General features: G+C 36.4%; 4 protein-coding genes across 4 annotated transcripts; 3 read left to right on the top strand and 1 right to left on the bottom strand.

Annotated features, from left to right (window-relative positions):
• Nucleotides 1-15,991: 15,991 nt before the first annotated feature.
• On the bottom strand, nt 15,992-16,552 carry LOC122597047 (secreted RxLR effector protein 161-like). The gene has a single exon (XM_043769683.1). It carries the CDS (start codon nt 16,550-16,552, stop codon nt 15,992-15,994), a length of 561 nt encoding a protein of 186 aa, XP_043625618.1.
• A 12,076-nt stretch (nt 16,553-28,628) lies between these two features.
• On the top strand, nt 28,629-35,994 carry LOC122595114 (DNA topoisomerase 1-like). Its single transcript, XM_043767426.1, has 17 exons — nt 28,629-28,740; nt 29,264-29,427; nt 29,779-31,072; nt 31,538-31,732; nt 32,151-32,231; nt 32,311-32,370; nt 32,471-32,565; nt 32,641-32,797; nt 32,895-33,020; nt 33,178-33,258; nt 33,766-33,856; nt 33,941-34,074; nt 34,238-34,306; nt 34,409-34,498; nt 34,983-35,086; nt 35,181-35,349; nt 35,693-35,994. Exons 3-17 carry the CDS (start codon nt 29,825-29,827, stop codon nt 35,759-35,761), a joined length of 2,769 nt encoding a protein of 922 aa, XP_043623361.1. The 5' UTR covers nt 28,629-28,740; nt 29,264-29,427; nt 29,779-29,824; the 3' UTR covers nt 35,762-35,994.
• Nucleotides 35,995-44,144: 8,150 nt separating this feature from the next.
• Nucleotides 44,145-45,632, top strand: LOC122597046. The gene is made up of 3 exons (XM_043769682.1): nt 44,145-44,371; nt 44,630-44,810; nt 45,213-45,632. The coding sequence occupies exons 1-3, from the start codon at nt 44,145-44,147 to the stop codon at nt 45,630-45,632; spliced, it is 828 nt and encodes a 275-aa protein (XP_043625617.1).
• Nucleotides 45,633-58,984: 13,352 nt separating this feature from the next.
• Nucleotides 58,985-60,564, top strand: LOC122597045. The gene is made up of 2 exons (XM_043769681.1): nt 58,985-58,991; nt 59,495-60,564. Exons 1-2 carry the CDS (start codon nt 58,985-58,987, stop codon nt 60,562-60,564), a joined length of 1,077 nt encoding a protein of 358 aa, XP_043625616.1.
• Nucleotides 60,565-72,089: the final 11,525 nt, after the last annotated feature.

The following is a 72,089-nucleotide window of genomic DNA, read 5'->3' as shown; positions in this document are numbered from 1 at the left end:
ACTTTGACCCAGCAAGACTTTTTGCTTGTTCCTAGGAACCCGCAAATAACACTTAAGATATGGTGAGTAAATGTCTTTACTGTTGTCAAGACGCAGAACCGACATTGTACTATGAGTTAATGTCTTTACTGCTGTCAAGACACAGAACCGACATTAACTCAACCAATGCTTTAACTACTGTAAAGATACGCAAAACTAGCATTAGCCTTTGACACATTTCAACTGTTGTGAATACGCAGAAACAGTGTCGTCAATATTACCTACTGGAAGTGTGTATATAAGATTAATGTTCAAACTGCTGTAAATATGCAGCAACACAAATATCTTAACTTTCCTCTGGAAGTACACTAAGTTAATATCTCAACTGCTGTTAATACGCGGAAACAATATTAACTTAATGACTCTCTATATGTTATGTCTAAAATCTGCAAAATACAAATAATAAACAAACATATAAACAAAAGTTGGATCCCAATTGGCTTACACAAATTATGCCAGGGTATTATTTAGACAAACGGTAATTATAAGATAATTACAAGACTTGAAATTATACACAAATATACAACACATATCTAGAATGCTCATGTCACCGAGAATCATGCACTAACAGTCTCCCCCTTGACATCATCATCTAGATATGGCCTTCAAGTCTTCGTTTGTCATCCTAAGTGTGGCCAAAAACTCTCTTCAGAAACTTCAGGTGTTACACTAGCTGGACTCCCGCTCATCCTTTCAATCAAATCACAAGTTCAAGACTCTTGTTTTGAGTCTAACCCTGATTGATTGTCTACCTCAACTCTGCCTTTTGCAATGGTTGTTTGTAGAGACAGTTTATCTGATCCCTTCTCCTTTGGATCAAGTAGGTCAAGTAATGCATTAACATAAGCACACTTGCCTTTAGCTGAAGGGTCTATCGGATCTTCAAACATGCTCCCGTACTCATCAAAGTTGAAGTATGCAGTAATGTCGTCCAGTAGTTCACTCCCAACTTCTTCCTCAGTAGTTGGTCTGACCTGAGTACCGACTCCTACTCCTCCAGTCGGTTGTTTTTGGAAACCAGAAACTTCTTCTTCTTCAGCTGGTTGATTAGATGAAGGAGCAACAGTCGATTGCCCCTGTTGACTTTGCTCCCCCTGAGCTGTATAAACATCATATGCCGGAAATCTCTGAATCTCCTCCTGGTGTCTGGAACTGCTTGGATCTTCATCCTCATCCTATCTTCGACGATGTTTGAGAGTATCATCCTTGCATCCAGACTTCTCCCCCTGAGATTCAAGATTTTTGATCTTGTTATGCAACTCAGCAGACCTCAGATGACAGTATCATATGAGATCAGCATCTCTTCTTGCATGATCATTGTCATAACATTATCACCACATGCAAGGACTGGAAAGTTTGATTAGGAAGTATCTAGGACATGAGAACACACAAAGTTCATCATGAACACGTACAACTAGAAACCTCAACCCCTAAAACTTAACCAGTGATTTACAGTCGAACTTTAAAGCTCTTAATCATTTCCTAAGCCCCTGAAACCTCTTTGTTTCATCGGCTCCAGAGATGTTATCAACTTTAACTATCGACCTATAATGTCAATCTTTAAGGTTCTTAAACATTTTCTAATCCCCTATAACTCTTAGTTCTATCGGCTCTGAGAATGTTATCCACCTTAACTATCAACCTATAATGTCAATCTTTAAGGTTCTTAAACATTTTCTAATCCCCTAGAACTCTTAGTTCTATCGGCTCTGAGAATGTTATCCACCTTAACTATCGACAATCAATGTCAAATTTAAAATTCTTAATTATTTTCTAAGCCCCTAAAACTATTTAGTTTCATCGGCTCTGAAAATATTATCCATTTTAATTATTGACGAGTAATATCAAAGTTTAAAGTCTTTATTCACTTTCTAAGCCCCTGCAACTCTTAGTTTCATCGGCTCTGAAAATGATTATACACTTTAAACAATGACAAATACGTTGAATAATAAAACTATTTTATTTCCCGTGAAATAGAAACCACTTGTTTACATATTTCGCTAAAATATTATATATTTTATCAAAACAACATATCGAAATTAAAACTTTTAATAGTTCTTCACAAGAAGTGAGATCACTTTTCTCAAAATCTTTTAAAAAACATAATTAAGTTTTAATAACCGACAACATAAGGCACATGTCCTTTCTAATTTGACTAACTAAAAATTTTCTCGATATGAAAATTTTGTAAGTCCACAATTTCCTAATACACACACATATGGTGACAATACACACATATGGTGTCAGGTTTGACTAGTCAATGCAAGTGATGTTTCATATTTTACTAAATAAAATTTTAATGTTAAAAATTTTGTTAAGTCATGAAACACGTATATTGCCCTAAAACACGCATATGGTGACAAACACGCAAGTGGGTGTTTTTGGCAACAAGAACTCGCAAAGGGTGATGACTGGTCAACATGCGTGTTTGACTTTGATGACGTCATCAAAAACACGCTAAACTGGATGATTTTTGATTTTGAAGATCTGGGTTCACAAGAATACGCAGATGAAGAACACGCATATGGCTGTTCATCTTCTCCAAAACTCAATCCAGTGATTTGAACATCAAAACTCATGAAAATGGCACCAAAAGTTTCCTATATGCCCGATTTACAAGTTTTAACATTCCATTTCTTTGTCCTTTTCGTAAATCTAGTCCTTTTTTAATGATTTTATGACAGAAAATAAAAACCCTAAGTCTTGACATTTGAACTCGAAATCTGGACTTAGAAATCTTGTTAATCATATACCTTTGTTCAAGAAGTGTTAATGAAGGTGTTTTGAAACACAAAAACATATAACAATCAAGTGTAGTAAATCGAAGAAGATGTAAAGAGTATTTGACAGGGAACGCGCAAAAGGAGTATGTGAAGGAACATGCAAATGTATTTTCGGATAAAATACAAAATGTGTGTTTATTTCCTTTTATATCCAAACAAACACGCAAACCCTAGTCCACTAAAACGCGTATATCCGACCCACTTGGCTAAACACGCATATCGGCCCACTTTGCCAAACACACATATCAGCCCACTTAGTCAAACACGCATATAGGTCCAACTAGATGAAATGCGCATATAGAATCCCACTTGACACAAACACGCAAATCAAACTAGTGTAAAATACACAAAGTTAATCCCACTTGACTACAATATGCATTATTAGCCTGTTTTGCTTAAAACATGCATATGAGTCAACTTGGTATGATCCCACTTGACTACAATATGTATTAATAACCCATTTTGCTAGAAACATACATATAAGTCCACTTGGTATGCTTTGCATATTAAACATGACCTATCTTTCTTCGATTCAAGGAACCTTGACTTACAAAAAGTCAACTTTCACAAACTTGATTAACACATTTAAAATTCACAAAGAATTTTATCGAACCCGATATGATTAACGAAAAGAATTATTTAGAGAACATGACGAAAGTAATATAAACCACTTTTTCATATTAACATTATCATATTTTTCTCAATAAAGAAATTCTTCAGAATTGTCGCTACTTAAACATCTTGCAAAGTAAAAACATTAAATTGTGACCCACTTTGTCAATAATTAATCAAATTTAATGCACCATCTTTAAGTGTTGACAATGACAGCCATTGGACACATACAACGCTGTAACATAAATTCAAATACAACAAAAACAAGTGATACAAAATTAATCACCCTCACATAATTTCTCCGTCATCATTTTTGTCTCTGTTTGAATTTAGCTGAGTTGTTGATGTGTAAGTATACTCTGCTTCCATTTTAAGCTTGAGGTTTCTCCATTCCGGACTGGATAGACTCAATTTTCATATACTTTGGAGATCTTTTATCCTGTCGGTTGACACACATCCGGATAAGATAAATAAAACTGCAACCACATTAGCGAACTCATGAGATCTATGCAACACATGCATTAGCCTAAATTCTGAAAACACTTAAAACAGATTAACTGATAATATACAATAGATTCTCACATTTAAGATTAGAATCTAAACAATTATCGAGTTATTTCATACAATAAGTATATTCAATTCAATTATTCTTAATAAATTGCAAATCAAATTATCTGTCAAATACATCAATTAAATGATTCTATTTGACCCATTTTGACTGAAACCTCTTGTATCCAAACTTAACTTTTCGTGCATTTCAAAACAAAAACTAATTTGAGGTGTACTAAACACACTCAAATTCATGCCTTTAACTTTACACTTCTTTCTTGTCACAATACACATTTTTACTTGTGTTCACCAAGAACACAATCAAGTCCCTCTGGAATCTGAAAAACTCTAATTATTGTCTCTCGTGCAATAAAACCCTTTTATTGAGCAAGAACATTACGGAGCATAAAGTTACAAAATCAATCACAGAGACTTTTGAATCAAAGTCACTCCAACCAATCTTGTAATAGTCATGCTTAATACTGTCCTTGCGATATGCCTTACGGAGCATAAGACTTAGAAAATCAATCACAGTAAATTTAGAATCAAAATTTCTCTAATCAATCTTAGAATAGTTATGCTTAGTCCGGCATATGCAATATACCCTACTGAGCATGATATTTAAAAGTCAATCAAAGTAGTCTTTAGGAGTAAAGGTACTCTGATCAACCTTAGAATAAACATGCTTAGTCAGATACATGCAATAGGTTCTAGAAAAAGCAATTACTATTGAATAGATCGGATATAGCAAATGAGTAAACTTAAATGTCATATTAAACTGTCATTTTTCTTGCAGTAACGACTTCCCCATTAAACCATTATTATATTTTTGTGATGCATTTTCTAATTTTCCATGTCGAGAAGGCTCTCGAAAGAACAATTACTACAGAAGAGATCGGATATAGCAAATGAGTAAACTTAAATGCCATATTGAATAGTCATTTCTCTTGTAGTAACGACTCCCCTTTAAACCATTATTCTATTTTTGTGTTGCATTTTCTGAATAAGCTGGTTCTTGAGAGATATGAACTAAGTGTTTCTCATTCCAGTTACCTGGACTAGAAACTCAAAACGTGATTGATCAAAGTCCTTAGTGTAAAAGTCGGCTAGATTGTCATCGGATAGCACTTTCTCAAGATGAATTAACTTCTTTTCAACACAATCACGAATAAAATGATATCTAATATCAATATGCTTCGTTTTACTGTACTTAACAGGATTATTGGTAATGAAAATAGCAGATTTATTATCAATTTTAATAGGAGTATTGGAGAAATTTATATGTCCCAACTCAAGAGATGGTACTAACTGAAGAAATCTCTATGTCAATGGTGAGAGTTCTTTGCAATATAAACACTGAACTGGAGACGACCGGTTACAGTGATTGTATACCAAGTCCTTGAATATATTACTTAGTAGGTGACAAAGAGAAAGACAATGCAATAAGTAAGTATACCAAAGTAAAATGGTGAGACCAAGTTGTAATTTTCAAATGTATTTTATTTATTGATACTAAATAAAATACAAGGTTGTTGCGGAACCAAGATAATACATAAATGTAAATATCCTAACAACCTATGAAATACAAATGATCTATACTAGGAAATTCTCTTTTAACAATCAAAACACTTAAAGTTGTGAAGTGTTCCCTTTTACGATTGAGAGAATATTGCACAAGTACACTAAGAATATTGCAAAAGTCTGAATATGCAAAGTTATATTCTTGTTGTGCAAAGACCTCTATTTATAGACAAAGTTGGCATTGGGAATCCAACTTTGTCGTATAAATATGGTTGACACCATTTAAGGTAACTAAGTGAGTTCCTTTGAAATGCTTGATAAGGTAAGTCAAGACATTACTTTATCTAACCTGCTTTATGCACTTTTGTACTTTAATCATAGACAAATGATATTGTCTGTATAAAGTTGCATAAAGCAAAAAGGCCTTCCTCGTAAACAGTGTAAAGCATTGTAAAGGCTTTAAACTGATATTCTCTAGTTTCGATCTGAGTAGAATGCCAAGTGGGCTTCGCTGCCATTGTCATTCTCTATCTTCCATTTGTTGTCTTTGACGTCAATTGGAATGTCTTCAGTTTTGATCAAATCTCAACTGGAGGAAGTCTTCAGTTGCATAAACTGTACGTTGCAACTGGACTTCAATATATTTCTGGACAAATCTTCTGGTCTCCAGATGCAGCTAGAGACTGGCCAGTTTGGACGAAACTGGTTCTAACAAATTCCCCCTATTTGTCCTGAAATATTGCCAAGTCTGTTCAAGTTATTGTAACTATACAAGTGTGAACTTGAAAGAATTGAATGACCAAATCTAATCTAAGTTTTCAAGGCATTTTTATAGATCATCAAATGCCTTGATTGTTTTTTTTTTGTTTGTTAGATTTAATCTGTTATCTATCTTGTGGTTACAATCTGGTAACTTGTATATACATGATAAAATTACAAAAGTTACAAGACAATAAGTAAAATTACAAAATAATTAACTGTAGAAGATCTCAAGCTGATGGCCCTTCACCAGTTCTTCTTCTCTTTGCAACTGAAGAGATGGGTTGTCTATCTTCAGTATCAAAGTTCAATCTTTTCTCAACATCTTCTTTGAACTTGATCAGACTTTGAAGTACATAAACCCATCCCTTCTCAGTCTTATTCTTGTGCTACCTTGCCTCCAGCAGATTTAACATTTCAACATGTTCAGAATGTCCATATTGATGAACATCTGGATTCTAAGTTGTGAGCTGTGGTCCCTTGAAGTATTGAATAGTTACCACAAATTGCCTTCCTCCAGGTTTGATTATAACTTTGATTTCATTGATTTTTCCTGGATGATATCTTCGCTGGAGAACTTCATTTAAGTATGCACGTGCGTCAGACTCATTGACCAGTTTGATCTGGGCAGTGCTCAGTTTTTGTACAGCAGCTCGAATATCTTCAGTGGATGGCTCATTGGGTTCCACCCAAGTTCTTAAATTTGCATCCCTTGACAAGGGTTTAGGCTTTGACTTGCTCTTATACTTGCGTGGGTTCATACTTGTTTGACCTTCTTCGATATTTGCTCATTTCGTTTGAGAATCCCTTCAGTTCTTGCTTCCTTTGCCTTCTCCACTGATATATTTAAATTTCTGGCATCATGCTCAGCTTCATCATCAGGATAGTCTTTGTCCAGATGGACTTCAATCATGTCATTCACAAGTCCCACTATCCTTGGGTCACTCTTGAACTTGTTGTATTGCTCCAGTGAGATGCCCAACAGATTAGCATCATTAACATCAACTATGTCTAATCCTTGCAGTTGAACCCTTGAGACAAGCAAGGTGGCCTTCTTGTTTCTTCCTTTGATTAATTGCATTTCCAATTCTGGCCAATCTCTTGCTGTCAGATTCAGTCACTGAAGGAAGCTGATCAGGATTTCCAGTTTCTAATAAGGGTATATCAGTGGCCGGCTGGGCAGATTCATCAGTTACAAGTGCCTTGCCCTTATCCTTCTTCCCCCTATCACCAACATCCTCAAATTCTTCAATAACTTGCATACCAACATCAGTACTGGCAGCGACAGCCAACTCTTTTCCAACACTAGAGCTTGGAGTTTCAATGTGAGTGCTGGGGATGTTTACAGTTCTTTCCCCCTTGGCAGCTTCTAGTCCTTTTCTAATTGCATCAAAATCTGAAAGACTGGAGGGTAAGCGATCTAGAGGCTGCTATGATCCCATGGCCTTGCACTCCTTGAAAACTCCACATATCATTCGAACTGTCCTCCAAAGATGATTGACTTCTTGTGACTGAACCAACACATTGCCATTTGTTTCAGTTTGGCCAGCCTGAATAGCTTTAAGTATAGTCAACTCATCTGGGGAGAGCCCAGTTGAACCAACATCCTTCACCACTTCCTCATTTTTTGTCTTGCCAACTTTAGTTGTCAGATTTTGTATTGCAGTGGAGTGTTCAGATACCTTGCTGGCCAGAGTATCTAGACTGTACCTCAACTGATTGATCTCAGATGTATGGGAGTGAGATCGACCTGGGCGCTGCAGTTTTGGTGATCTCAGATATCACCCTTTCCATAAATTGTTGTTCTCTAGCAGCCAAGGTGTCTTCTATCTTTTGACCAACTGAAGTGGCCAACTGGTTGCCAAGCTCAATCACATCTAGACTAGGTTTTTTAATAAGCACCTTAACTTATCTTTCAAGTTCTTGCAAATCAACCTCTGAAGATCTAACAGTTGTGTTCAGCAGGTTGGTGATGGATGATGTGACTCTAGATTGAGTAAGTGTAAAAGCCTCCCTTAAGGATGTTGCAAGTAGATTGGAGGAATTTACCGACTCATTGAGCTTGTTAAATACCAAGTCCTCATTAGCAGAGAACTTATTAATCCCCAGGTCAACCACTTTGACATTTATAATGTGTTCCTTCTGGTACCTGGAGAGGGACTTGGTATTTTTGTCAAGTACCTTTTGAATATCCTCAACCCTTGTAAGGAGGTTTTGGATATCAGATTGAAAAGAGACAAACTGGCTATCCAGTGACGGAAGGGAAGGTGTCACTGGACAAGTTCGAAAAGCTACAGGTACAACTGGATGTAACAAGTGTTAATCCTCCAGAAGTAGTAGCGCCAGGTGAAACAAGAGGAATTGTTGAAGAAAGAAGGGGAAGAGATTCAAGTTGACGTACAGGCTAAGAATGCTCAGGTATGTACGCCAGCAACGGTGGGGTTAGAATGTGGCTATTTCTAGGCACATTCATGGAAAAGAGGAGTTGTCTTGAGGCGAATTGAGGAATTTCTTGTAGTGAGGAGAAGTCAGAAGGTGAAACTGAAACTGGTAGATCTAGGGGTTGACCTGAAAAGGAAGGAAGTTGATCAAGTGCAGAAGCATCAGCCATTTCCTGGTCAGAATGTGTCTCATCCGAATCCTAGGACTCAAGCTGAAACTCACCCACACTCATGCCTAGATCCATGAATGATAGGGGTGGCTGAATAAGTTGTTCAGACTCCTGGTGACCAGTTCCAGTTACCTGGATGGTTTCACCAGTTTGGGGATCCATTGCCGAAGCATTTTCTCCTTGGAAAGAGGTCACTGGTGCCTCAACCACAACTGCTCGATCCTCAGCTGTAGTATCATGGGTCGAAGAGTCTGGAACCTCGATCTCTGGCTGTGACTGACCAGAAACTTCGTCAGTTCGTGCTTCAAGAGTGTCAGAAGTATGGCTCTGCAAGTTAAGTGTTGACACCGAATCTAAGTTGGGCTGGGCTGACACAATAACATCTTCACCACTTCCTCCTACAGCATGTGCAGAGCATCTCTCACAGTATCCGCTGTGATGGTACACGCAACTATTCCATCCTTGAGAGAAAAAGAAATGGATGAACAGTCATCAGCGAGTTGTGCAGTGTACCAGAATTCACACAAGTAGTCATGGTACAAATTGTGTGGATTGAGAGAAAAGGTCGCACCAATGAGAGAATCCAGAAGGAAATGTTGGATTCTTCCGATGAGAGAATTAGAGGTTTGAACCCCTTTCAAACTAGCCATGGGATTATTAGGGTTCAATTTTATCAATTTTGCCTCAGGGGCACCATGTGCACGATTTATTTGAAAAAATGGATTGTATGGAACATTGAGCAAATTAATGTCTCTGCTGCGAGAAGATTTGGGAGCCATTTGATTATAAATAAAGAAACGATTGAAATTTTGATGATTAGGGTTTTGATAATAAGCAGAGAGAAAGTAGTAATTGTTGATGATTGGAATTGAATGAAGGAATGTGAAACGAAAGTGAATAAGTGAAAGTAAATACAGGGTATTTATAAGCTGGATTCACAATCCCAAAGAATAAATAAGAATATTTTATTATCAAAAATCAAAACTTTTAGATATTTTGTTAAAAATAAGTTTGAATTTTGAGCCAAAACATTCAACTCCCAGTGTCAGCATTAAATGCTACGACGGCTTATATACCCACTCGCCCACTAACTTTTCACAATCCCAATAAAAGTACATCCTTTTACAACATGGTAATGACACGTCAAGTGATAGTTGTGAGTGGGTTAAAACACTCGAGTATTATCACGTGTCACACAACTGACCAAGTATTCTTACCGTTATGAAAATCTGGTTAACCTCCAGTTTTAAGACGAGACAAAACATTTACACTGGGGAAACAATCTAGTGCTAGTTTCAACTGGAGAACTCTCCAGTTGCAAAAGCAATTTTTTGTAAGAAAAATGTTTTGAGTCTTTTCCCCCTAAACATGAGATCCATTTGATCAAGGACCGGTTCTTGAGTACATCAAGGCGTTCAATCTCCAACCAATCAAGGATCACCTGAACCATCCTCAACTGGAGGGCCTTACCAGTTTAATGAGGATTTAAGATGCCCAGTTCGCTGATGAGATGTTTAAAGGTTTTCTCATCAAGAGGTTTTGTAAAAACATCAGCTAACTGTTTGTCAGTGGGAATGAAATGAATTTCAATATCTCCTTTCATAACATGGTCACGAATGAAATGATACCTGATGTCAATGTGTTTTGTTCTGGAGTGCATCACTGGGTTGTGAGATATCGCAATTGCACTGGTGTCGTCACAAAAAATTGGGGTTCTTGAGTACTTCATACCATAATCAAGTAACTGGTTTTTGATCCAAAGAATTTGGGCACAACAACTGGCCGCAAAAATGTACTCTACCTCAGCAGTTGACATTGAGACCGAAGTTTGCTTCTTACTGGTCCAACTCACCAGTTTTCCCCCTATGAAGTGACAACCTCCAGTTTTTGACTTTCTATCAATCTTACAACCTGCATGATCTGAATCTGAATAACCAATTAGATCTAACCCTGAGCCTTTGGGATACCAAAGACCAAGGCTAGGGCACCCTTTCAAGTACCTGAAAATGCGCTTAACAGCATGCATATGTGATTCTTTTGGGTTAGCCTGAAATCTGGCACATAAACATGTTGCAAACATTATATCTGGTCGACTTGCAGTTAAGTATATCAGTGAACCAACCATTCCTCGATATTCTTTTTGATCCACTGGTTTTCCATTTGGGTCAGAATCCAAATTTAAAGGAGCTACAATAGGTGTGGTTTTAGATGGGATTGAATCAAATTTGTATTTTCTTAACAAATCTCTGACGTATTTTTCTTGGTTGATAAAGATACCATCCAAGGTTTGTTTAATTTGTAGACTTAAGAAAAACGTTAATTCTCCCATTAAACTCATTTCATATTCAGTAGACATGATTTTTGAAAACTTTTCACACATTGCATCATCAGTTGACCCAAATATAATGTCATCAACATAAATTTGTACCAGTAAGATATTACCTTTTTCTTTCAAGATAAACAAGGTATTATCTATTGCACCTCTTAGAAAACCATGTTTAAGAAGATATTTGGTTAAAGTGTCATACCAGGCTATGGGGGCTTGTCTAAGACCGTACAATGCTTTGTTCAGTCTATATACCCAGTGAGGATGCTTCTCATCAATGAAGCCTGGAGTCTGTTTAACATACACTTCTTCTTCCAATGTTTCATTAAGGAATGCACTTTTGGCATCCATCTGGTAGACTTTGAATTGTAAATGGGCTGCATAAGCCAAGAAAATTCGTATGGCTTCAAGTCTAGCAACTGGAGCAAAAGTCTCATCAAAATCAACACCTTCTGCTTGACAGTAACCCTTGGCAACCAATCTGGCTTTGTTCTTTACAACATTGCCATCTTCATTCATCTTGTTTCTGTAAACCCATCTAGTTCCAATGGGTTCCTTCTTCAACCCTGGTGGACAAGGAACAAGTTCCTATACATTGTTCCTTTCAAACTGAATAAGCTCTTCTTGCATTGCTTCTACCCAACTTGGGTCTTCCAAAGCCTCATCAATCTTCTTTGGTTCAATTAGAGATAAGAAGGTGACGTTCAAGCATTGTTCACTTGTGGCTCTTCTAGTCTGAACCCCACTACTTGGATCTCCAATTATCTGCTCAATTGGATGAGCTTGTGTCCATTTAGTTTATTGACTAGGTTGGTGAACAACAATATTAGTGCAAGTAACCTGAGGACCCTCCACAGTTGTTGAAACTGGAGGAGGGTCAGTCCAGACTTCTTCAACATCATCATCAGAGTCAATGAGATCATGATTTGCATCGTGGAATTCTTTAGTTGAAGGCATATCAACTGGAGAACTTTGAGTCTGAACTGGTTCTGATATTGGAGTGGCACGAACATCAAATCCAATCACCAGTTTTTGTGGTAAATTAAAACTGATGGAGGGATAAAATGAAGTGTCCCTGGAGTTTCTCTTCTGTGCAACTGGTTCCAAGTCATGGTGACTGGAAACATCTTTTGGTGTAGAAAGTGACTGATGAACTTGATCAGGTACACCAAAATCAATTGGAACAACTGGAGATAAATCAAGGTTTGGTCGTTTATTGATTGCTTTATTTGATTCATCGAATGTGACATGAATTGTCTCATGAACCTTTTGGAGTCTATAATTATAAACTCTATAGGCCTTTCTGATATCTGAATAGCCCACAAAGACACCTTCGTTAGCCTTTGCATCAAACTTACCCAACTGACTGGAATCGTTAAGAATATAAACTGGACAACCAAATACATGGAAATAACCAATATTTGGTTTACAATTCCTTAGGACTTCATAGGCAGTCTTCCTATGTCTTTTGACATAAACTGACCAATTCTGGGTGTGACAAGCAGTTGCTACAGCTTCAGCCCAAAAACTGGTTGGAAGACCTGATTCAGATAACATACTTCTTCCAGCTTCAATCAACGTGCGATTCTTTCTTTCAACCACACCATTTTGCTCTGGAGAACGAGCTGAAGAGAAGTTTGAGAAATGCCAGTGTCATTGCAAAATGATTCCAATTCTTTATTTATAAATTTTGTACCATTATCACTTCGCAGCTGACACACTTTCTTGGTATACTTGAGCTCAATTCTTTTGATGAGAGAGATGATCTCACCAGGTGCATCACTTTTTGATCTGATGAACACCACCCAACAGTATCTGGTGTATTCATCAACCACAACTAAAGTGTATCTCTTACCAGCTTTAGTTTGAACATTCACTGGACCAAAGAGATCTATATGTAGCATGTGAAGAGGTTCAGTGATGCTAAAGTTTTGCCTGGTTTTGAAAATGGCTCTTTTTGGGCATCAATTTTTCTTGAAGATCTCCAGATTTGGCAGCTGCCATTTGAATATCTGGAGATCTGGTATGGCAGCTGCCATTTGAATATCTCCAGATTTCCATGCATTTTTTTGGGCATCAATTGTTCTTGAAAAAGCATCATAATTCTTCTCAGATGCATTAACCCAGGACTTGATAATCTTTTTTTCTTTCTCAAGATCAGATTTTAAACTTTGATTTTCAAGTTTTAATGCTTCAATTTTAAAAAATGATTCTTTTAAAGCCAACTGGACACTCTGCAAGTCATTCAACTAGGGTTTTACATTGTTTAATTCAGCTAAAATTGTTTCCAGATATCTTTCACAGTCAGTTCTTACAGTTTCAACAAACAATAAATCACCATTGAGTGATTCAGCAATGTCCAGTTTCAATTCAGAGTCATCCTGCTTATCATAATCACATACCTTTTTCAGAATGATGTCCACCCATCTTCCTGCAATGACATTATCTTTCACCAGATGTTGCTGTTGATCTTCAAGTGCCATAAAACACATATCCCTAATCTCTTCTTCATCATCAGATGAATCATCAGAGAGTTCCCACTTCCCTTTAGTGTTTGCCATCATGCATTTATTCTTTTCTTTTTCTTTTTCAAGGGACAAGAGGGCAATTTGTGCCTTAAGCTTCTTATATTTAGCTTTATATTTATCATCAGACACATTATGAGTTGGGATAAGGGGACCAGATTGATTGTTCATTTGACTAGACCTGCAATCCTTCATAAAATGACCTTTCTTACCACACTTATAGCAGGTAAGATTGGCCTTGTCCTGAGAGTTGGAGCTGGAAGCATTGTTGGAACCATTGAATCGATTAGATTTGTGCTTAAACCTATTAAAGGTTTTGGCAATCATGGCTACCAGGTCATCATCGTCAGTTTCATAACAACCAACATTGGTCTCAGTGGTTAACCCCGAGTTCAGTAAGTTGCTTAACATCTCCTTCATAGAATGTAACTGGACATTCTCAGAAGAAATTAAGGCAGCACAAGGTTGTCCAGTGAAACTGGTTCCCTTGGAATTTTGAGCATGGTTTATGGCATCCTATTTAGCCACAAGTCTTGCAGCATTATTATCCTCTGTAAATCTAAAGGCTCCATAGAGAGATGCAAGAGTGTGACTGTGCAGGGTTTTACCTTGGCTTAGGACAAAAATCATGTTTTCCCATTTGGATGGAAGAACATCACAGAATTTCTCAAGAAGAATGTCTTTGTCTTATTCAATACCCAACCCTCTTAACTGATTGATAGGACTAGTAAATATGGTGTAGGTACCAGTTAGACTTTCATTGGGTAAAGCAAAGAAGGATTCATACTTCTTATTCAGAGCAACCTTTCTAGTGACAAGGGTGTCCTCACCCCCTTCAAACTGAATGACTAATTCATCCCACATTGCCTTGGCACTGGGAAACAACACAAGTTTAGGAGTTTAGTCTTCAGGGACAGCAGCAAGAATCATGTTTAGTCTTTAGGAGTTTAGTCTTCTGCGATCCTCATCTGACCAGTGGTCTTCTGGTTTTTCTCTAGACCCTCTTCTTCCAGTTGGATCAAGAAGAGGACTTACCCCAAGAGACATGGGTATATAGGGTCCATCCTTAAGGATTTTTAACATATACCTTTCAATCCCACCAAAATGCAGCAGCATTCTGGCCTTCCATGTCCCAAATGTTTCACCATTTCCATCAAATTTGGGAATAGGAGTATTTGAGTAATGGACATGGACATGGTTTGGGGCATTGGAAGGAGGTGGAGGAGGGTTGTTATTAGCATTTTGATTAGGTATGGTATTGTTAACATAAGTGTTTTCATCATTACTAGAACCATTCTCACCTTCAGTAGTAGACATCTTAGCAGATCTAGGCAATTATGTTAGCCTTCTGCTCTGATACCACTTATAAGTCCCAACTCAAGAGATGGTACTAACTAAAGACACCTCTATGTCAATGGTGAGAGTTCTTTGCAATATAAACACTGAACTGGAGACGACCAGTTACAGTGATTGTATACCAAGTCCTTGAATATATTACTTAGTAGGTGACAAAGAGAAAGACAATGCAATAAGTAAGTATACCAAAGTAAAATGGTGAGACCAAGTTGTAATTTTCAAATGTATTTTATTTATTAATACTAAATAAAATACAAGGTTGTTGCGGAACCAAGATAATACATAAATGTAAATATCCTAACAACCTATGAAATACAAATGATCTATACTAGGAAATTCTCTTTTAACAATCGAAACACTTAAAGTTGTGAAGTGTGCCCTTTTATGATTGAGAGAATATTGCACAAGTACACCAAGAATATTGCAAAAGTCTGAATATGCAAAGTTATATTCTTGTTGTGCAAAGACCTCTATTTATAGACAAAGTTGGCATTGGGAATCCAACTTTGTCGTATAAATATGGTTGACACCGTTTAAGGAAACTAAGTGAGTTCCTTTGAAATGCTTGATAAGGTAAGTCAAGACATTACTTTATCTAACCTGCTTTATGCACTTTTGTACTTTAATCATAGACAAATGATATTGTCTGTATAAAGCTGTATAAAGCAAAAAGGTCTTCCTCGTAAACAGTGTAAAGCATTGTAAAGGCTTTAAACTGATATTCTCCAGTTTCGATCTGAGTAGAATGCCAACTGGGCTTCGCTGCCATTGTCATTCTCTATCTTCCATTTGTTGTCTCTGACGTCAATTGGAATGTCTTCAGTTCTGATCAAATCTCAAATGGAGGAAGTCTTCAGTTGCATAAACTGTACGTTGTAACTGGACTTCAATATATTTCTGGACAAATCTTCTAGTCTCCAGATGCATCTGGAGACTGGCCAGTTTGGACAAAACTAGTTCTAACAAAATTCAAACCATAGTCACGCAGTTGTTGTTGAATCCAAAGCACTTGTGAGCAGCAGCTTCCAGCAGCCATATATTCTGCTTCACAGGTTGAATTCGCAACGGATGTTTGCTTTTTGCACTGCCATGATACCAATCTATCTCCCAAAAACTGACATCCTCCCGAAGTAGATTTTCTATCGAATTTACAACCACCATAATCAGAGTCTGTATGTGCATACAAGTCGAACTCCCCTCCCCTGGGATACCATAAACCAAGTGATGGTTGTCCTTTAAGGTATCGAAGAATTCCTTTTCCTCCTTTCAAGTGTGACTCTTTCGGACAGGATTGAAATCGAGCACATAAGCAGACAGCAAACATGATATCAGGTCTTGATGATGTAAGATACATAAGTGATCCTATCATTGACCTATATAATGTAGGATCAACATCTTGATCCAAGCTGTTCGAAGCTCCCAACAAGTGATTAACTTGTATTGGAGTCCCTATAGGTGAAGAGTCATCCATACCAAATTTCTTAAGAATGTCATAGACATATTTGGTTTAATGAATAAAAATTCCTTCCTATTTCTGCTCAATTTGCAGTCCTAGAAAGAAATTCATTTCACCCATTGCACTCATTTCAAATTTGCTCTTCATGATTTCTTCAAACTCTTTGCACATGTTCTCGTCAGATGCACCAAAAATGACGTCATCTACGTAAACTTGTACCAGTAAGAAATCATCACCTTTCCATTTTGTAAACAATATGCTATCAATCTGACCTCTTACAAACCCATTTTCCACCAAATGTGTGGATAATGTATCGTACCAGGCCCTGGGTGCTTGATGAAGACCATATAAAGCTTTATCCAGTTTATAAGCTCTATCAGGATAGTCTGGATCAGTGAACCCAGGAGGTTCAGACACATACACCAAATCCTGCACTTTACCGTAGAGAAATGCACTCTTTACATCTAATTGGTATACTTTGAAACCCTTAAAAGATGCAAAAGCTAGAAAAAGCCTGATTGCCTCAATTCTAGCCACTGGTGCAAATACTTCGGTATAGTCTAATTCATCTTGTTGTGCAAAACCTTGAATAACCAGTTGAGTCTTGTTTCTAGTAACAATCCCTTTATTATCCCTTTTACATCTGAACACCCATCTTGTTCCAAAAGGGTTGATATCAGCAGGCACATTCACCAATTCCAGACTTTTAATTTTCTGAATTGGTCTAACTCTTCTTGCATAGCATTCACCCAAGATGGTTCTTTCAGTGCCATTTGCACATTCTTAGGTTCCACTTGAGAGATGAAGCAACTGTACTTACATGTTTCCAGTATGCCAGTATCTCTGATGCCAGCATAGAGCCTTGTGCTATCCTGAAGACTGCTCCTAGTTCTAACACTAACGTTAGGATCTCCCAAGATATTTTCTATAGGATAAGCCTTCATAATGTGTTTTTGTGTGACCCGATCAACATCAAGATTTCCACCCAAAGTAGTATAAATCTCTTCCTCAAACTGAACTGAGGGATGCTCCTCTGTCACAACATGTCTAAAAGTATTCTCAGTTGAAGAGTCTTGACCCATTGGTTCATCAGACCTTCTTGAGATAACTTCTTGTTCAGACTCCTGACGTCTTCTCCTATCTTCTGAAGCTGCATTGCATATTGGTCCTTCGTAAGATGGTGATGCAAAAACATCATCATCCCGAACCACCACTATATCATCTGAATAATGCAACTCCATAAAAGAGGGATTAAGAGTGCTAAAAATGTCTTCATAATTAAACATTTTCTCAGGACCTGAAAGAATACCAGGTGAGCTACTAGTAATCTCAACATTGTATGCAATATCAACCTTACCAGTAGTTTTGTTATAAACACGTCGATTTGGTGTTCCTGGAACATATCCAAGAAAGTAACCTTCATAAACCTTTTCATCAAACTTTGCTATGTTTGGTTTAACCTTTAAGAAGGTACATGGTACACCAAAATGGTTGCAAATGACTTAAGCTAGGTTTTCTATTATGGAGCAGCTCATAACATGTTTTGTTAAACCGCTTCACAGTCGAACTCTGTTAATTACATAGCAGGCAGTGTTTATAGCTTCACCCCAGAATATGGTTGGAAGTTTAGAGTCAGCCAACATTGTTCTTGCAGCTTCAATAAGTGTTCTATTCTTTCTCTCTGCAACTCTATTTTGCTGAGGTTGATACGGAGCACTAAATTGCTGATCAATGCCTTTGCTTAGACAATAAAACTCCATCAACCTGTTCTTGGATTCTGTTCCATTGTCGCTATGAATTTTCTTGATTCTTGAGTTATAGACATTTTCTACTTTGGCAAGGAAATGCACTAGTATTTGGTATGTCTCTTCTTTGCATGTAAGGAAAAACACCCAAGAGAATCTTGAAAAATTATCGGTGACAACCAGACAGTAATACATTCCTCCGATACTTCTCACATTTACTGGCCCAAATAGATCCATGTGAAGAAGTTCAAAAGGACTGGCCGTAGAATTTAGAGACTTGGACTTGTGATTAATCTTGTGTTGTTTGCCTTTTTTGCAAGGTACACACTTATCTTCACTACCATATCTCTTCAATGGAACACCTTCTACCAATCCATTTTTTGGTGATGTAATTCATTTTACAAAAATGAAGGTGATCCATTCTTCTATGCCAAAGTAAAAAGTCTGATTCTGAGGCTTGAGACAAAATACATGTAGTCTCAATCTCGGGATTAGAGATACCCAATGCCATGGCATATATATCTCTTTTCCTAGGAGCCCTCAACAGAATCCACTCTTCTGGAATCACATACCCAGGTTTTAGGATAAGTGCTTCCTCTTTGGTGAAATGAACAGGATTCCCTTTATCACAAATTTGAGACACACTTATTAAGTTGTGATTTAACTGTTCAACATAATTCACTTTCTCAAGCTTGATTTTCCCGTTAGTGACATCACCAACACCGGTAATTGAGCCACCTTTGGGACCAGCAAAGCTTACATATGCTCCCAGAATCTCAACAAAGTTTGACAATAATGATTTATCCCCTGTCATGTGTCTTGAACAACCACTATCGACATACCATATGCTTATGGCCTTTTTCAATAGGTCATGTTGTTCATCAGGAATATTCATTCTTGCCATGAAGTTAACCAGCTCATCTAAGTCCGTCCCTGTAGATACCTCAGATGTCTTGACTTCAACTTTATTAGAACACACTGCATCCTCACTATCACAACTATTAACAACAGACCCCACACAACTTGTTTCAGCTAAAAGAGCTTGATTAACATATGTTCGGCCATTGTTTTTCTCTTGATGACAACACATCACCCCCTTTGATTTTTGTCATTTTTAGTCTGATAGTTTCTTTGATGTCGTGAGTTGGAAGCAATCTGTGCTATTCCTCCATTTTCGAAACTTTGATAAGTTATATTATGCTTATCAACATCTCTAGATCTCTGGCATTCTCTAGCAAAGTGTCCAAATCCCCCACAATCAAAACACTTTACTTTTGACTTATCAAAGCCAAACTTTGAGCCCACGACCTTCCGCCCTGTCCTTGATAAGAACCGTTTAGCACGAAGAGTGAGCATAGCCATTTGCCATTGCAGATCCATATCTTCTAAGTCCAAAGGATCAATTTGTCCAAAGGATCAATTTGTTCGTAGTATTCATATGATGTCATGAATGACACAAGAACGGATAAGTGACTTTCCGCACTTTTGACACTTATAGGCATGGTGGAACTAGCACTGGAGGTAGGATATTCACGATTGCCTAAATTGTTGCTCTGACTCGAAACACGACATATGTTCCCCTCAGAGTCAACAGAGAACCTCTGTAAGTTGACATCTTCACTCATGAAAGCCTTAGTGCTTTCAGCAGGAGAACTGGTACTTACATTGATTGAAGGCCTACCGTAATAAAGCTCGGGAATCTGAGCATTATTATATCCTACTTCCCTCCTCTTTTGTTTCATTTCTTGTCCCCTAAACTTAGCAACTGTTTGAGTTAGAGACATGCCGTCGAAATCTGCTTTCTCTTGCAAAGTGGTAATATAGTGATTCCACTTTTCTGGCAAAGAGCTCAAAATTTTCTCGACCTTCTCTTCCTCAGAATACGTAACCTCAAATGCTTGCAACTCTGCCAGCCGATGATAATATCGTGTAATTAGTTGATCTAAGCTTTCACTTCTTAACCCAATAAATACATTATACTGATGCTTTAGAAGGTCTTTTCTATTCTTTTTAAGTGTTTCATCCCCTTTACAATGATTTTTTAGTGCTAACCAAAGTTCTTTAGAAGTATTAAATCCGTTAAACAAATGTAATATATCTTGTGGCAATGACATTTTTAAACATGAAAGTGCCTTTTTCTCTGCCTCATATAGTTTCTTATCGGATTCAGTCATATCTTGATAAGCATATACTTTGGTAACACCACTATCCTCATATGTCGGGGCTTTATATCCTTCAGTCATACAAGTCCACATTCTAATATCGGTGAATTGCATAAAGGATTCAAATCGACCATTCCAAGAAAAGTATTGGTCTATGATCATTAGCTTGGGTGGTGAATTACCCTTACCAGTCTCATGGTCCATTAGTATTAATTGATTAAGATAGTTTGCAGCCATTGTGTATGTGGTTCAACTTATAAACACACAAACTTGACAAGAACACGCAAACTGGGAACACGCAAATGAAACTCGCGAGAATGTAGAAACACGCAGACACCAGGAACACGCAAATGGTCCAGGAATGCGCAAAATACCCCTAAACCCTAAAAGAAGATATTTTGCTCTTAATTGACATATAGAGTTAATTGTTACATTAGATTTTTTGATTTTTTGTTTTCTTTTATCATTTTATCACGATATTTATTTTATTTTCATATCATGTGTATGGTAATATCATGCTCATTAGTCTAAGTCAAAAATTAATTAGTTGAAGATTTTGTCAATCAATATCGATATAAAATCTTAAAAAACTATTTCATATAAACTTATTTTCACGTTATTAAAAAAAATGTGATTTTTTTCACATCAATACATCGTCAACTAGTACAATTTCCAACAAATCACCAACACTTAACCAAGATTCTCAACTTCACGTGTACGCAAACTAGGAGAAACACGCACCGTTCAAGAAACACACAAAATTCAAGAAACACACAAAATCTCAAGAACTCTCAAAATTTCAAGAACAAGCAAAACACAAGAACACACAAAAGCCTTGGTAATATTGAAACGCGCACGAAAGGTACTAGTGTTCAAGAACACACAAAGTACACTTTTCAAGAACACACAAATACCACTTTCCCACAATTTCTTAGATCCCGAGCCCGATATTGCTCAAGGATACACGAGATTATGAGAAATTGTTACAAGGATATAGATTAATCAATATTTGGCAACAAGTTCGAATCTTTCTTTCAAAAACGTGCCCAAAGATTAAATTTCACCTAACTCACGTAAATAAAGGGATACCACAAAACCGTTGTCAATCTCTAACCAAGGTTATGAAAACCTGTGGCTCTGGATACCAGTTGTAGGTCCCTATGATCTTGTACTACTATCAAATCAGAGATCGACTTAAGGATATGTCGAGGTGCGGAAATTCCTCGAGATAACCCACGGTTTATATAATTACCTTTAGATGATATATATATCGCAATATATATATATATATATATATCTGTTACGTGATGATAAACACTCCGGGAACGGCTCTCCAGACGCACCTTACCAAACACGTGGTAACTTGCAATCTACGAGCCGTTTGGGGGGCCGGGTGTGTGTTTGCGGTTTATGCACGAGACGAGTATTACCCACAAGATCAACCGTGTGTGTTCTTGTTTTTCTCTCTCTGGGATTTGCTCATTTCTCTCTCTACACTCTTGTTCAAACACGCATGACACATACCCACTATATATAGGTAAGGGCTAGGAACACGCAAATGGCTATATGCGTGTTCTGAAACATGCAGACCCATGCGTGTTTCCAAGCCCAAGCTCATTAGGGTTTTGGCCAGTTTGCGTGTTTCTGTGGGCATAGCATACTTTTGTTTGTTTCCACAGAAACTCTCAAACCATTTGAGAGTTCTTGAGAACAAGCATACTTTTGCTTGTTTTATAGAAACTTTCAAATGAACATTTGAGTGTTCTTACTTTGACCAAGCAAGACTTTTTGCTTGTTCCTAAGAAACCCTCAAATAACACTTATGGTGAGTAAATGTTTTTACTGCTGTCAAGACGCAGAACCGACATTGTACTCTGAGTTAATGTCTTTACTGTTGTCAAGACGCATAACCGACATTAACTTAACTAATGCTTTAACTGTTGTAATAATACGCAGAACTAGCATTAGCCTTTGACACATTTCAACTGCTGTGAATACGCAGAAACAGTGTCATCAATATTACCTATTGGAAGTGTGTATATAAGATTAATGTTCAAACTGCTGTAAATACGCAGCAACACAATTATCTTAACTTCCCTCTAGAAGTACACTAAGTTAATATCTCAATTGCTGTTAATACGCAGAAACAATATTAACTTAATGACTCTTTACATGTTATGTCTAAAACCTGCAAAATACAAATAACAAACAAACATATAAACATAAGTTGGATCCCAATTGGCTTACACAAAATATGCCAGGTAATATTAAGACATACAGTAATTACAAGATAATTACAAGACTTGAAATTATACACAAATATACATCACATATCTAGAATGCTCATGTCACCGAGAATCATGCGCTAACAAGTACAATTTATACAACTTATATCCAATTCTAAGCCAAATTGATTTTGCAGTCCTAGTTCGTTAACTTTCAAATTAAAATAAACAAAGAAAAAAAATGATAGTTCATCTTACGTACCTGGGTTGTTGTGAAAAGAAAGCAAAAAAATAGTCTCGCGTCATTTTTAAGAAAAAGTCTCTTCAGTAATCAAGATTTAATGACATCTTTCTTGGGAGAGAAAATCAGTTGTTGACTAGCTCTTTGATTTCTTAACTGTTCGTTTCGTTTTAATTCTTGAGCGGTTATTGCTTTCATGTGTGAGGTGGCCTTTTTTTAAGATGGGGTATTTGCCTATTTGTTTTCTTGAGTCGGTCAATAATATCTAGCCCAAGTCTAAAGTCTAAAACACTAAACTCAAAATATAAAAACTAAAAACTTCGTATATTTGGGGACTTAGGCTTATGCCTAACATTCATAAACTCTATAGCCGGCAATGCACTTCACTATGATAATTTATCAAAATTAAGACAATTTGGGTGAATATCAAGAGCTTGGATTAATCGAGATTACTAACACCCAAATTTCATTACAACTACTATGACACTGCCTTCATCATATGTTCACTTCAACTCAATCTTAAAATTAAATCAAGTAACATTTAATGTTCTTTATTGCTTCCATTTGAACAATTTATAAAATGGTAACCAATTAAAAAGATTAGCTACATTCTATATTTCTATGTACACAACTATAGCATCAATCCTTGATTAACAAAAGCATTATGACCAAACCATCATAATACCTTGATAAATTTCAATTATATATATGTTTAATTTTGTTTGTTCATTCGATTCATTTGCATTTCTTCATCAACACAGATGACGAACATGAACAAGTCATGTCCAAACAAGCATGGACATTTTTTTTCATTTGTCGGTTTTATGAATTGTTTGTTAACGAACAAAGTGAACACAAAGCTCAATTCATATTTGTTTATTTCGTTTACATCTTTAAATACACACATTATAAATGTTGGCTTAAGTTTTTTAGTGGCCTTAAGTTTTTTAGTGGCCTTAAATACACACATCATATTTGGGGGCCTGATATATAACAAAGAAAGCCAAAAAGAAAAAAAGAAAGGAAAAAAAGAAGATATCTGCTAGTGTTCTACTATGAAGGACCACAAGGCTCTCACTTATGTGTTATAATGCTATTATAACTTGTGAATAATAAAAAAAAAAAAAACAGTACTAGATTATATGGTGTACCTGTACTAATACACTACTGGCTAGAATATATTATATTTTGCCTTCATATGTTAAGAAAGAATGGAAGGTTCGCTTTTCAATATGGTTTCTTTATGAGCTTATTCTTTTTCTTTTGAGTTTTGAGTAGGGGTGGACTTGGGTCGGTTTTGATCTAAAACCGAAAATCGAATCGAAGCTATCGGTTTTTCAAAACCAGAAACTGTTGGATTCGGTTTTGATTCGATTCGGTTTATCGGTTTCCCGGTTCGGTTTGGATCGGTTTTCGGTTTATTTTATTTTTTTTATAGAATCAATTTTGGTATTGTTAGACATGGAAAAGTTTGATGATCGTTTTCTTATAACTTGTATCTTATGATGATGTCGAATGTTTTTGGAAAAACGTAAAGAGGGTAGTTCGTATATTTGGAGTTGATATTGTAACTATGTTAATAATAATGTTTTGTTCAATATATTGATTTCTACACAAGGTAAAACCAATTGCAAGCTTAGTCGTTGTTTTAATTGTACTTCATATCAGTGAGGTTGCAACTGAACATAATGGTCATATAAGAAGTTTTTCATTCGATCAAGCTAGGGAATTAGTAGTTACTGTCCTCAACAAAGTCTTGTGCTATAAATATGAAAAATGAATCATTAAAATAAACTAGTGTGATTGATATATATAAATATAAAATAAATTAAAATATAAATGATTTTCGGTTCGGTTCGGTTTTGACGATCGGTTTTTGCATATAAAACCGAAATCCGAACCGATCCGTTCGGTTTTTAGAAAACCAAAACCAAACCAATCGGTTTGATTCGGTTTTCGGTTTTTTCGGTTCGGTTTTCTCGGTTTCTTTTTTGTTTTCGGTTTTTCGGTTCGGTTTTTCTTACCCCTAGTTTTGAGGCCCCTTGTTTTGTTTTTCTTTGTATGAATTAGACAATAGAATTAGCCCAAATTTCCAAACCTTAGGCCCATTTTACAAATATGGAAGCCTTATAACTTTGAGGGCCCAAAACGATAGCTTAATCCATTTATACTGTTGGGCCGACCTTGCACATTATGGATGCACTTTAAAGCATAAATTTACTACATATATCCCAATTTGTCTCGTTGTGAGCATTGTCACTATCACCACTTAACTAACATTCATCTTGAGTGTAGTCATAAAGAGTGTTTGTCAACCCGTCCCTCTTAATGAAACGACAAGTCGATCATATTAGAAAAAAGAAGTTGATATATAGCAACCAACGATATGTATAATAATAAGAGTAATTCATAAGCCCATTTGAGATACAAATCTCTACGTTATAAAAACTATGCTCCTAGCTCCACGTCAAATTAAAGAAAAGCATTTTTACAAGCATTCGGCAATGACAAAATCACAAAAACAAATGTACAACTGAAGAAGGGGAATCATAGTGCTCTTGTTGAAAAAATCATCAAGAGGGGTAATATGCATGCATTATTAAATTCTTACCGAAACTGATAATAATAAACACTAGCAGTAGCTTGCATAAATATTAAATATATTATAATATTAAAATCATCTATCTAGTCTTAAAAATGAGATCCAATTGGTTGAATGAAAATGAAACAGACATGGAGTTACCACTCAAATAAAAAAAGGAAAATTTAGATCCTTGATGTACTAATTTTGAAAAAACTTAGATTATTGTCCAGCGAATTCAGATAGGTGAGAAATTATATATAATTAACTAGTAAAGTAAAATGTTATTGCATCTATTCATAAATAGTGCGACTATCAGTTTTATATCCTTTTTATTGAGCGTTGGAGGCTTAAAACTCATCAGTAACAAATTAGCAGTATTGTTTTTAAATATCCTGTTGTACTAACGGTCTAACTAGGTAAAGTAAATTAAGCACCCATTGGTGTCTTCTACTAGTTTTGGGTATCAATATCTCGACGGTGTACAATTAAAGTTAAAATGTAGATAATCTTACCCCTACCATGACCGTGTAGAGAAATTGTTTCCAGTTTCTGTCAAAGATAAAAAAGTATCCTAACCTTACAAGACATGAGGATAAAACTCCTGATTTCGATCTTTAGACTAGGATATTAACCACATATTCAACCTTCCTGGTTGATTATATTAACTATGTAAAAGTAAACAAATATAACATGTATTTATTGCAAATTATGTGATGTTATAAAATCCAACAAATGAAGTCATAAATTCGATAAAATAATTAAATTATAATAGAAAGGTATCTGTGATGTGAGAAAAACGGTGAATGGCAGTGATGGTGGTAACTGGTGGTGGTGAAAGCAACAACAAATAATATAGATATTTGATGTATGTAAAAGTAATTATTGTTAAGAGTATAGTATAAGTAAAATATTACAAAACTTTTATTCATTTCTCTCTATATAACTAAGAGAGTGTAGTTTTTTCTTAAGTGACACTCTTCTTTTCGTGTCAACTAAGTTTTTTTTGCTTATGTGACATTTTCTGATAATTTTAATGTTTTTTTAATATATAATGACATTTAAATCTATCTATATTTTTAGTGCTTATGTGGCACTTTATTTGCCATGTCATGTCTACCTGGACAATTTTTTTTTTATGAATTATAAAATATTAATTAAAAAGCCAAATATAAGATTAAAACTCATAACCTCTAACTTTAAATATTATCTACATACCACTTGATCTAACTTAATATTTGTTTATATTTTACAACCTAAGATAGATATCTAATGAATATTAAAGTAATTAAAAGACATTTACTCTATTTTATATATGGTCCTTTCGGATTTTACATGCATAATAAAAGTATAATATTATTAAAAATTCTTTTAGTTATTATTATTATATAACATTTATTAATACTTTTAACGTATATATGTTAATCATTATTTTCAAATAATATTACTTAAACTCTTATATTTGTAATCAATTTAATGGATACATTACCATGCATCGCATCAAGATTAAGGATATAAAGATTATTAACCTAAATAAACTTATTTTTTTTGAAAGTTTAAATAAACTTATAGTATATATGTTAATCATTATTTTAAAGTAATATTACTTAAAATATTATAATTGTAATCAACTTAATATACAGGGAAAAGAAATTGTAGGTTTACAACGTGAGAAAATATGGGCCTATTGTTTTTTGTATGGGCCAGCCCTTTATCATTATTTTGTATATTCAATGCAATACAAAAACCAATAGAGTTGGGTCAAATGTGAAGACATGAAGTTTTTTAAGACTTGAAAGTCTTGAAACACAAAAGTCATCTTATCATTCGACGCAACCGAATAGGTCCATTTTTTTTAATGTATTTTATAAATGTTACAAAAAAGGTATATTACAAACAATCTAATTAAGAATTACTAACATGATACCCGCACAATGCTGCGGTGTTCGTGGCAGCAACAACGTGGTAGTGAGGGGCGACTGTTGGTGGTAAAGGCGATGTCGAGTAGTGTAGATAATTAATATAAAATTAACTGATATAAAGGATTAATGAAGATATTCTAAAAAATAAAGGACTAATAATGTAATAAATTAATAAGGTATTTTATACATTTTTCCTCATGTAACTTTCAACATGAACTATTATTTTTATACTATAGCATAGAGGTATAGATTAGAAATTATCCAATATGTTTTTAATAGTTGCCATAGACCTTTGAATTACTAACATACTCTTTAAACCTTTATCTTATAAAATATGAGCATAGTACTCGTGTAATGCGATGGCGATGACATTGACATTGATATGGTGGCATTGAATGATGGTGATAGCGGCGTCGACCATTGGTGGCGGCTACGTCAAGAGGTGTAGGTATTTGATATAGATATTTGATTTAAGGGGATGTCTAATATGCTGTTAACAGCAATTAGACAGCTGCTGTTGCCCTCACATTCACCGGGGGGGGGGGGGGGTTAATAATTTTTTAACATGTGACAAACAAGGAAGATGTTTGTGAGAAAAGAATTGATGCTATTAACAACATTTAATATTTCCCCTTGATTTAAAGGAATAATGGATATCTTTTAGATAATAATGAAATAATTGTGTAAATTAATTAATTAAAGATAAAATGGTAATTTCACATTTCCCAAAAATATTAACTTTTCAACATGGAGGTATAATCTTTATATGCTAGTATAGAAGTATATATATAAAAGTATATATTTCAGCCTCTGCCACTAAGTAACTGCTCAGTGCCGCCTTCCGCGGGTTTTGAGCTCCAATACCTCGACCTTACCTAAATAGTAGAAAAGACCCTCCAACCTTTGCATGGGATGGGGATCGAACCCATAACCTCTATCTCCAGAGGCAAGGATGTTTACCACTGATCCAACCATGCTGCTTATTTCAGCCTCTGCCACCACCAAAGTAACGTCATCACCACCGTAATGACATTGCGTGGATACCGAGCTAGTTATAGCTCCAAGACCAAATAAGAATGGAAAACTTTTCATTGTGTTTTTGTGTGGGACGATTTGATTAACTGGGTTAAACCCGAAACTGACAAACAAAATAAACAGACCCGAATTTGACGAACGTTTTCTTTTTTGGCTGCCTATCTAAATGAAACTTTAATTGTTTGTTAGTTTCATCGGAGCAAAATTAGAAAAGAAAACGGGATCTAATAATAATAAAAAATAATAATAAGGGTTTTTATCTTTCAGCACCCCCTCCCTTCACCTGCTGCTGGTACTCAATCCACACATCCTTCCCCCTTTTTTTTTTTCCTTATATATTATATTATATAATACAATAATTATTATAATAATAATTTACAAAACTTATTAGTTAATTGAAGTTTGTCCTTGGTATAAAAATAAAGAGAATAAAAAATGGCAATTTTTTTCAATCACTGATTGAATGTAACTGATTTATTCAGCTAGGGTTTTGTTCCTTGTAAGTATCTGAAACTTTCAAACCAGTCTAATTAATTAAATTGTTTTTTGATTTTTTTATAAAGAAAATAAAAAGATGGGATTTTTTGTTGTTAATTTGGGGGTTTCCATTTTTAGCAAGAAAGTTTGAACCTTTATAATAGGAAATAATGTTGTAATCCATTAAACTTATAACTATCAATCTTGTTGCCACTTTGTGAACATAATAAATAAATAAATAAAATATTATCCAATCTGATGTTACTATAGCATAGGTTTGGTCTGTTTTATTGAAAAAAAGTAGCATTATTGATTTTTGATTGTCCGTAAAATGGCAGGCCGAGAGTACCTCTGAGTGAGTTGCTTTCAGATTTTAGTGACTGCAGTGGAATTACTCTAAGGTTTTTGATGGTTTGCTGAAGGATCTTATTCGGCTCGATAATTACTGATTGAAGCTGCAAATTTCGATAAGATCTCCAGCTGAGCCACTGCCGCAGTTGAGGTACTTTCTCCCTATTGCTTTTCTGGTGTTGCCAGCATTTGTCGTTCTATAAATATGCTCGTTATCAATTGATGATAGCCGTGTAATGATATAGTGTATAGTTGAGGTACCCTTCTAATATCCTTAAATTTCTTAAGTGTTTTTAGATTAGAGTTTTCATTGTGTAAACATAGCCGTTATTAATGTGTAATACATGTGTTTAGATATAAGGTACAAACTTATCAACCACCTTCTAGATGGGCTTTAACCATGCGTTGGTACTCTGAACATTATTCTTAATACAAGCCCGCAACTAAACATTAGTCTATGATTGTACTAATTATAAGTTATTTCGTGTATTTTTAATGTTAGATTTCAGAGTTCTGTTGCTATATGACAACAAGCCCATAGAAACGAAATGGATTATTCATCTGATGACGAGCCCTTAGTTTTTAAAAGGAGTTCAAACTCTGATAAAGGAAAGCATTCTGGTCAACAAAAGGCTACTCCGGTGGTTAGGCAGGATAAACCTTCCTCCAAGCCTCCTACTCCTAAGCTAAAAGATGACTCTGAGGACTCTGAAGATGACAAACCGTTGAGTTCTAGAATTTCAAATGTGTCCAAGCCAAACTCCAACCATGTGAAAACTGGAACCAGCACAAGTACATGTCAACGTCCAAAACCACAAATAAAAAGTCAAGATGAGAAACCAGCGAGTTCTAGAATTTCAGGTGTACCTAAGGCAGACTCCAACAATGTGAAATCAGGAAGCAGCATGAGTGCATCTCAACGCCCTAAACCACAAATTAAAAACGAAGATGACAAACGATTGAGCTCTAAAGTTTTGGCTGCATCCAAAGCAAATTCTAATCATGTGAAATCAGGAACCAGCACAAGTGTGCGTCAACATCCAAAAGCCCAAGTAAAAAACGAAGATAGCAAATCAATGACTTCCAGAAATCCAAATGTACCCAAGTCAAATTCTAACCATGTGCAGCTAGGAACCAGCACGGCTGCAACTCAACGTCCTAAACAACAAGTGAAGAATGAAGATTCGGATGATGAAAAAACTTTATCTTCAAAATTCACATCCAAATCTTCATTGGAAGCATCTACTAACAATCATGATGATTCTGATGATGATGATAAACCATTATCAGCAAGAGTTAAGCAAAATGGTTCTGCATCGAAGGATAATAATCAAGTTAAAAAACCGAGTATTGGCTTGAATAAGAGACCTCCGAATGAGGAAAGATTACCTGGTCAGTCATCTGTTAAAAAGTCAAAGCCTTCAGATTCCTCCGCACCAGTCAACCGTAAGCCAGCTCCTGTCAAACCGGAAGCTGATTCAGATGATGAGAATGATCATGTTCCTATATCCCAGAGAATAAAGAGTCAAACCCCATCCAGTAGTAAATCATCATCTGTAAAACAAAAGGTTACGAAAGTTAGTTCTTCTTCAACGAAAACCTTTAAGAAGACAAAGAAGGTGGAGAAAAAGTCAAACTACTCTAAGTCGTCTAAGGTTCCTCCTGGATCCGGTGAAGGACAGAAGTGGTCAAGCTTGGTTCATAATGGTGTAATTTTTCCACCACCATACACGCCACATGGGGTTAAAATACTCTACAAGGGGAAGCCTGTTGAGTTAACTCCCGCACAGGAGGAGGTGAATATAATCCTATCCATTTTAGATTGGTTGCATTCTTTATCATGTCAATTTATGTGGCCAAATTAAACTAATTGGGACATACTAAAATGTGGCAAATATGATCTGTTTATGGATATATGAGTATGTTAAGGATATGCTTGTCTTCACATGTAAATTGCATAAAATGGAAACAGGTTGGAAGTCTCCATAAAATGCATAAAACCCCCCAAGTTGTTATGTTTCAAAAATAAATATAACTTCTATATCACATCAATCATAGTAAATATTTATACAGTAAAGTTTAAGAAACGTAAAACACAAAGTGTAGGCTAGTCAGACTGCCCTAACTCATCTCATTCTTTAGATGTACTGAAGATTACCTTTTTTGACCTTTTTCCAACGCGCATGAGCCACCCATTTTGCGACCCACAAACCTATTTCTGATCACAATTTCTTATTAAGCATGAGCGGTTGATATTGCAGGTTGCAACGATGTTTGCGGTGATGTTAGATACTGATTACATGACCAAACCGGTGTTCAAACAAAATTTCTGGAATGATTGGCGGAAGATACTAGGAAAAAACCACACGATCCAGAATTTAGATGACTGTGATTTCAAACCAATATATGAATGGCATCAGAAGGAAAAGGAAAAGAAGAAGCAAATGACTACAGAAGTAAGTTTCAGTTAACTAACCTTGCACACTCTAATCTTCAGTATCATGTGATGCTAATCACTGCGAGTTGAATGTGCCGGTGTTTTATTGAGTAATCGGACTGAGATAAAGAATATTAATATGTTGAGCATTTGACAAGTTCTGATTATTTAAGAACTCAATAAATAAATGACCAAAAATGACTTGTTTGGTGAGAAGTAGTGATACTATGGAAAAACTCTAAAGTTAGGTTCATGAAGGGGTAAATAAGCAATTTTGTTTTGGCCATAGATAATATGTTGTGTTTCATATACTGATTAGAGCAAATCTGTCTGAACATTAAAATCTGATTTTTGCTACTTCAAGTGGCAATAATCGGTATTGAACTCCAAAGATTGTAAGCTTTTCTGATGTAAGGGGTTTTATTAATTTTTCTTAGGAGAAGAAGGCCATAAAAGAAGAAAAGATGAAGCTTGAGGAGAAATATATGTGGGCAATGGTTGATGGCGTCAAAGAGAAGGTTATTTGTGTTTCGGTACTTAATTATAATGTTTTTCAAGTGTATTGGCTAACCAGAATATCACTAATCAATGGTGCAGGTTGGAAACTTTCGGGTAGAACCTCCTGGTTTGTTCCGAGGGCGCGGGGAGCATCCTAAGGTTTTAACGACAACTTTTCCTCTTATGAAAGATATAAGCTTAATGTACTAGGAACTTCATACGTAGTTAGCAAACCATAATTGATATGTTTGATTCCTAGATGGGAAAGCTGAAAAAACGTATCCGTCCAAGTGATATTACAATAAATATTGGGAAGGGTGTCCCAGTCCCCGAGTGTCCGATTCCTGGTGAAAGGTTAGTCATATTTTCTCAACTAATTTGTTTGGAACAGAACATTCTTTCTATTAGCTGAACTTTGATGCTTGGCAGCTGGAAAGAAGTTAGGCACGATAATACTGTGACTTGGTTAGCATATTGGTATGATCCAATAAATGGTAAAGACTTCAAGTATGTGTTCTTGGCCGCCAGCAGTGCCCTAAAGGGTCAAAGTGACAAGGAAAAATACGAGAAGGCAAGGTCGTTAAAGGTAAAGTCATGTGAATGTGAATTTATTATTATTGTCATTGTTAAACATGCTACAAAAGTTTTGTTTGTTCATTGCCGAGACCTCAATATGATTGTAGAAATACATAGAAGGCATCAGAAAAGCTTATACCAAAGATTTTGGAAGTAAGGATCTTACAAAGAGGCAAGTGGCAGTTGCAACATATCTAATTGATAAATTAGCTCTCAGGGCAGGAAATGAGAAGGTATATTTGTGGGCGTTCTTCCTCTCACCTCGATTCTTAATTTCTTATTACAAGTCCCATGTCACATCTTTTTATAAATGTGTTTGTAATAGTTATTCACTGTGTTTTGTGTTATGCAAACTTTCAAAAATTTGACATACTGTCTTATGGTTTGCAGGATGATGATGAAGCTGATACAGTTGGTTGCTGCACATTGAAAGTAGAAAATGTCGAGCCTGAGCCTCCAAATATTCTTAAGGTAGATTATTTATATGTTTCCCTCAGGGTTTTTGTCATTTGATGAGGGTCTATGAAGCCACTTATAAGTAAATTGTGGAAGTTAATGGTTTTGACTTTTAAGTAGGAATTGTAATTTCATACCCAGTTATGTCAAAATGGTTGATTTGGCTTGTTTACAGTGCAGAATGTTTTTATAACCTTCTTGATTATCTTTAAACGGGCAAAGTTGGATGGCGATTGTATTTTTTCTATCTTCTTTTATGATTACCTCTAGTTATTATTTATATATTTATAAAATAAAATGGAACAAAGTATCTTAGTGGGTCAACCTAACCAGAACAACAACAATGGGTCACAAAATGGCATGTTAAGATCCGTAGATAATCTGCTCGACCCAGACTCTGTTTTGGCACATATAGTTTTGTGTCAAACAATGACATCATACTTATTATTTGCTTTATGTGCAAAAGAATTACTTACCCTCACAATCATTTGAATGACATTATATATTTTAATAATTCTGCAGTTTGACTTTCTTGGTAAAGATTCCATAAGATACCAAAATGAGGTGGAAGTCGAGCTTCCAGTGTTCAAAGCAATTCAACAGTTCCGAACAGGTCAGCTGGTTTTTTATCAGATAATTCAAATTATAGCATTTCTTGAAATGTATTCAAAATACGTCCTTTATGTAAACAACTCAGGCAAGAAGGGTGCTGATGATCTTTTTGACAAGCTCGATACTAGTACATTGAATGCCCATCTAAAGGAACTCATGCCTGGTCTCACAGCTAAAGTATTTCGTACATACAATGCATCCATCACACTGGATGATATGGTAAGATAAGCAAACATGCTCCTGGTACGCTCTTATGCAGCTATGCTATTGTTGCTTATCTGTTATAAAATGTCTTTGAAAGTGGTATAAGTAAATCTATGTGTGTCTTTAAACTTGTACTTGAAACGGGTGGAAGAGTGTAATCTATTTTTGCCGGTTACAGTTAAATCAGGGCACGACGGGTGGAAATATTGCAGAAAATGTAGTTGTTTACAACCAAGCAAACAAACAGGTGAAAAGCATACACTTTCAGAAGTTTTTTATCCTTTGTATTTTTATGTAATGTTCTTTTCACATCATGCAGCGCCTTAAGTTACTGCATTACCTTTTGTAGGTTGCAATCATTTGTAATCATCAACGTAGTGTTTCAAAGTCTCATAGTGCACAAATGATGAAGTTAAATGAGAAAATAGAGGAACTAAAGGTAACACTTGTTATATCTGGGAAGTGAAAGTTGATATATAGTCGAGGTGGCAAATTTGACTCATTAATAGGGTGTAATTCAGATGGTGTTTATTAATAATGCCTACAATGAAAACCAGATAAATGGGTGGAAAGTTGTCCAGAGTGTGTTTTTAATAGTTAAACCTTCTAATCAATATTATTTTAAGAAGTTTATATTATTATTGAAGTAGTTCAGATTTTTGTAATGATATCGAGTTGCTACTTTTGTTTTTTTTTTTTGAAAAACAAACTATTTGGACAGAAACCATTTCAGACGGATCTGACCACCGGTTTCAACCTGCACAATAATTATTCGAGATCCAACATGCCGATTATGTTTTTTTTTAAAAGGAATTAATCCGTAATTGTAAGTTTATGTTGAATCATGGCGGGTGTACAAAATATTTATTGTGGGCCCCAATTATATAATCTGGTTATAACTTCAGATGGTGTTCTTTACATAGGGTGTTGTACAAGAACTGGAAATTGATATGTCTCGTGCAAAGAAAGGGAAGCCTCCATTGAAGGGTTCCGATGGGAAGCCAAAGAGAAATATGGCCCCTGAAGCGTAATGCCACTAATCTTCTTTTATATCGATACGTAATACTTGCAATATTGATGTTTATTAAATGTTGCATTGGGAATGTTAATCAAACATGCAGGATACAGAAGAAGATTGATCAAACTAAAGCAAAGATTGAGAAAATGGAACGGGACAAGGAAACTAAAGAAGATTTGAAGACAGTAGCATTGGGCACTTCAAAAATCAACTATCTTGATCCTAGAATAACAGTGGCATGGTGTAAGCGTTCTGAAGTTCCCATCGAAAAGGTATGAACACATCATGTTAGTAGAGGTGGATGTTAACTTTTTATATGAAAACATGGAGTATTATTTGGCGGTAACTGGTCTAGTTGGTAAAAAATAAAATATAGACGAAAGGTGACTCACATCCAGATTGTTAGATTTATAAGAATTTGTAGTTGATAAACTAATTGGTTACCCAGCAAAATATGACAAATAAATGTTAAGACCTGTTTTGACCCAAACCTATGAATCATAGCTTATCATCCCTGCCCTGGCCTGACCATTTTAGGAAATTTAGTTTTTAGTTATGTGACAATTTAGGGGGTGGGACTTTTTTTAAAACTTTAATCTTTTGATCCTAATGCAGATTTTTAACAAGTCTTTACTGGCAAAGTTTGCTTGGTCAATGGATGTGGATCCTAGCTTCCGGTTCTGATCTCTATCATAATTCTAGCAGAGGAACTCTACTAGCCGTAAAAAAAAATTTTAAAAATAAGAAGAAAAAAAAAAGAAAAAAGAAATGGATAGAAGGAAACAATGGTTTTTATTATTTTTGTAATTTCTCTTTTTGTTTTTTTTCTTATGTAGCAACTTTCGCGGAAAATTCATGTTGTACTAAGAACGCATGTTAAGACAAACTAATGATGAGTTACTTTAAGCTTGTGTTAACTTCTCAGGTTATGTAGTCTTTTTTGAAGTGTGATTATGTAAAAAATAATTTATTGATATAGCAGCTGTTGCTATCAAGGTTTTCTCTGTCAATGTTGCTCATAGAATGTTGATCCAAATTTGCTGTATCTTTACCAAATCTATATAGCACAAAATGGTTTTGTTGAATGTTAAGGTCTGAGAAAACCCTTCCCTTCAGGTTGGTATCATTTTTCACCAAAAGCAGATGTGAGTTAACAAATCTAGTGTTTTTTTTTTAAGAAATCCACTCAAGTTTGAATGCACCATAAATGGCCTGATGTTGAATAAGTTGAGAATGAACTTAAAGTTGTACCATAATGAGCCTGTTCTGACCCGCAACATGATATAACTTTGGTTGGTACAAACAAGTCTAACAAAACTATACGTAAAAAAAAAAAAAAAAAAAAAAAAAAGACCCCACCATACTCTAACTTCTTGCGAAACTAAACCATAAAGAAAACAAGAAGAATATAGTGAATTGTAAATTGTCTATCATTCATGACGTTAAGATGATATATATAGTCAATTAACTTCTAATGTTCGAATATACTCCAAGTAATTAGTAACAATATTGAATGAAACGACTTTAGTATGATTTCAAAGTCGCTTAAGAAAGGATCCACTATAATTAAACCTTTTTCATCTGTATTTGTATTTAAAAAAAAAAACTCAATTTACGCAGTTTTTCTTTGGCACCAAGAAGTATTAACACAATGTATGAGAAATGTGATATATAGCCAGAGTTATCTTTACTCAAAGGTAAAGAGTGTTTGAAACTCCGGCTATTTTGCAAGGAATGGGTCAAACCCTTAACCTTTCTTTCATAGGCAACCTATCTGTTATATGTGAACTTAATATATGTAACATTATACGAATTTAGTAGACCGTTTATAAATTCCAATCTATGTATGCACTCATTCGCCATAAGTACTAGTGTTATATATGGACAACATAGTGACCCCTATTTATCATAAATCTGACTCTAGACGAAATACTTTGTACCAATAAATTTGGGAAATTGGACACCAAGAATTCTTCTATTGTTGTCTCGTGGCCCTATCAACCATTCCCGACCCATCACATACAAACTTACAAAGGATACTGATACGTCGCACGATGTATCAATATATATATTGTACACAGAACAGTAGTAGAGAGTAGAAAATACAACTTTTCTTGAACTTTACAAACTTTTTAAATAAACGTTTTAAAAACTCTGACTTAATTATAAAGAAAGTAAAGAACATGAATTAATAAAACAATAAAATAGAAAATAAACATTCTTGAACACAGATTGTGGTTTTCAAATGTAATCATTTATTAAGAAATAATCTTTACAAAGAATTACAGGTTGTTGCGGAATAAAGATAGCCTACAGATATCTAAACAACACTATGAAATAACAAACAACAATCAATAAGTTCTAGCTCAAGAGACTCAGCCCAAGCTGGTCTCGTATAGACTAAGCTGTGTGTAAGAACAGAGAAACTTGTGTGAAGAATAATTCTCAGGACAATGCCACACATACGTGTTAAAATATGAGCACATAAACATATAACAATTCACGAGTACGCAAGGAAAAGAAACGTATATGTAATACTATTAATTAACAAAGAGATAATCGAAACGTGTATCTTTAAGCAAAGCTTCCAATAAACTTATTAATAAATAGATTATTATTATTGTAGGATTTAAAGTAAAACCCCTCTACGATTGCACACTAGACACCCCTATACCGTATGCTAATACCCAAATCACGAACTTCACAACCCCTTGTGTTACTCCCTTATTTCGAAACCCCATGGACCGAACTTAAACTTGTTGTTTGACTAATAAATTTGCATTACAATTAATATATATATATATATATTTGTTCGAATGGTATGAAGTCGAAAAACACGTAAAAACAAAACTCCTTTTGATTAATGAGAATTTGGCCGAAGCCAACAGAGAGAGGGGGGAGATATTACTTGTGTGAATGGAAAAAACAAAACCTTTAGAATTAGCCCTCTAAATATAAGCTTAATTATTAGAGATTTTAACTTGATGGACAAGTAATCTTCAAGACTTTCAAGCCTTGAAATTTTCGGCCCTATGGTAGAAATTAGGAAGTTTCCATAATTCCTAATTTTCACTTAAATCCTCCTCTTTTAATTAATTAAACATTATTAATCCCTTAATATAGTTTAATTATTTATTTCGTGATTACATTAATTAATATATTACTTTAATATACTAATTAATAATATAGAGTTACTGTGTCATTTCGTGTGACTCCGTAGGCTTAAATTATTTCCGGACATGCGTTTATTATTTAACATGATCACACTCCGACAACTCCCACTTGAGCATGTTATTTATAAAAGCAATAACATTGGTTAGCGTCTAGCAACAAGCCAATGCTCCCGGAAATATTTAAGAATAGTTTCTTAAATTGCCAATTTTAAATGATTTTGTTGATGCATGTTGATGTGACAACAGCAACTTAGATTTGATATGTCGTTTAGATTGAGACATTATGTTAATTTATGTCGTATCTATATATGTAATTGATAGATTATGGACTTTATGTTATGGTAATGATCGATTACATGTTTTGGTGTTATATATATGTGTGTTATGTATGATGTTTGTTGTGTAATATACAAGTACAAACATAATATGTGTTAGGATTCCTTAAGATGAAATACTTAGGAATATAACTAAGTCTTGTATCTAACGAAGATAAGGTATATCTTCGTTAGAGGCAAACGAAGATAAACTTCGTTTGGTACAAACGAAGTTTAACTTCGTTACATGGGCTGGGCAACTAAGTTCGTAAGAACAAAGCCCAGCAAGCCCAGTTCGACTCAAAACATATATATACGAATGAATACTCTAAAATAAGTATCACGTTCGACATACAAGTACACCAGACACCTAAGTTCGTTCTATATCTTATAGAAACGAAGATAGCATAATACGGCTGATTATTTACTTGATAATTAGCGATATACCAGTTTACTAATCAAACTAGTTATCTCGTGAGGATTCCGCACTCACGACATAATCATAGACGATCTCGAGAGCGATCTATAGCTATCGAGGGACTCACAGATTTAGTCTTTAATATCCCTTTGTTCAGATACCTTTGTTAATTATGAATATGGATCAATGTCATTTCATAACTTAACGATTATGTTTCTCATTTCTACAATTAATCAAGATTACCAAATTAGTCAAGATTTCCTCTTGAGTTCATCTGGGCATGGCCATACAAACATCTTAATTAATTAATGAGGGGCCCAAATGGTATCATACTTCGGTTGCAAATTGAAGGAACAAATCCTATATTGACTACAAATGTTTGCCCATGTCGTTGTTAACATTTCTGAAAATAGCTCTTTATTACTACCTTGTTCAGGACAGTTATGAACTGTATTACATAACTCACTTGTATCTCAAGTCAAAGGATAAATAAAGTAACCATTTCACAAATTTCATTTAATGACGCTGATCTATAAAATGATAATTCATTATGTGGGGTAAGTCCAATATTCCTTTCGAATATCATGTGAGTTTGGTACAATACCACCATCTTCAAAATATTCTCTTAAATATTTTCACCAATCTCTCACAATTGTCTTACTTTGATTATATTCCCATATAATTAATCGACAATAGACATTTAGAATATTTTAAATATTCATGGATCTAAACATGCAAATATAGGACACAATTATTATAAAATGAAATTACTTATACGGCGTATAAAAATTCATTTACAAAAATAATAATTGTTTAACATCCCATTATCCAAATACCAACAATAGATTTACATAATATAACTTAGTAATAACCTATGCCCTTGGCATACTTATTGACCTTTCTTTTTGACAATGCCTTTGTAAAAGGATCCGCTAAGTTATAATCTGTGTGAACTTTGAGTAATTTGATTTCACGCGATTCGTTTTGCTTACGAACGTAGTGATATCTTCTTAGGTAATGTCTGGCACCCTTTTGAACCCCAAGTTCATTGGCAACGATAATTGCTCCCGAATTATCACAGTACAGTTCCATAGGTGTGTTATTTGAGGATTATCATGTTAAAATCCAAAAATAAACTTTCTAATCCAGACAACCTTCACATTCTCTTCTCTGAGATGACAATATACTCAGACTCTGTCACATACATAGCAACTGGTGGTTTGCTTTTAGCTTAAAGCATTCCATCGTGTCTTCATTTAAAATGAAGACGTATCCCGACTGATATTCTTGAAACATCTTCATCAGTCATGAAATCCAACATCACAAATTCTATTACCATTTGAATTTTGATCGGGTTTTCAACCATACAACAAGAATAATTCTTTAGTAGCCCGTATGTACTTCAGAATATTCTTCACAGCAGTTCACTGATATTTGACTTGTAAATTGAACGTAAATGAAAATGCACTAGTTTGTTGGTTTAAATGGATTATCGAACGTTTTGTGGTGTATAAACGTAACGTTGAGTTTAATTGTGTTTACGGCCTCGTTCTAGCGTTTAAATGGGTAACGAATAGCTATTGGTCGAAGCTAGCGGAGCGGGAGCCACCTTTGGACCTCTATAGGCCGGCCCCCAACTCCCTTCCCCTTCCTTTCCCTTTTCATTTCTTTCTTTCTTTTTCTCTCCAAAGGAAAACACCAAAACACCTCCTTCTTCTCTCTAAATTCTTGGATTACCTATTGTTGTTTGGGTTATATTAGTGATAAATACTTCATCATCATCATCAACTAAACATCATATCAAAGGATCAAATCTCCAAGTGCAAAGAACCTCCATTTTTGGGTCAAATTCGGATTTAAGGGCTTTTGGAAGTTTTGGTAAATAAAAACTATCTCATAATAACCATTTTATGTTATTGAACATGTCTCTAGTCAAATCTAAACGTTCTTGGGTCTTGAATCGAGTCAAAACCGGATTTGAGTCGAATTAGGGTTTCATTTAAGGTTTTGAATGATTTTGAGATGAATTCGGAATTTGTGGGAAGTTATGGATGGATTTTTGTTATGGGTTATGTTTATATATGTTTAATATGCTTAAAAATGAGTATCTGCACTCTCAAAATCATTCATAGGTCGAAAATGGGGTTTTGGGTTGGTTTTGGATCGTGCTTAGCTTCAAGATCTTGTGCAGGAAGTTCTGGTGCAGAACTAGCGTAATTATGCCCTCAGGGCCGTAACTTACGCCCCCCTCCATCTTCCATTTTCATTTTGCCTTCTATTTACGCCCACCTTACGCCAGTCGAGACGCCAAAACATGAACTTCCAAGCCACCGTAACTTACGCCCCTAGGGCCGTAACTTACGCCCTTATAATTTTGAACCAGCGTAACTTACGCCCCTCAGGGCTGTAACTTCCACCCCCTCCCTTGAGTCACTTTTCAGATTTTCGGTTGTTTTGCGTATCAGTTTTCAAACGTCAATAACTTTTGAACCGTAACTCCGTTTTAGACGTATGACCTATCGTTGGAATCGTGAGAGAGCCTACTTTCTCATAGTATAACTCTTGTAGCTTGAATCCTCCACCATTTCCAGAAATGTCGTGTTAAAGTGTCCTTGTTTATATTCGGTTGAACCAATGAGACACTTTAGGATTGTAACGTAACCGAGTTGAGTCCCAATTGTCCTCTAAGGTTGATTTACTCTTCTAGAACCTGGATAGGGTTTGACACGTGATTTGTAATGTATATGTTAATAGGTGGTGAACACTAAGCGATTGTTGGACGTTTACAACTCGACTATAACTTTTACTTAGCTTGCATATCCAATCAAGGTGAGTTTCGTAAACCCTCCCTACTCAATTGATATTCGGTCTGAAAAGTGTACGTGCTTGTTTGTTTGTTGCTGAATCGATTTATTGATTGTTCAGTTGACACATTGACTTGTTGCTCGTTTAATTACACTTTCGCTTATGAATACACGTTGTGATTTGGTTAGTTGTACATACATATAAGACAATCTTACTTTCAATGAGTTGGAGATGTGGTGGGAAGGCTGCGGGTGATCCTATATTTAAGCATCAAAGGTTCCTTGAAAGTAAAATCGTATGAAGTGTATGTGCATTGTGTTGTTGGATGATGGAAAATGTTTTGATATGGAATGGGACATAGGACATTGCATGATAATATTTCCCCCTATAATGTATTATAGATTTGTGATTTGTGATAACGATTAAGTCCATCTTGATGGCATAACGATAAACCCACGATTTATGGTATAACGTTGTTGATAACGATATTGTTTAACGTGTATATTGTATATGAATGTTTAGTTGAAACGTAACGTGATATGACGCATTTGAAATATATGTAAGTCGTAACGTGATAGGACGCATTTGAAATATATGTAAGTCGTAACGTGATATGGCGCATTATTCATTATATAAGTCTCAACGTTATGGGTATCTTTATACTCACGTTGTGGATTGTTGAATCCACTTTATGGGTATCTTTATATCCACGTTATGGATTGTTGAATCCACGTTATGAATTGTTGAATCCACATTATGGGTATCTTTATATCCACGTTATGGATTGTTGAATCCACGTTATGGGTATCTCTATATCCACATTATGGGTATTTTTATATCCACGTATGGATATCTTTATATCCATGTTATGGGTTGTTGAGCACACGTTATTGAACATTGCTAATCATTATATGAATCGTTGTTGTTAAACGTTGATTGTATTGATATTGTGCTAACGTGAAACCTTTTAGGGTTTCCTTGGAACATGATTAGGTATTCTAATCCTCGTATATCGTTAACGGTTGTTATCCCGACACAGTTGTTTCCTATTACTTGCCCCTACGAACTCACCAACTTTATGTTGACGCGTGTTAGTACACTTTTCAGGTGAACAAGTTAGCTCAGAGACGTATTTGGGTGGTTGATTTGCTTGATCATGCTAGACTTGGACTTGGACTCCTTGGATCCGTGATTCATTTCCCGAATTAGGGGTTATGCTTATGTGTGATCCAGATACTTGCATTATTGAATGGTTCGTATGGATTACTTGATCCTTTTTATGCTTTTAGACTTACTCTACATAATTTTCATGTCGTGCTGTGCTTTTCTTGTGATACCCCATGATTCCGCCTTGTTGGGATGTTACAGAATGTTATCAGAGCCGTGGTTGTAGAGAGTTAGGTGGATTGACCTAGTCTATAGCCATTGCACCCTGATTTCATAATTAGCATGCATGATAGGAAATGTTGTGCAACGTGAATTGTATGACGCATAAAATTTGTTTAAAATGGAGTTCGTAGGTTTCTTGTGACTTGATGACTTGATTGTTATATGATGGCTTGATGGACGTATGTGTTAGTATCGGGATACACCGTGACTTGCCGAATGAACAATGACATATATTCTTATGATTTTTATTGTATAACCCTAGCAAAGTGAAATGAGGGTGTTAACGGAGTATGAGATTCGGTAACCCTAGAGGCGCCTGATCAACAAGTTTATGGTTATCCTATGTCATATAAAGTTAATGGTCTCGTGGATTGCGCATTGTGGATGAAGTATAGTAGGAAACCCGATATGCTTAATGAGTGTTGGTTAGGTGGAGGGTTAGCTGCTGGTATACCCTGTATACATACTTGACCAATACTTAGAGAGCATAACGGAACCGAATCCCGATGTCCATTCAATATATTAACGGTGTGGAGGGTTAGCCGCTGGTACACCCTGTATACATACACTTTTAATGTGTTGAATGTTGAGTTAAGATTCGGACTATGCTTTACCCGCCTTGTTAGTGACTTGACCCCTTATATATTTGTAGGCAATGGTTTGAAACCGTAGAATTTATTTAGAATCAAATGAAAATGATGATGCTTTGCCTCGTTATATTTGGACTTGAATGTTGATTTGGATAATTCGGTTGTGGTTGAATTGGAATTGTGCAATTAGTTAGAATCTAAATGAAATGTTGAAGACATAGTTATTGCCATGATAATATCCCCGTAGAGGTACATACTCTTGTAATAGCTTAGGATAGTTTAGTTGTGGATTGTTTGTTATGCGGTGGTTAATTGCGAATGTTCATGTGTGAATTGTGAGGATTAACTTGGGAATCCAACATGTGTGTTCGAGGAAAGATGGATAGACCATGGAGAGCTAACGTGAATTATAAGCGCCAAGATAAGGAAGAGAAACTGGTTGATCAAGGAAATCAAAGAAGTAGAGGTGGTCGTAGAGGTCGTGGTAATCGTGAAGGGCGTGAGATAATCGAGTGGGTTAAACATCAAAATGTGTACAATCAATCGTCGTGCCTTTCCTTGAATACCGTTCCGATCAATGCTCGAAAATCCCCCGATGACCTAAGGCACTTATTATGAGTGTGGTAGTCATGGGCACCACCGAAATAAGTGCTCCAACCTTATCGGTCAACGACAAGCTCAAGGAAAACTTACTTCCCATGGAAGAACTTTTACAGTGATTGCGATCGAGACTCGTGTTGATCCTAAACGTCGTTGCAATACCTTTCTTCCCAACGAACAATATACCACCATATTATTTGACTCCGGTTTCGATTTAGCCTTGTTTTCAATGATTTCATGCCTTTGATTGATACTAACCTTAGTCTGCTGTCGTATTACTTTGAACTTGAATTGGTAAATGGAGGGTTAACGAAAATTGACCAAGTTATCCGTGATTGTATGTTAGAATTGTGGAATCACCTGCCTCTCATAGACCTAGCTCTTTTTGATATCGGTAGTTTTGACGTGATTGTGAGGAGAGATTGGATGTTGGCAATGAATACGGTTATATATTGCGGTAGTAGGGTAGTGAGGATTTCCGTTAGAAAATGCTGAAGATTTAGTATTTCAAAGCGAGACGACCGAGCCATGGGATGAGAAAAATATATAATGTTAATGTCACGAAGTTGAATTGAAGATCGCGCCCGTGGTTAATGATCTTGCGGATGTATTCCCGGATGACCTAACAGGTTTGCCTCCATCTCGACAACGTTATCTCTGAATTGATCTTATTCCTAACATTTCTCCCGTGGTCAAAGCACCTTATCGCTTAGTCCTGACTGAAATGCAAGAGTTGGCTACCCAACTCAAAGAACGTTAAGAAAAAGGTTCTATATGCGCTAGTCGATCACCGTGGGGCGCAACGGTTTTATTTGCCAACATTGAAGAATCATTATTCCTTTCCAGGAATTTACGACTTATTTGATCAACTCCAAGGCGCTCTCTACTTTTCTGGGATTGATTTGTGGTAGGGTTACCACCAAATTGCGTATCCATGAAGATGATATTCTCAAGACGGCCACGGTTATGCCTTTTGGAATGAGCAATGCACCGGCGGTGATCATGGACTTGATGAACCGGGCATGTCGACCCTACTTGCATAGGTTTGCCATTCTCTTCATTTATGACATCCTTGTCTATCCCAAGACGAAAGAAGAACATTCGAAATGTTTGAAGGGAAGTTTTAGGGCTATTCCGGGAAGAGAAAATGGTATGCCAAGTTCTCCGTGTGAATTTTGGCTCGAAGAGATTCACTTTCTTGGTCCCGTGGTGAGCAAGGAAAGAATTCATGTGGATCCAAATATAATTGAAATGGTGGAAAAATAGAGACGACTCAGGACACCAATCGAGATCCATCAACCCCTTGGTTTGGCGGATTATTATAGATGTTTCATTAAGGGCATTGCAAAGATCGCCCAACCCTTGACGTTGTGGACTTAACAAGAAGAACGATCTTATTGGAGTAAGAAATGAGAACAAGCCTTCAAATTGTTGATATACAATTTGTGTGATTGCCGATGCATCTAGACAAATGAAGGTGCACGAGAAGAATTACCCGACTCGTGACTTGGAATTGAGAGCGGTCATGTTTATTTATGCGGCGCCAAGAGTGTGATCTATGCCGATCACGTAAGCCTTCTACACAGGTTGGACCGAAGTGGATTGAATATGATGCAACGGAGATGGCTAGAGATTTCTAGTGATTATGATTGCGTTATCCGGCCTCACCCGGGTAAAGAAAACGTTGTAGCTGATACCTTGAGCTCAAAGGAACGTATAAAACCAAGACGAATTAGGGTCGTGAGTCTTACCGTACATAGGAGTGCTCGCGACCCCATCATCGAAGTATTACACGACCTAGAAGAATGATTTGATAGAAAGGACGATGACGGATTATGCTTTGTTGAACCATTGTGGGTTTCCGTTTTTGGTAGGCTTTGGATGAAATTGATAAATGAAGCTCTCAAGTCGGCCTACTCGGTTCACCCGGGGCCCGATAAGATGTATTTTGACCTAAGAGACTTGTATTGGTGGCCAGTAATGAAGAAAGACATTGCGAGATACGTTAGTGAATGCATCATGTGTTACAATTAAAAGCCGACCACGAGAAACCCCCCTGTTTGCTAGTCCAACCGGTAACGTCGCGGCGGAAATGGGAACGAATTGATATGAACTTCATCACGAAGTTACCTAGATCGAGTTGTGGTCGGGACACCTTTTAGGTGATAATTGACCGGTTGACTAAGTCGGCTCGCTTCTTAGCCATCCGGTAAGAAGAAAAATTTGACACCATGGCACGTTGTATCTCATAGAAGTAGTATCCAGACTTGGAGTCCCGATTTCTGTTATAACCAATCCCTATACCCGAGTTCTTCAAAGTTTTGGAAGGCGTTTCAAAGAGCAATGGGTACTCAACTTGATGTGAGTACGGCGTTCCATCCGCAACCCAACGGTCAAAGAGAAAGAATGATTCAAACGTTTGATGTTATACTAGGAGTTTGTGCCATCTATGCTTGGTGACAAATGGGGACGTGCATTTACCGTTAGACGAATTCTCCTGCAATAATAGCCATCACGCTAGTATCCAATGGCTCCATTTAAAGAGTTGCATATGGGAGAAGATGTAGACCACCGTTAGCTTGGACGAAAGTTGCTGAACGCCAACTCATTGGACCCAAGAATTTGTTATTGAAACGACCAAGGTGATCTCACAAATCAAAGTTAAGTTGAGAGTAGCCTGAGAACGACAATTGAATTATGCTAACGTGAGACGAAGACCCTCGAATTTGAAGTGGGCGATTTTGTGATGTTGAAAGTGTCTTCGTGGAGAGGTGTGTCCGTTATGTGAAAAGTAGCACATGGGTCCAAGGTATATTGGACCATTCAACAATATTTAGGACGTTTTGGCCCGGTAGCGTAACATTTGGAGCCCCCCTCAATACTTGAGTGGAGTTCATAATATTATTCATATTTGTAATCTTTGGAATTGTTTGCCGAATCCAACACCTCGTGTGTCTCTTTGAGAAATCCGTGTTGATAAAATATTAAAGGTCGCAAGAGAGCCGATATGGAACCTAAATCTAGAAGCTAGAAAGCTATAGGATATTCGGTATACAAACGTTAAAACAAGATGTAGAGTTAGACGTGGACCCCGAATTACTTGGGAACGCGAGGCTTTTATGAAAGCTAAGTGCCCCTTCTTGGACGGGTCTAGTTAGAATTGAATTTCGGGACGAAATTCCGTTAACGGGGGAATGATGTAACATCCGTGATATTTGACTTAGTTGACTTGTAAATTGAACGTAAATGAAAATGCACTAGTTTGTTGGTTTAAATGGATTATCAAACGTTTTGTCGTGTATAAATGTAATGTTGAGTTTAATTGTGTTTACGGCCTCGTTCTAGCGTTTAAATGGGTAAATAATAGCTATTGGTCGAAGCTAGCGGAGCGGGAGCCACCTTTGGACCTCTATAGGCCGGCCCCCAACTCCCTCCCCCTTCCTTTCCCTTTTCATTTCTTTCTTTCTTTTTCTTTCCAAAGGAAAACACCAAAACACCTCCTTCTTCTCTCTAAGTTCTTGGATTACCTATTGTTGTTTGGGCTAGATTAGTGATAAATACTTCATCATCATCATCAACTAAACATCATATCAAAGGATCAAATCTCCAAGTGCAAAGAACCTCCATTTTTGGGTCAAATTCGGATTTAAGGGCTTTTGGAAGTTTTGGCAAGTAAAAACTATCTCATAATAACCATTTTATGTTATTGAACATGTCTCTAGTCAAATCTAAACGTTCTTGGGTCTTGAATCGAGTCAAAACCGGATTTGAGTCGAATTAGGGTTTCATTTAGGGTTTTGAATGATTTTGAGATGAATTCGGAATTTGTGGGAAGTTATGGATGAATTTTTGTTATGGGTTATGTTTATATATGTTTAATATGCTTAAAAATGAGTATCTGCACTCTCAAAATCGTTCATAGGTCGAAAATGGGGTTTTGGGTTGGTTTTGGATCGTGCTTAGCTTCAAGATCTTGTGCAGGAAGTTCTGGTGCAGAACTGGCGTAACTTACGCCCCCCAGGGCCGTAACTTACGCCCCCCTCCATCTTCCATTTTCATTTTGCCTTCTGTTTACGCCCACCTTACGCTAGTCAAGACGCCAAAACATGAATTTCCAAGCCACCGTAACTTTCGCCCCCCAGGGCCGTAACTTACGCCCTTACAATTTTGAACCAGCGTAACTTACGCCCCTCAGGGCCGTAACTTACGCCCCTCAGGGCCGTAACTTACACCCCCTCCCTTGAGTCACTTTTCAGATTTTCGGTTGTTTTGCGCATCAGTTTTCAAACGTCAATAACTTTTGAACCGTAACTCCGTTTTAGACGTATAAACTATTGTTGGAATCGTGAGAGAGTCTACTTTCTCATAGTATAACTCTTGTATCTTGAATCCTCCACCGTTTCCAGAAATGTCGTGTTAAATTTTCCTTGTTTATATTCGGTTGAACCAATAAGACACTTTAGGATTGTAACGTAACCGAGTTGAGTCCCAATTGTCCTCTAAGGTTGATTTACTCTTCTAGAACCTGGATAGGGTTTGGCACGTGATTTGTAATGTATATGTTAATAGGTGGTGAACGCTAAGCGATTGTTGGACGTTTACAACTCGACTATAACTTGTACTTAGCTTGCATATCCAATCAAGGTGAGTTTCGTAAACCCTCCCTACTCAATTGAGATTCGGGCTGAAAAGTGTACGTGCTTGTTTGTTTGTTGCTTAATCGATTGATTGATTGTTCAGTTGACACATTGACTTGTTGCTCGTTTAATTACGCTTTCGCTTATGAATACACGTTGTGATTTGGTTAGTTGTACATACATATAAGACAATCTTACTTTCAATGAGTTGGAGATGTGGTGGGAAGGCTGCGGGTGACCCTATATATAAGCATCAAAGGTTCCTTGAAAGTAAAATCGTATGAAGTGTATGTACATTGTGTTATTGGATGATGGAAAACGTTTTGATATGGAACGGGACATAGGACATTGCATGATAATATTTCCCCCTATAATGTATTATAGATTTGTGATTTGTGATAACGATTAAGTCCATCTTGATGGCATAACGATAAGCCCACGATTTGTGGTATAACGTTGTTGATAACGATATTGTTTAACGTGTATATTGTATATGAATGTTTAGTTGAAACGTAATGTGAGATGACGCATTTGAAATATATGTAAGTCGTAACGTGATATGACGCATTTGAAATATATGTAAGTCGTAACGTGATATGGCGCATTATTCATTATATAAGTCTCAACGTTATGGGTATCTTTATACTCACGTTATGGATTATTGAATCCACGTTATGGGTATCTTTATATCCACGTTATGGATTGTTGAATCCATGTTATGGGTATCTTTATATCCACGTTATGGATTGTTGAATCCACGTTATGGGTATCTTTATATCCACGTTATGGATTGTTGAATCCACGTTATGGGTATCTCTATATCCATATTATGGGTATTTTTATATCCACGTTATGGGTATCTTTATATCCACGTTATGGGTTGTTGAGCCCATGTTATTGAACGTTGCTAATCATTATATGAATCGTTGTTGTTAAACGTTGATTGTATTGATATTGTGCTAACGTGAAACCTTTTAGGGTTTCCTTGGAACGTGATTAGGTATTCTAATCCTCGTATATCGTTAACGGTTGTTATCCCGACACAGTTGTTTCCTATTACTTGCCCCTACGAACTCACCAACTTTATGTTGAGGCGTGTTAGTACACTTTTTAGGTGAACAGGTTAGCTCAGAGACGTATTTGGATGGTTGATTTGCTTGATCATGCTAGACTTGGACTTGGACTCCTTGGATCTGTGATTCATTTCCCGAATTAGAGGTTATGCTTATGTGTGATCCAGATACTTGCATTATTGAATGGTTCGTATGGATTACTTGATCCTTTTTATGCATTTAGACTTACTCTACATAATTTTCATGTTGTGCTGTGTTTTTCTTGTGATACCCCATGATTCCGCCTTGTTGGGGTGTTACAACTGATCCACTTCGGGATTTTGCTGATATCGGCTAACAAAATTTTGAGCGAACACAACTTCAGGTCTAGTGCATCTTACCGTATACATGATAGATCCCACCGCCGAAGCATAAGGAATTCTTTTCATGCGCTCCACCTCTTCAGGTGTAGAAGCACCGTTCTTGCTAGATAAATTAAGTCCTTCTTGCATAGGCAAATTCCCGCGCTTAGAATTTTCCATCTTGAATCTCCTCAAGATCTTATCTATATAAGCACTTTGACTTAATACAATCAACCATTTACTTATATCTCTATAGATCTTGATTCCAAGAATGAATGCTACTTTAACCTAAGTAACAATACTCCCACTAGCTTTGAGATATATACATGGCTCATAAGGATTTTGAGCAAAACCAAACTTCTTAAATGGCACTTCTTCCCGTCGCATCCGTCTTCGGCCAAATTTCAATTTGTGGAAAGCCTTTGATGGCTTCCTTATGAACACATCCATTTTTATTTGGGTAGATTTCCTCAACAAACCATTTATTCCAACTCCTTGATGCTTGCTTCAATCCATTAATGGACCTTTGAAGTTTGCATACTTTGTTGGGATGTTTTGGATCGACAAAACCTTCCGGTTGTACCATATAGACTTCCTCGCCTACAAAACCATTTAAGAAAGCGGTTTTGACATCCATTTGCCATATCTCATAGTCATAGACGCCGCTATGGCTAAGATGATCCTAATAGCTCTAATGTCCGCAACGGGAGAAAAGGTTTCCTCATAATCAACTCCATAAAGTTGAGTATAACCTTTCGCCACAAGACAAGCTTATAGGTGTGTACATTTCCATCCATGTCGGTCTTCTTCTTGAAGATCCATTTACACCCAACAGTTCTACCATTTGGTGGAAAATCAACCAAGCTCCAGACTTGATTATCTTTCATGGATCTCATTTCCATATTCGCAGCCTTAGGCCATTTGTCAAATTCCGGATCCGATAATGCAGCTTTGAAATTAGGAGATTTATTCAAATCTCCTATTACGTGTTCTTCATATTCAACCATAAGATTTAATCTTTCACGAGCACGTATTGTCCTTGAGGACCTACGAAGTGGAATCGCTTCATCTTCAACTTGATATTCATTTAGAGATTCGTCTCTTTGAACATCCCCCCCCCCAAGTTGAAGATTCCTAGTGCTTCCAGAAGGTGACACATCTTCTTGAGTTTCATCAAGTTCAACAATCCTCCCACTATCCTCTTGAGATATGAGTTTCCTTTCAAGGAAATCAGCAAATAAAAAAAAATAAAATAAATACTTTGACAGTGTTTCCGGTAGGAAAGTAGAAGTAGTAACCCATCGTTTCCTTTGGGTATCCTACAAAGATGCACTTAACACTACATTCATGCGGTGTCTTGTCAACCTTCTTGGTTGGAACCATATCGAGAATGCATGCAACAATCTCTAGAGCATAATCCCAAAATGAAATGGGAGAGTTTTAAGGTTCATCGTTTATCTCACCATGTTCAACAAGGTTCGATTTCTCCTTTCACATATACCCTTATATAGGAGTAAACTCTTGGATAAATCCACAAGCTTTTAGATGATCCTTAAAGTTTTGCTTAAGTATTTCCCATCTTAATCTGAACGAAGAATCTTGATGGTTTTACTAAGTTGGTTCTCTACTTCACTTTTAAATTCCCTGAATGTTTCGAAGACTTCATGTTTATGCTTAATCAAATAAACATAACCATAACGACTGAAATCATCTGTAAAAGTGACGAAGTAGCTAGCACCTCTCTTTGACACATGTTTAAATGGGCCACATACATCCGTATGTATTAGTCCAAGTAGTTCTTTAGCCCTCTCCAGTTTTATGCGGAAAAGGTATTCTTGTCATCTTGTCGAAAGCACAAGGCATGCATTTGTCAAATGATTCATCATTTGATTTAACGATCTCTTGTCAAATGATTCATCATTTGGTTTTAAGATCCCTTCAATTTGAAGTATGCATTTCTTGCTAATGACAACGCATTTTATAATGATTGTAAGATTTCTTCATACTGAAGATTTCCATTGCGTTTCTTGCTAAAGATAATGTCAAAAACATGCATTTATCAAATGATTCATCATTTGATTGTAAGATACCGTCCCTTTGAAGTCTTTAAATGCCATTCTTGACAAAATTAAACAAGATGATAATGTCAAAGATAGTTAGAGTCCAAGTTAAACTTGACTCTTTTACTATTGAATTATTATTTGTATAACAACATATATAATTCAATTTTGAAGATACCTGAAGCACTAGCTAAACCAACTTGCTTCTTCTTTGCATTCAACTCAGCTAGATACTTTACCCGTATGCTCTTTTTACCGAAAGGGTCTTTTAAGGTTTTTGAGACTAACACAACTTGTTTTCTCTTACCTAAGTTCTTGCCCTTGGCTTACGGTTGTTATGCTTTCTGAACCTACCCCCCCCCCCATGATCATGAGAACTTGGGGTGTAGCAGATTTCTTTTGGAAGCTCTTTCTCATACTCAATTAATATGACATGAAGTTTAGCTATGGTTTTACTCATGCTATGCATATTATAATTGCACATGAACTCCTAAAAAAAAAAAATTTTCCCTTTTTAGGTTCATGCCAATAGTAATAGGCAGATGATAAGCATAGTTCAACCTTTCCAATAGTTCATGAGTACCTCTTCAACTAGAGTACATGAGGACTAACCGATGTTTCATGCTCATTTTGCAAGTTATGAAGTTGATCAACTAGGTCAAACAACTCCACTCTGGCTTGATTATATACAAAGACTCGAGTTCGTTGAGCATATCACATGGAAATGAAAGCTCAAATTGCTTTTGAAGGTTAGCATTCATGCTTCCCAACATCAAACAAGCAACCTCATTGTGTCTTATCGTACCAAGCATTGTATGCACCCAACTCTTCAGTTGTAGCATTCGCTCCCAGAACAACGGTGTTTGCTCATCAATGACTTTAAACTAGTCATTGAAGTTTGGTTCCAGAAAGTGTTAGGACCAGTTTCGACTAAAACTGGTCAGTCTCCAGTTGCATCTGGAGACCAGAAGATTTGTCCAGAAATATATTGAAGTCTAGTTGTAACGTACAGTTAATGCAACTGAAGACTTCCTCCACTTGAGATCCGATTAGAACTAAAGACATTCCAATTGACGTCGAAGACAACAAATGGAAGATAGAGAATGACAATGGCAGCGAAGCCCAGTTGGCATTCTACACAGATTGAAACTGGAGAATATCAGTCTAAAGCCTTTACAATGCTTTACACTGTTTACAAGGAAGACCTTTTTGCTTTATGCAGCTTTATATAGACAATATTATTTGTCTATGATTAAAGTACAAAAGTGCATAAAGCAGGTTGGATAAAGTAATATCTTGACTTACCTTATCAAGCATTTCAAAGGAACTCACCTAGTTTCCTTAAATGCTGTCAACCATATCTATACGACAAAGTTGGAATCCCAATGCCAACTTTGTCTATAAATAGAGGTCTTTACACAACAAGAATATAACTTTGCATATTCAGACTTTTGCAATATTCTTGGTGTACTTGTGCAATATTCTCTCAATCGTAAAAGGGAACACTTCACAACTTTAAGTGTTTCGATTGTTAAAGAGAATTTCCAAGTATAAATCATTTGTATTTCATAGGTTGTTAGGATATTTACACTTATGTATTATCTTGGTTCCGCAACAACCTTGTATTTTATTTAGCATCAATAAATAAAATACATTTGAAAATTACAACTTGGTCTCACCATTTTTACTTTGTTGTATTTACTTATTGCATTGTCTTTTCCCTCTTGTCACCTGCTAAGTAATCTTACTAAGGACTTGGTATACATTCACTGTAACTGGTCGTCTCCAGTTCAGTGTTTATATTGCAAAGAAATCTCACCATTGACATAGAGGTGTCTTCAGTTAGTACCATCTTTTGAGTTGGGACTTACAGAAAGTCTTTCCCTTTCTAGCATCGACCTGAAAGCTGATTGGTGTATGTTTTGAGAAGGATTTATTGTTGCCATCTTTAAAACAAACAAAAGTTCAATTATCGGTATTTTTGATAATTAATCCTTAAGAAATGTAATTTACCCTTGTTAAATTCATCTAACAAATTACTTTCACTAAGGCTAGGATCCAACTTGACATACAATCATTTCATCAGTTGATCTGCTAGAAACGACGATATTCAAAAGGTAATCGAGAATCGATAATTGCATTCATGCAACTCCTAGAGTTATGGGACTTACAACAACACTATAAAGGGGTATTAAGTGTTTTATAAACATGTTTTGTCCCATCTTATGCCATGGGTCAAGGATCTCACCTCTTAACTCGTTTTAAGTCGCCCAATTAAGAACATGTAGATAGTCTATCGCTGGTCTCACAACGGAGTGGTAATCTACCTTGAAGAGATACAATTCGCCTACGGTCTCACGTAGGAGCAAAAAGCACTGGCAAGTGTTCTAATCAAAGTGGGTGGCAATGACTTAACTTTAAATGGGTAATGCATTTGATGTGAATCTAAAGTTTATATATGAAGACTCATGCATAATCTTCATAACATAGTATTTAATAAAATCATTTGTATAGTCTTAACAACACAAGAGAGCTCGGTAGCTCCATTTGAACGCACAAAGAAGCGCAAGGGCAAAGGTTTGCGATGAACGCAATTAAAAATCCGCCCTTTTAGAAGGCTAACGCACTCCGGCTTATACCTCTCTTAAAGTTTGTTCAAATGGGTGAGCCGGTGTATCTCAAGGTTATAAGACTCCAATTTTATTAATGAAATCTCTATTTTGATAGTTCTTAGTCAAGTTTATATTTTTCCAAGAAAACAATTTTTGCATCACATTTATATAACTTATAAACAATACAAAAAGTAATAAACTTACTAATTACCGAACTACTTTAATCAAGCAACAAGTTAAGGTAGGCCACCTAAACATGGTCTCTATGGTTCATGCATATGTTTAAATTCCAGATCCCCCTTCCGAAGAAAAGGACCACATACATCAAGTTACCTTGATTGCGTAAGCCTTTAAACAATTTAATTTACCAAGTAATATCACATAAACACATAAACTTGCTGACTGGAAATTTCCAGCAGCTTGACGACCAGTTTAAGCTTGTTTCTGGTCTGAATCAGCTTTCGACCAAAACTACAAAGTTGTAGCCCTATGAGTCGGCAATCTACATTCAGATAGTCACACAATTACCGATTAAAAGATATAAATTTTTAATCACACAAAAATCAGGAAAATCACACGAAAAATTCAGATAGTCACACAATTATCTAATAATAAACCCTAATTATTGGATCATCATTCTTGCAAAATATATCTCTATATATTCAGTAAAATCACAACTAATTTTGCATGAATTCCTTATGAATTTACTATTATTTAACAACTTTAAATAATTAAGAAACACGTAACATGCAATTTATAACACATAAATCATGTCAATTCACATAATTCAAAACTTGCTCAAGGGTTTCAATCCACCATTGAATTAGGTTAAAATAGTTAAACAAAACCCTAGATTTTTTTTAATTAAAATCGATTTAATTATATGAAAAAAAAACTCTTTTAATTATTTAACAATTAATTAAATATAAACCAACCCTTAACCCCCTTCAAGTTTTGATCTTTGTAACTAATAGATCACATATGTGGCTCTTATACCACTTTTAAAATATGAGCACATAAACATATAACAATTCACGAATACGCAACGGAAAGAAACGTATATGTAATACCATTAATTAACAAAGAGAGAATCGAAATGTGTACCTTTAAGCAAAGCTTCCAATAAACTTATTAATAAATAGATATTATTATTATTATAGGGTTTAAAGTAAAACCCCTCTATGATCGCACACTAGACACCCCTATATCGTATGCTAGTACCCGAATCACGAACTTCACAACCCCTTATGTTACTCCCTTATTTTGAAATCCCATGGACCAAACTTAAAATTGTTGTTGACTAACAAATTTTCATTACAATTAATGATAGACATTAATTGTACATATATATATTTGGTCGAATGGTATGAAGTCGAAAAATACGTAAAAACAAAACTCCTTTTGATTAGTGAGAATTTGGCCGAATCCAAGAGAGAGAGAGAGGGGGGGGGGGGGGGAGATATTACTTGTGTGAAGGAATGGGAAAAAACCCTTTAGAATTAGCCCTCTATATATAGGCTTAATTATTAGGGATTTCAACTTGATGGACAAGTAATCTTCAAGACTTTCAAGCCTTGAAATTTTCGGCCCTATGGTGGAAATTAGGAAGTTTCCATAATTCCTAATTTTTACTTAAATCCTCCTCTTTTAATTAATTAAACATTATTAACCCCTTAATATAGTTTAATTATTTATTTCGTGATTACATTAATTAATATATTACTTTAATATACTAATTAATAATATAGAGTTACTGTGTCATTTCGTGTGACCCCGTACACTTAAATTATTTCCGGACATGCGTTTATTATTTAACATGATCACACTCCAACAATATGCATACAAGGAGTGTAACTTTTATAGGTGAAAGCTCCTTCTTCTCTTGGTATCCAAATCAACCACATATTCTTCTTTTGTTGGACGATCAAGGAATAATCAATCGTGCCTTCACTGTACTTGTGGTCCCCCATGTACAACTGCACATTTTTCATCGTCCAATAAGAGTGTGAACACGCATATACATATCTAACAACCAACCTGGATCCTAGGATTCTTCTTGGTCACATCATTTGTTCTTATCTTCAATCCAGGTTGTTATCTTCACTTGATTGTGAGATACATATTAGACTGTTTGTCAAAGCACAATTCTGCCTAAGTGTTTCCAAGCTGGCTACTAGTCCCAAACTGCCTTCCACTACCAGTTTGGTCCTCTATCTTCAATCATCCTCTTTGACTTGGATTGAATGGAATGATCTTGTTGATGTAGATTGAATAACACTAACTTCCATAACATATTACAATACAAAGTATGAAGCATGATCTGGGTCAATTACAGATCGTAAGTTGTGTCGCTTAGTCTGACCCGGATCAGATTAAAAGACCCAATAGATTTCTAAGTGTTTATAGGTCAAATTTGTCATCATTAAATTTACAACTATCATTTAGACTCAACAGTACTATCATATCGTTATCACCTTCCTAGTTTCCTATCACTCCATCTTTTTTTTCTTTTCTTTTTTTCCCCCCTAATCCATCTCCTTCAATTGTTACCAAGTACCAACAAAATCATACTTCTGAGTATTTTTTGGTTTTAATTTTTGTCTTATAATTAAATTTATTTTATAGGGTTCATATTGAGTTTTATATATTTGTGTTCACTATTAAAGACCACATCTTATAAAGATTAGTATTAGACTAGGATATATTAATTGTAATAGATAAAGGTATTATTGTGTAAACTATACTCTTATATATGGTGATTAATGAGAAGGGGAAACAATAAGGAATTCTACCATCTTATATGGTATCACGAGTTTTCCCACAACCCTTAAAAAAAAAGAAAAAAAAGCAAACAACCATCCACTTTCTTCTTCCCTCCCGTTCTCTTCGTCGATCATTATGATGTCTGCCGAAAAAGACAAATCAGTCGTGACTCCCCTTCACCCCGCCACCACTGTTACTAATATACGTAACCATATACCGATTACCCTGATATGCCTCATTTTGTACTATTTACCCACGTCGTATTTGGTCATTTATAAGTGATTAAGAGTCGTTTTTATGTACATTGGGTGCGTTTATGGTATCTATTAGTGTTTTCAGGATATTAACAGGCATTATGACATATTACTGAAGAAAACGACATTTGGAGACCTAAAGTGTGCTTACGGATGAGCTCGTGGAAGATTTGAGGAAGAAACGAACTCATTCAAGTTTTGGCAGATGGTCATGGCATGACCACATATGGTCATGTCGCATTTGAACCTCAGAAGAGTCTAAAGGGTCAGGTCGACAGAAAAGTCATGGCATGACCACATATGGTCATGTCGCATCTGGAAGTCAGAAGCTACTCAAACTTTTGTATTCAGAGATGGTCATGGCATGATCATCTATGGTCATGTCGCATCAGGCTATGCGACCAGAAAAGGGATTTTCCACCAAGTATAAATACCCTAGAAAACACAACCCTAAGACCTCTCTCGACTTTATAGAGGTATTTAGGGATTTTGGAGGCCATTTTCACCAGGTCAAACACCTCTCAAGATCATAAAAACATCCAGATTTATTTCTTCAATTCTTGAACGATTCTAGCACTCTTTGGATTTATTTCTTCAATTGGTACATTATGTTTTCATTGTTTCTTGATTGTTTTAATTTATTCATCATGACTGGCTAATCACTTTACCATCCATCTTGATGGAGTGAGACAATATGTAAGGATTGCACAATTTTTATTAATTCAATGTTGTTTTAATTTAACGTTATATCGAGATCTTAGCGTATTTATTCCTTATCATTTATCTTGAATTGGTTGGTGATTTATATGTGTCTTTAATGGTAATTATTGTTCGCATATATTTTATTTGAATTGTTTGGATACAAACGTGTTGGATCTATGACGGGTACGGTAGATAACCATTCTACGATGATAGGTGTAAATGTGTTAACGATTGGGTACAATTGGTAGATGTAATTGTTATCTTAATAACCAAAACCATTGTTGAATTAGCAAAGTTATAAAAGGCGTCTCGGGGTACCGGTCTTAATAATGGAACTAGTTTAAACAAGAGAGTCAAATGAAGTTGTTAACTTGACGGGTACGGGGTTGGCGATCAATTTGAGTCTCGGTTATTTAATTAACTAAATTGGATTTGAACTTCATCAAATGTACAATCTTAACATGTTGTCGAGCGAAATCAAGATGGATGACCTTTAAATTATTGTTTGAATCAAACCCTCTCGCTTGCGATTGCAACGTGGCAATTCGGCCACAAAACCCCCTACTTCTTGAATCACTTTATTTAGACAATTGCTTACAAAAGTCCTTGTGAACGATCCCGGATTTACCCGTAAGTATGTTGTAGTCAGTTCCCAGTGAATCGTGTTTTATAAATTTTATAACTAGATTTCACACATCATACCCTCTCCACTAAGGACGACAATTACAACAATTGGGTAGCATTGTTTAAAGTTCAATGCATCTCTTGTAAAGTCTCTAATCATATCACACCACCCGCCACCACCGACTCCTCTTCTTTTTCCGCTCTCCCTACTGATCAGTGGCTTCATTTGGATGCCATCATACTGCAATGGATTTATAGTACGATATCCACGGATCTCTTGGCCACCATTCTGGATCCAGAAAATACTGCTGCAACGGCATGGAGTGCCTTGAAAAAACTGTTCGTTGACAATAAATCAACACGAGCAGTTAACTTGCAACAAGCAGAGACTCTTCCTACCTTCTCAAAAGCTAGGTCCAGTTTAGTGTTAGAGGAGGGTCACAAAGCTCGTCAAGAGACCGAAGCTGGTGCGGCTCTTACAACCGCTGCTGATCCAATTCCAGCTCCTGCTCCGGCTCCTGTTGCTGCTACTGTTGCTGACCAGGATGCTACTCGTGCCTCCGGTCATGGCCAGGACTTCCCACGTCGTGGTCACGGTGGTCGGGGCCGTGGACGTGGAGGTCGCAGACGTGGTGCATTTGACCCTCCAATGCAATGGATACATCCCTACCAGTGGTCCTTTGATTTCCCGGTCCCAATGTGTTTTACATCTCCAGCGCTGTCATGTCCCTATCCGAGTTCTCTAGTGCCTCATCCTATGCCTGGTTCTGCCGGTTTACTTGGACCTGAACCTTCGGCTTCTTATACCTCATCTGCTTATGGATATACTACAACACAGATTGATCAAGCTTTTAATGCCATGACTCTTCATCCGGATCAGCAGTGTTACATGGACACTGGAGCCACTCATCACATGGTAAATTCCTCAGGTAACCTGTCTTCCCCTCCTACTGCTTTCAAATGTATAATTGTTGGTAATAGTGCTTCTATGCCGACTACTGGTATTGGCCAATCCACCCTTCCCCCACCTTTCCCTTTATTAAAACTTCCCTCCATTTTAGTTTCTCTTTCTTTGATTAAAAACCTACTTTCAGTTTGTCGCCTTACAACTGATAACAATATTTCCATTTAATTCGACCCTTTTGGTTTTCTTATGAAGGATTTCAAGACCAAGCATCCTATTTTTAGGAGCAATAGTACCGGGGACCTCTATCCGCTCACTTTTCCTACTTCCAGTCATTCTCCTTCCAGCTTTGCTGCTATTTCTCAAGAACTTGGCATCACCGTTTGGGTCATCCTGACTCAACACTTTTACGTTATTCAAATAATAGTTGTTCCATTTCTGTTTCTAGTTTTCGTAATAAAGGATTATGTCAATCCAATATCTTTGGAAAGCAAATAAAATTCCCGTTTGTTGATTCTATTAATGTTACTTATTAGTCATTTGACATTGTGCATAGTGATGTATGGACATCGCCTATTATTTGTTATTTCTTGATGATTATTCCAACTTCTTGTGGAAATTTCCACTTAAACATAAATCACAAGTGTATCCAATTTTTCTTCAGTTACATACATATATTAAAACTCTGTTTTCTAAACCTATCAAATCTTTTCAATGTGACAATATGACAGAATACAATAACCACCACTTTCATTCTTTTTGCAAACAACACGGGATGCAATTTCGTTTCTCTTGTCCTTACACCTCTTCCCAAAATAGTAAAGCGGAATGAAAAATCCGCTCTATCAACAAGATCGTTCGCACTCTTCGTACTCATGCCTCTTTACCACCTTCTTTTGGCACCATACTTTAGAAATGGCCACATATCTAATTAACATTTTACCATCTAAAACCAAATCATCCTCCACCTCATATTTCTTCTTTACAACAAACACCCCACTTATTCTCACTTATGGACTTTTGGGTGTCTCTATTATCCTTTATTTCCGTCTCCCACTATTCACAAACTACAAAACCGTTACACCCCGTGTATATTTCTTGGGTACCCCTCTCGTCATCGGGGGTATAAATGCTATGACTTGGCTACCAAGAAAATCATTATTTCTCGTCATGTTTTGTTTGATGAGTCTACCTTTCCTTATCATCAACCTCTCTCCCCGTCAACTTATGATTTCCTTTAAAAGTCTACCGAGGCGGTTCCCCACCCTACCATATTACACCACCCAATTCAAGCCATCCTACCCCTTGGAGCGCTACAAAGCTCGGTTATAAGCAGAAGATAAACTCAGATGGTACCTTGGAGTGCTACAAAGCTCGGTTAGTTGGGGATGGCCGATCTCAACAGGTTGGGGTTGATTGTACTGAAACTTTCAGTCCAGTTGTAAAACCGGAGACTATACGGACAGTTCTTTCTTTAGCCTTATCTAATGATTGGGATATTAATCAGCTGGATGTTAAAAATGTGTTTTTGAACAGCTATTTGTCTGAAACTGTATTTATGCATCAACATCCTAGGTTTCGTGATTCACGGTTTCCAGATCATGTTTGTCATTTGAAGAAATCCTTATACGGGCTCAAACAGGCACCCAAGGGATGGTACCAACGATTAACAAATTAGGTTACTTCTTTGGGTTTCAAGCTCAATTCCGGTGATACTTCCTTGTTTGTGTATCGTCATGGTCGGGATACGGTCTATATCTGTCACACCCCGACTAAGGCGGAAAACTCGGGATGCGACGCATAGCACACGCGTCATGGATATTACGTAGAGTAGCTACATGAATACTTAAATAACACACATTTTATAGAATTTAAACATAAATATCCAACATAGAGTCAAGATTCAAATAAAACATAGATAAACTCCCATGCAGGGGATTAACACTTAGGCATAATGCCATAGTCTAAAAATATAGCAAACATAACAAAACATAAGATATGCAGCTCCAAAACCCTAGTCTGGTCTGCTACAGGTCACCATGTTATGCCCCTTAGCCACCTCTAATGCGGTTCACATGTTCACCTGAAAGGATACTCAAAAGCGTCAACAAAATGGTTGGTGAGTTCGTAGGTTTTGTAAACAAGTATCAAGTATGGTGCCTGTGAATCCCTCGATAGCTATAGATCGCTCTCGAGATCGTCTATGATTATGTCGTGAGTGCGGAATCCTCACGAGATAACTAGTTTGATTAGTAAACTGGTATATCGCTAATTATCAAGTAAATAATCAGCCGTATTATGCTATCTTCGTTTCTATAAGATATAGAACAAACTTAGGTGTCTGGTGTACTTGTATGTCGAACGTAATAGTTATTTTAGAGTATTCATTCGTATATATATGTTTTGAGTCGAACTGGGCTTGCTGGGCTTTGTTCTTACGAACTTAGTTGCCCAGCCCATGTAACGAAGTTAATCTTCGTTTGTACCAAACGAAGTTTATCTTCGTTTGCCTCTAACGAAGATATACCTTATCTTCGTTAGATACAAGACTTAGTTATATTCCTAAGTATTTCATCTTAAGGAATCCTAACACATATTATGTTTGTACTTGTATATTACACAACAAACATCATACATAACACACATATATATAACACCAAAACATGTAATCGATCATTACCATAACATAAAGTCCATAATCTATCAATTACATATATAGATACGACATAAATTAACATAATGTCTCAATCTAAACGACATATCAAATCTAAGTTGCTGTTGTCACATCAACATGCATCAACAAACTCCCCTTGACAGCAGCACCTTCGATTTCTTAGTCTTCAAAATCTGATCATTCATCAAACAACAATCTTTTGCTATTTGCATGAATATCTTCATGTAAGCAGAGCTGAAGTATCTTACGATATCTACTTTCTTCATGCTTCCAAAATGGCAAAAACGAACACTCTGTATCGTACAGCTTTCTCAGATCATTTCTCGAGAAGTTCACAAGCTGCATCGGATCATAAACTCTTCTCAACAAAATCTGCTTCTTTGAATCTGCATACATCTTGGCTTCACCAGAATTTCGATCAATTTCCCAATTATCCATCTTGTCCAAGACATCTTGTGCCCATTTCTTGGCAGGGACCTTGATCATGCATTTAATATCATGTTGAACAAACTCAACTGTTTTATCTGGTTTGACCACTCTTTTCTTCGATCTTGGCTCGATCTTAAACTGTGGTTTATCAGAATCTTTCATATTCTTCCTTAACCAGAAATCTTTTCTGAGATTCTTACCAACCACATCAGCTAAGCCATCATCGCTTGGATTGATAATCCAGTTATTTCCAAGCTCATGTAAATCTTCTTCACACAAACTTCTGAAATGTCTCTCACACCATGCTAAGTACTGACAACCCTCTGGTCTTTTAAGCACAAACAACTTCAATTCATCATCATAAAACCAACTCCAGATGATTGTCTTGTACTTTGCAGCATCTTTATCTGAGATATGAGTCCAATACAAATTTGGTTTCCACGTTTCCCTATGTACTATCCAATCATTTACTCTTTTCTCGGGAACACGTCGATCAACAATATGTAATGAATCATCATCTCTGAGAGAAACTGGAAAATCATTTGAATTGAATGGTCTTGTCACATTAATCTCATATTCAGATGGAATCGACACATCACCATTCTTAGCATACACAACAAAATGTAGAACTGGAGTTAGGCTGCTGAATGGACTTGAAGCATTCTTTCTCTAACATTGATCTCTGTGATCCAGCACTCTATTCTCATCAATCAACGAATCTTCAGGAATTGAGTCCCATACTTCGTCAAACCCATAAGGCTTCTTGAATATATCTAGATTTGGTTCAGGGACAAATTCGCCTTCCTCGAGCTCATCACCATCAAAGAATAAATCTGTATAATCTGGATCATCTATTTAAATTTACACAAAATGAACACCAGAATAAAAGAATAATCATGATAATTATAATAAAGATGAAATGTACTTGTATTAAAATAAGATAAATTACATTTTCATTACATAAAATGTCATAACTTATTACACACAATCAATTATACATTATATCTAACAATCTTTATCATAGACAAAATTAGAAACCTGAATCACGAGGAGCACCAGAAGGACCAGCACCAGAACCAGAAGCACCTTGCTGAGAAGTATCACCTCCTGTCTCCCCCTCGATCGCTGCACCCTTTCCTCTATCTTCAACTGGGCGAGAAACATTCCTTTCAGCAGCATTATCAGCATCATCATCGTCATTCTGACGTCGTGGTTGAACCGCTGACAATCTGCAAACTTCTTCAGGAACTTCTCCCCCTTGATTCTTGACCCAGTTGATCAAAAATGTTAAGGCAGCGCGAGTCTCAATGAGTTCAGACTCCAAAGTGCGAACCCTGGTCTCCAACAGATCAACACGACGACCAAGAACAGGAGCAACAGCAGCAGTCGGTCTTGGAGGATCAGGCATGGCTACAGAAGAAGCTTCAACAACACGTCGACGCTTAATTCTGGTATATTGAAGATCAATACTCCCTTGCCTCTTCACTGGAGTAACCGAACTTGCGCTGTTCACAGGGTCTTCCATATCTTCAAAGATTTCTCTCAATTCAGAATCATGTTGAGCTGCAACATCAGGATCAATCTCAGCAGCAGGAACTGAGTTAGCGGAATCTGAAATTGCTGGAACAGCGTGACAAGCTTTGCTTCTGCGTTCTCTATGAAACAAAACACCCGCTTGATCAAACGACTGATGCGAATGATCGCTTTCAGAAGCAGCCGCAATATCATGAATCATCTTAGTTCGACGTTCAGCAGCAGCAGAATCATCTGTGTCTGTCGCAGTTGTAGCAGCAGAACCGTCGGAACTAGCAACATCATCATCATCATTTCCAACATCCGAACCAGTAGACTCATTCCCAGAACTCTCAACACCATCAACAGAACTCGCTGAAGAACCAGAATCAGAATCGTCATCAGCAGCATCCACAAACATATCATTCTCAAGACGAGATTGATAGTTTGGATTAATCAGGTGACCAAAAAGTGGTGGATCATGGAGACCAGCCACATTACTCGTATTTGCCTCTAGATCAGCAAAAAGACGCGAAGGCCAAGCATGAAGAACGTAGCGAGGACCTTGGTCATATTCTAAGTCTGGACAAAAATGTCTAACTATAGCCATCACAAATCGAGGATACAGAAGAAATCGCTTTCTCCCCCTAGCATTAATCTGATCAACAAACTCTTGATAAAAATATCGGGAGAAAGGATAAGGACGATTATATACCAAAGCAACCATCTGCGACGCAATCTGTGCAGATAGTTGATCAAAGCCAGCCTTGCGATTGCTCAAACAGACGAGCAATGCATACGCCAGATACCTCCATCTTCCCTGAAAACCACTCTTGTCAAAAGGAAGTTTGACCTGGCCAACAAATCCCATTCTCTGAAAGCAGCGAAGAAGGAGATCGAACTCGTAAGTCATTTCAACATCTTCCTCTTCTTCTACGTCTGGTTCTACTCCTAGATGCAAAATAGTGCGGAGCGACTCAGCATTGAAATCAAATGTTGTGCCTTCAACAGTTGCTCGTACAAAACCTTGGCCATCAACCATAACTTCATGAGCAGTAGACCAGAAGGAATAATATACAGCTGAATCAGTCTCGGCGAATCACAAAAAGCAAAAAATAATCGCGAGCGAGCAATGTAGTTGAACATTTCATGAAAATGTTCGCAATTATGTTGATCTGGATCTAGGTTCAGTGCAAGATTGTGCTTTTTCACAAATTGACGAGGAGCGAGAGCCATTTCTGCAAAACCAATCACAATATCGAAACAAATATAAATAATCATGATAAATGGATTGCAGAATTGAAAAACTCTAATTTAAAAAAAACCTAATGTGAAAAACCCTAATCTGAAAAACCCTAATCCTATATTTCGCAAAACAAGTCTGAACGAAGATAACCAATAAATTCGTTAAGTAGTCAGAACGAAGATAGAAGCTAAATTCGTAAGTAATAACTAAACGAAAATAGGTCTTAAGTTCGTAAGAATTAAACCTAAATTAACACCTAACGAAGTTTAAGTTCGTTAAGGCTAAACTGTACATGTAAGTTCGTAAGTTATAAAACTTATCTTCTAAGTTCGTAACCTATAAACGAAGTCTAAGTTCGTTTGAATAAACCTAAGGGTGTTAAGCTAAATTCGTTCCTCATCAACCTAGGTCTAAGTTCGTAAGGCATAAAAGTAACTTCGTTTCTACCCAAGTTAAATTCGTTCAATTCAAAATCTAAGTCCATGTGCACACATCTAAATTCGTTTTGAACTAAAGTCTAAATTCGTTCACACAAGTCTAAATTCGTTTGATCAAACCAGGTGAGTGATTACAAGAATTTTATAAACATAATCAACACAAATCAAATCGAAGATACATGGAACCTGAATCATATTCGTGAATGAAAAGAACATTAAAAACTTACTTAGATCTCAGTTTGGACAATGAATCAAGAAAACGAATTAAAGTGAGAGAAAAGAAAAAAGTTTGTGTTTTTTAGGGTTTTGCTCGAAAATGAGAGTATTTTCGTTTGATAAAGAAATAACGAAGAAAAAACCCTTTATATATGGAACTAACAATGGGCCAACTATGGGTCGGGCATAACTTCACAAACGAAGTTAGCCAAACGAAGATAAACTTCGTTTGAACAAAAGTGTGTCGAACGAAGATAGCAGTTATCTTCGTAAGAACAAATCTAAAGTATTCCGTAGTTCAGCAAAAATTTCAGAGTTTCATCCAAGCAATCTTCCAAAACACAACCCTTTATCACAATCTGTACATAGCAAAAACTCGTTAGATAGCAACCTGTTCATGCCTTGTACTAAAAACTGGCTTAGCACCCAAATTCATAATCATAATATAAGTAGATAACCGAACATTATAATCTTGAATGAAAACCTATGGTTTAAACGCTATCCTGAAAATAATCAATTTAAATATGAACCTCATTACCAATATGATTATGACACCGAGAACTTCCTTGGATCATAGATATGCATGACAGCAAACCATCTTGAAACACTTAAGTCCCATACTAAATGCCGTCTACAAAACTTAACAAACAATGAACTATCCAACAAAAATTCACTGAAGAACTTAGTAAAGTTTCCAAAAGTATGTCATAAATCACAGCATGAAATTCAAAGGAAACTAATATCAAATTTGATTATTTTCATTAAATACATGAATCATAAATAAATAACCATTCCAAAAACCAGTTCATGTATTCATCCTTCACATGCTCTAATCTGCATCACAAATATTATCACTACACACCAAGGATCTTATCGTAATGATATCATCCATGTAAATAACAATGCAATAACAGAAGTCAGCATTCCAACGTTATCTTCTTAACCTGAACACTGCACACTTACCACAGAACTCATCAACGCATTGAGAACAAAACAGTATAATGCAGAAAATTCAAGTTACAATCATACTCAATCAGGGTTAACAAATATGAAATAACTAAAAATCTAACAAAAGATCAAGGGAGGTCATTTCTTGTCAAACCCTAAAATGTCACCACACAAATTTAAACAAACCGATTAATAATTTGGTGACAAGTGAAAATCATGAGATTTCAAATGACTTTGACATTTCACATTACACTTGAAAAGATCTTTTTCTAAACTTTAAACAAATTAATGTCCATATTAGAAAATCTTCTTTGTGAACAGTCTACACAACCTCATTAAAAATTCACATGAAGGAATTCAGCAAAAATATACTCAGAATTTGAATAGGATCTCTCGTGCAATAAGAACTTATAAAAATACTATTTTGACTCAATTAAAAAGAAAAATAACACAGAATAAAAATTGCAGAATAATAAACTAATCTAAATTCTAATTAACTAGACTTTATACATTATTCACATTAAGCATGATTACTGCTGATTAGATCAGTATAGCATGTTACATAAGCCTGCGAGTGAGAAATAATTCTCTTATTATAAGTTCTGAACCGTGACCCAACAGCGATTACCGGTATGTTTGTCCTCTTAAACACTCGGTACATCCAGTTTCCATTGAGTTATGACACTTTCGACATACCCTGGCCAAGGACAGTCACCATGTAACCGAGTAGCCTAATATGCCATTTGAATAGTTTGCGAACTTATGTAACCCACATTCAGATATACTTTCGTAATCGATACAAGCACTAAGATAAAAAATATTCAATATATTCAAGAACATCCTTAACCAATCATGAGACACTTTGTGGATAACTGAATTGAATTACTTTGTGATTTCACATATATGCTTCTGCATTTCATGATTTATAAGGAACCCGTGATTTTCTATGAGATCCATGTAGCGAACTTTCTGACAACCTATCCCAAGTTGGAAGCTTTAGGTAGGCTAGGTATACAAAGATACCCCGAGGACATACTTGTCCGAATCTCAAAGACCACATTAGCCCCTTAATTTGCATATAATTGATTTGCATAACTATATCACATTTACTTTTATGTTCATGATTGGTAGAGGTTCGTGCCTATTCATTGAACATTATATCTGAAAAGCAAGCAATCTCAGCCATATATCTGAATATGTTTCCCACAAGAACATTATATAATTTAAGTTCAGATTGAAGGAAACCTTGGTACTTTGTGTCTACCGATATATCCCAAATTGTAATCACTGAACTAAGCAGTTATATTACGATTAAGCAGGCTTAAAAGCTAAAGTATCACTAAGACAACTCTTTTTGTATTTTTATGACACTATCTATGTACAAACTTATACTACAAAGACACGAAAAATACATTTAAGTTCTTTGAGAGAAACTACTCGGCATTCTTCATACCATTGAGTTGAAATAACAACTCAAGACGAGGTCCATCAAAAGCTTTAGTGTATAAATTAGCAAGATTATCATCAGTAATAACCTTTTCTAAATGAATAAGCTTTTTCTCAAAACAGTCACGTATGAAATGATACTTTATATCTATGTGCTTGGTGACTTTAAAGTTTTTCGGATTCTTGGTAATATCTATGGCAGACTTATTATCAATACAAATAGGAGTATTAGAGATATTCATACCATAATCGCGCAGTTGTTGCTGTATCCAAAGCACCTGAGAACAGCAATATCCAGCAGCAATGTACTCTGCTTCACAGGATGACTGTGCAACAGATGTCTGTTTTTTGCACTGCCACGATACAATTCTCCCCCCTAAAAGCTGACATCCACCTGACGTTGATTTCCTATCCGAGTTGTCACCACCATAATCCGAATCAGTATAAGCTACAAAGTCAAAAGAACCATACATGGGATACCAAAGACCTAGACGAGGCTTGGCTTTCACATAACGAAGGATTCTTTTGCAGCTTTCAAGTGAGACTCTTTCGGATTAGCCTGATATCTAGCACACATAGAAACAGCAAAGGTAATCTGGACGTGAGGCTGTCAGATACATCAAGGATCCAATGATAGCTCGATATTGAGTGGCATCGACAGATGGATCATTAGGCTTATCAGGACACAACCCATGATTAGTCTTAATGGGAGTAACAGCATCCTTAGCATCAGACATGCGAAACCGAGTAAGCAAATCTTTAACATACTTGGTCTGATGTATAAAGAAACCATCTTTCAGTTGATCCACCTGTAGTCCAAGGAAGAAGGTTAATTCCCCATAGCACTCATCTCAAACTTAGCCTTCATGCTCTGTTCAAATTCCTTGCACATTTTGTCATCAGATGAACCAAAAATGATGTCATCGACATAGACCTGTACAAGCAAGTAGTCCTTCCCTTTCCATTTAATAAACAACGTGCTGTCTATAGAACCTCTGGTAAAACCACTTTCCTTCAAATGTGTTGACAATTTTTCATACCACGATCGAGGAGCCTGATGTAAACCATATAAAGCCTTATCGAGACGATATACTTTATTAGGAAAGTCTGGATCCTCAAACCCGGCAGGTTGTTCGACATACACTTCTTCTTAATATCACCATACAAGAAGGCACTCTTTACATCAAGCTGATACACCTTAATACCCTATAACTAGCATATGCCAGAAATAATCGAATAGCTTCAAGTCTAGCTACAGGTGCAAATGTCTCATCGTAATCAAAACTTCTTGTTGCTCAAATCCTCTAACCACCAATCGAGCCTTATTTCGAGTGACTACACCTCTGTCATCGCGTTTACAACGAAAAACCCAACGCGTTGTTAAAGGAGATTCACCCGGAGGTAAGTCAACTAACTTCCATACCTCAAGCTTCGAAACTGAGCCAATTCTTCTTGCATCGCCTCAACCCATGACGGTTCCTTAAGAGCCATTCCAACATTCTTAGGCTCAACCTGAGAGATAAAGCAGTAATACAAGTACCAAGTAATTGCCCCAGTATCCTTAACTTCAGCAAACATACACGACGGTTTCTTAGATTGATTCCTCGTGCGAACAGAGGCAGAAGCATCACCAATGATTTGCTTGACTGGATGATCCTTGTGGACTCTGGTTTGAGGAACCTTATCGACAGAAAGATCATCTCCCAAATTCGTCTGCACATGTTGCTCTGGAGTTTTGTAATCTGGAGTGTTAGGCTCCTCCTGAGTTTCACCTTCCGTGTCATCAGTATCATAGAAAGGAGAATCAGGTAGAGGTACATGCAAAGGATCAGTAGGAACTATAGGAGCAGGCTCTAAGGTTGAATCTGCTACTTTTGTCCCACTAGATTCTCCAGATTCAGAGGTAGGCTCAACTATTGGTGAGGAACCAGAAGAAGAACCAGAAACCGGTCCACCATCCAAAGGATCATGAAGAGTAACGACATCCTCCACTGTTGGAACACCTGCAAAAGAAACAGGACCACGAAAAGAAGTGAAGACACCGTCATAATCAAAATGATTAGCAGGACCAAGGTGTACAGCAGGTTTGTGACTGACAATTACGACATTTGTACCAAGATCTACTTTGCCAGTCTTCTGATTGTACACTCGCCTAATCGGTGTACTTGGAACATAGCCCAAAAAGAAACCCTCCTCAGATTTAGGTTCAAATTTCCATGAGGAAGAGTTTTAAGAAAAGTACACGGAACACCGAAAGGCTCAACATTCTGTAAATTGGGCTTTTTGTTGTGCAATAGTTCATAACTAGTCTTCTTAAACCGTTTAACTGTCAAAACCCGATTCAGAATGTGACAAGCTGTATTCACTGCCTCTCCCAGAAAGTAATAGGAAGCCCTGAATCAGCAAGCATCGTCCTGGCTGTCTCAATTAACGTCCTGTTCTTCCGTTCAGCCACTCCATTCTGTTGTGGCTCATATGGTGCACTGTACTGATGTTGAATTCCTTTGGTCAAGCAAAATACAGTAATAGTATTATTCTTGAACTCAGTACCATTGTCACTCCTGATTCTCTTAACTTTGACTCCATGGACATTCTCAACTTGCTTGACAAAATCCATAAATCGTTCGGCAGTCTCATCCTTGGTCTTCAGAAAAATACCCATGAGTACCTCGAGTAATCATCAGTGATCACTAAACAGTAAGACATCCCTCCAATGCTTCGTTTGTTCACAGGACCAAAGAGATCCATATGAAGTAATTCGAATGGTTTGGAAATAGAGTTGAGTACTTTGGATTTATGCGGATTCTTATGTTGCTTCCCTTTCAAACACGGTACACACTTATCT

This window comes from Erigeron canadensis, chromosome 4, assembly GCF_010389155.1.
Source record: "Erigeron canadensis isolate Cc75 chromosome 4, C_canadensis_v1, whole genome shotgun sequence".
Taxonomy (NCBI): Eukaryota; Viridiplantae; Streptophyta; class Magnoliopsida; order Asterales; family Asteraceae; genus Erigeron; species Erigeron canadensis.
This window is presented reverse-complemented; position numbering and strand designations above follow the sequence as displayed.

Bases quoted from the DNA above. Each gene is read 5' to 3' on its own strand.
- LOC122597047 (XM_043769683.1), bottom strand. From the start codon at position 16,552: ATGGATGACTCTTCACCTATAGGGACTCCAATACAAGTTAATCACTTG.
- LOC122595114 (XM_043767426.1), top strand. From the start codon at position 29,825: ATGGATTATTCATCTGATGACGAGCCCTTAGTTTTTAAAAGGAGTTCA. The intron at 32,566-32,640 runs GTTAGTCATATT...GATGCTTGGCAG, and splicing joins TGTCCGATTCCTGGTGAAAG to CTGGAAAGAAGTTAGGCACG. The intron at 35,350-35,692 runs GTATGAACACAT...ATCCTAATGCAG, and splicing joins CTGAAGTTCCCATCGAAAAG to ATTTTTAACAAGTCTTTACT.
- LOC122597046 (XM_043769682.1), top strand. From the start codon at position 44,145: ATGGATAGACCATGGAGAGCTAACGTGAATTATAAGCGCCAAGATAAG. The intron at 44,372-44,629 runs GCACTTATTATG...TACTAACCTTAG, and splicing joins AAATCCCCCGATGACCTAAG to TCTGCTGTCGTATTACTTTG. The intron at 44,811-45,212 runs GTTATATATTGC...ATTCCTTTCCAG, and splicing joins GGATGTTGGCAATGAATACG to GAATTTACGACTTATTTGAT.